This window comes from Equus przewalskii, chromosome 21, assembly GCF_037783145.1.
Source record: "Equus przewalskii isolate Varuska chromosome 21, EquPr2, whole genome shotgun sequence".
Classification (NCBI taxonomy): Eukaryota; Metazoa; Chordata; class Mammalia; order Perissodactyla; family Equidae; genus Equus; species Equus przewalskii.
In genome coordinates this window covers 2,335,353-2,406,679 of record NC_091851.1, presented here as the reverse complement: position 1 = coordinate 2,406,679, position 71,327 = coordinate 2,335,353, and the positions used below count along the sequence as shown (strand labels likewise).

General features: G+C 48.1%; 2 protein-coding genes and 1 non-coding gene across 4 annotated transcripts; 2 read left to right on the top strand and 1 right to left on the bottom strand.

The window, feature by feature from the left end:
- Positions 1 to 23,868: 23,868 nt before the first annotated feature.
- LOC103565359 (uncharacterized) lies at positions 23,869 to 33,885 on the top strand. 2 transcript variants are annotated; one of them, XR_011530867.1, is made up of 5 exons: positions 23,869 to 24,100; positions 28,236 to 28,396; positions 29,067 to 29,158; positions 30,113 to 30,323; positions 30,727 to 33,885. It is a non-coding gene; the product is annotated as an uncharacterized protein (transcript). The 2 variants fall into 2 exon arrangements; XR_011530866.1 differs by lacking the exon at positions 23,869 to 24,100 and having other exon boundaries at positions 28,120 to 28,396.
- SSTR4 (somatostatin receptor 4) lies at positions 25,830 to 27,205 on the top strand. The gene is given in 4 exon segments (XM_070588541.1): positions 25,830 to 26,023; positions 26,026 to 26,438; positions 26,440 to 27,043; positions 27,046 to 27,205. Coding segments are annotated over 4 exon segments (1,149 nt in total). The 5' UTR covers positions 25,830 to 25,920; the 3' UTR covers positions 27,075 to 27,205.
- Positions 33,886 to 37,279: 3,394 nt separating the features above from the next.
- Positions 37,280 to 46,464, bottom strand: THBD (thrombomodulin). Its single transcript, XM_070588540.1, has one exon. It carries the CDS (start codon positions 40,805 to 40,807, stop codon positions 39,083 to 39,085), a length of 1,725 nt encoding a protein of 574 aa, XP_070444641.1. The 5' UTR covers positions 40,808 to 46,464; the 3' UTR covers positions 37,280 to 39,082.
- Between the last annotated feature and the right edge of the window lie 24,863 nt (positions 46,465 to 71,327).

Genomic DNA, 71,327 nt, shown 5'->3' with positions numbered 1-71,327 from the left:
TCCTCTTCACAGGCCTTCAATCCCCCCACAGCCTGTGGCCCAGCTGCTCAGGCTGTCTCCTCCCTTTCTGTCCCCAGCAGCCCAGCAAGGAATTCTCTTCTAAACACAAGTAATTCCCTCCCCATGAGGAACTTTGGTTCAGGCACAGCACCCAATCCCCTCTGTGGGAGCACTCCTCTCCACACACTCACTTCTTTTTTTTTTTTTGAGGAAGATTAGCCCTGAACTAACTACTGCCAGTCTTCCTCTTTTTGCTGAGGAAGCCTGGCCCTGAGCTAACATCTGTACCCATCTTCCTCTACTTTATATGTGGGACACCTACCACAGCCTGGCCTGCCAAGTGGTGCCATGTCCACACCCAGGATCCAAACCGATGAACCCCAGGCCACTGAGAAGCGGAACATGCAAACTTAACCGCCGTGCCATGGGGCTGGCCCCCCACACACTCACTTCTTAATCTACCCCAGCTGCCCGACCTCAGACTAAGATAAGAGCTACATTGGAACTGTTTGGGAGGTGCTGCTAGCTACAAATTTTGGCTTTCATAACAGATCAAGCCCTGAAATAACTGCTTTGCCCTAAAGATGAAAATGGAAATGCTCCCTGTGGGCACTCCCAGATTTCTATCTGAAACTAGAAACCAAAGTATAGACTATATGAATCTTTTACAAACATGGGGCAAATTGTTCTATTAAAATGTATCACCTATTTAGAGAATTTTGCTGGCCTGTATCTTAGTTTTGGTCCCCAAAAGCAGCCCCTAAGACAGGATCTGAGTCCAGGTGGTTTAAGCGGGAGGTGATCCCAAGAAGGACATGGAGCCTTGGGGAAGTAAGGTGGGGAAGTGTGGAAGCTGGTGGAAGGTGAGCTCAGGACAGTCAGCCTGGAGGCCAATGGAATTCAGTCCTGGTGACATGAGAGACTGTGCAGGCAGGCGTGCCTCAGAGCTGTCCAGGGAGGGGCAAGGACAAAAGGCCTGGACCCACCCACTCCCATCTTCCCTGGGCGCCTGGGCACTTGTGGCTTCCCCTGCGTGGGCTGGTCAGAATCGGCAGGTGACCTCTGCAGTGGACCAAGGGAACATGGACTGGACACTGACTCTGTTGCTACTAAGAGCTAAGGTGACTTTTTTCCAATGTAACTAGCAGAGTGCCTCTGATGCTGATTATACAATCTTATTTCCGCTCTCCTGCATATCTATGCAGTTAGCGTTTTCCCTGTTTGAGAAAAAGAAAACTGCAGCTCAGAGAGGTTAAGCGCCACGCCCAGTACAATGCATTTGACCATCAGCAGGACCAGGGTCTGACTCCTACATCTGATGCTGTAGGACTTGGTCTTCAATGGTGGCCACCACCAATGTGCTCCCTATAAGGGTCTGCTGCGTCACCCATCAAGATATGCAGTCTATATCCACCTCCCCGAGTCTGGGCTGGCCTTTCACTGTTTGACCAGCACAACGTGGCAGGGTACTAACATCCAGTCCTGGGACTAGGCCTTATGAGGCTGGCAGCTTCCAATTCCTTTTATGAAGTTAGCCACCATATAAGAAGGTGGGCCACTTGGGACCACCATGTTGTGAGGAAGCTTAATTTAGCTGCATGGAGAAGCCACGTGGGGCAGCACCAAGATACCAGTTCTGTGAGTAAAGCTTTCTAAGGCTTCCAGTGCAGCCTAGCAGCCAGTGGAACACAGCAAAGCAAGTGACCTCAACCACCGCCAGGAGGAACAGAAGTGCTGGGCTAAGCTAAGCCAACCAGCAGCACCATGGAAAGGAACAAACTATTGCTATTCTGGGCCACAAAATTTCGCCGTAATTTATTACACACAATAGCTAACTGAAATAAGTTCCAAAGATTATTTTTTTCACAGCCACTACCTACGTGTATATAACTTGGATAACTAGAATCATTCTTTCGGATCTAAGCAAAAAGGTAGTTAAGAAAAGATTTGATAGGAAAATCTTAAGATTTCTCTTAGCTACCATGCAATTTTGAAGCCATTCCCAGGAAGTATTTTGCTTTAGCTGTGGAACAGGTAGCAATGGTATAATGATGCTACAAATGAGAACTCATCAGAATCCGCAGACCTGAGGTTCAATATTGCTCGGGGCCCAGGCTGGTTCATCAATGTGTATTTCGTGGTGGATTTGCCTTTCTCTGTCTCCATTTGGAGATTCTCAATCAGGGTCAGCAGTGGAAACTACAAAACAAATCCTGCCCGCTGACACTTCCCGCCAGCACCTCGCATGACTAAGAAGACTGAAGAGCCTGAGGACCATCGTTCTTGGTGGCTTAAGGACAGCTGCAGTCATGCTCTCCAAGACTAAAATCCATAGTTAGTGAGCTGCTCAGTCAGCAGCTTTCTGGGTTCTCAGGGAGGCAAGTGGTCCGAGGGAGGAGGAGGAGGAGGCAAGGGCCTGTCCTCAAGGAGCCAACAGTGTAGCTGGGAAGACAAGACTCACATGAGACATTACAGAGCTCCCGAAGAGCAGTCCGATGACTCACACTGCCCGACCTCAAGACTCACTAGAAAGCTACAGCAACCAAGGCAGTGTGGTTCTGGTGAAGTAATAGACAAATAGGTCAATGGAACAGAATAGAGAACCCAGAAATAGACCCACATAAATATAGTCAACCGATCTTTGACAAAGGTGTAAATACAATTCAACAGAGAAAGAATAGTCTTTTCAATAAACAGTGCTGGAACACCTGGAGGTCTGCATGCAAAAAAAAAAAAGACAAATCTAGACACAGACCTTATACCTTTCACAAAAATTAGCTCAAAATGAATCATAGACCTAAATGTAAAATACAAAACTATAGACTCCTTAGACGATAACATAGGAGAAAATCTAGGTGACCTTGCATTTGGTGGTGCCTTTTTAGATACAACATCAAAAATATGATTCATGAAAGAAAAAAATTGAAAAGTTGGACTTCATTAAAATTAAAAACTGGGCTGATCCCCCGGCATAGGAGTTAAGCTTGGTGCACTCTGCTTCAGCAGCCCAGGTTTGCGGGTTCAAATCCCAGGAACAGACGTAACTGCTCATCAGCCATGCTGTGGTGGTGACTCACATTTAAAGTGGAGGAAGACTGGCACAGATGTTAGCTTAGGGCTAATCTTCCTCAAGCCAAAAAAATTAAAAATTTCTGCTCTGCAAAAGACACTGTTAGGGGAATGAAAAGACAAGTCATAGACTGTGAGAAAATATTTGCAAACCAAATATCTGATAAAGAACTGTGATCCAAAGTATACACAGAACTCTTAAAATTCAACAATAAGAAAACAAATAACCTAATTAAAAATGAGCAAAAGATCTAACAGACACTTCACCAAAGAAGATATACAAGTGGCAAATAAAGATATGAAAGATGCACCATATCATATGTCATCAGGGAAACGCAAATTAAAATGACAATGTAATACCACTGCACACCTTATGTAATACACTACACACATCAGAAGGGCCAAAATCCAAAATACAGACAGCACCAAATGCTGACGAGGATGTGGAGCAACAGGGACCCTTAGTCACTGCTAGAGGGGAATGCAAAATGGTACAGCCACTTTGGAAGACAGTATAATGGTTTCTCACCAAGTTAAACACGCTCTTACCATGCAATCTGGCAATTACCATCCCTTGGTATGTATCCAAGGGAGTTGAAAACTTAGTTCCACACAAAAACCTACACGTGAATGTTTATAGCAGCTTTACTCATAATTGCCAAAACTTGGAAGGAATCAAGATGTCTTTCATAAGTTAATGGATAAACAAATTGTGGCACATTCATACAATGTAATATCATTCAGCGTTAAAAAATAAATGAGCTATCAAGCCATGAAAAGACACGGAGGAACCTTAAATGCATATTGCTCAGTGAAAGAAGCCAGTCTGTAAAGGTTACATGCTGTATGAATCCAACTCTATGACATTCTAGAAAAGGCAAAACTATGGCGACAGTAAAAGGGTCAGTGGTTGCCGGGGGTTTATGAGGGTGGACGGGTGGAGGAGAGATGGAAGGAGGGATGAGCAGGTAGTGTGCACGGACTTTTAGAGCAGTGAAACTATTCAGAGCCCTGTGATACTGCAATGATGGAGACACATTATTATACATTTGTCAAAACCCACAAAATGTACAACACCGAGAGTGAACCCTAAGGTGAACTAGGGACTTTCGTTAACTACACGTCAATATTGGCTCATCAGTTGTAACAAATGCACCACACCAATGCAAGATGCTCATAACAGGGGGAACCAGGGGGGAGGGAGGGGGGAGGATGTGGGAACTCTCTGAACTTTCTGCTTATTTCTCTGTAGGCCAAAACCTGTTCAAAAAAAAATGAACTCTACTAATTTTAAACAAATAAATAAGTAGATGTAGACATGTACACAGAGGTAAAGGATGTGCACCAAATTGTCTCTCTGGGTGGTGGGCTTACAGTGTTTATTTTCTGCTCTTTCCCTATCTGTATTGGCCATTTTCCTGCAATGAATGTATTTAAAAAACTTGAGAGCAGATGTGAAGCCTGACTCCCGGGCGGAGGGAGGGAGCCATGGCCAGGTGCTCTGAGACGGTTTCTGCGGGAAGTTCAGGACTTCTGATGGAAGAAAGTAAATAAAAGTTAGGTTTGGGGAAAAAGACTTTGGGTGACACAGAGGGAGCATGAAGCATCCAGATGACCCACCCATTACTAGATTTGAACGCATAAAGTGAGAATAAACACTGAGTTTACAGAAAATCATGTTTGGAAAATTATTAAAAACTTCAGAATCTGTCCATTTTCTCTTGTACTTCTAAGTCCACCCCGTTTTTTCACATACCCACGTGAGCATCACAGGAGTACTATGGTCCCTCTTCCTCCGGGAGCTGAACCAAGGCATGGGAGGCTGGGTGGCACAAGGCCACACAGCACGCTGAGCCCCTGTCCAGTCCCGCTTGGACAAAACAGTGCTGCCTGAGGTGGTCCCGCACACAGTTCCTTGAGAGTTCAGATCGCAGGGCACGAATGGGCCCCATATAAGAAAATGTTACGTAAACAAAATCTAAATTTAGCAAACATATACAATTTTGTTCAAATTGCAAAAAGATTTAGCTGAACAAGATTTGTTTGGTCCCCATTTAATATATCTAGGATCATTAACTTCTTCCTAGAGGTGATTTTGGAGAAGGAGGGAGAAATTAAGGAAATAACTAGAACATTTAAGGGCTAATAGCTGCTGCCTTGTTTAGCACATATTTGACTGTGCCCTCTATGCTCGTCCCCAGGGACAGAGTGGTGAACAAGCAGACGAGGTTTCTGCTGTTACAGAGCCAGGGAGAAGGTCAGTAAACACACAATTACACAGCTAATCATCCAGTGCTGAGGCATCCTAATGAAACTGGATAAAAGGTAGGTCCAGCCTACCTGGGAGGTGGGGAAAAGCTTCTCAGATGAAGAAATACACTGATGCTGGTTAAATCGGTAGAAATTGACAGGTGAAAGATACGCATTGGGAGGAGCACCTGGATGTGAGGTCAAAAAACTGTCAGGTGTAGGAAACAGCATCGACAAAGGCCCTGAGGCAGGAACGTTCTGGCTTGGTTGGACAAAACTGAGCCACATCAGTGGGCCTGAGACAGAGCTAGCAAGGGATCAAGAGGCAAAATATAAGGCTTAGGAGGTAAGCAAGGTCTTCAAGTCAAGGTGAGGAGTTAGAATGGTATTCTCAGAGCCCTGGGGAGCCCTGAGCCTTCTGAGCTCAGGAGTGGCATTTTCCAATCTGTTTTAATAGAGGATGGAGCTAAAGTATAAATATTACCACCTCAATATCTTGCTTTCGATCTTCAGTTATGATTCTTCTGAAGTTATAGTAAAAATTATTTTTAAAGTAATGCTTGGTTTGCATCCATCATTAATCCAGTTTCCAGAGCTCCCACCAGGGCCTGGAGAACAGTGGAGAGAGAGAAATGGAGAATGTTCGCTTTGCTGATCTCTTCTCCCACCTGCCGCATGAGGGCAGCACTTCACTATGGCCATCCTTGGGGGGAGATTGGGGGGGACGGGGGCAGGGAACAGTGGGGAGGGAAGCGGGGTGTCCTAAGCACCACAGATGCTAAAGCTGCAGACCCTGGAGGTGCCAGGGAGATACGGCCTCCCTCTGCTGTGCTAGAGGTCTCCCAGCTGTTCCCAAAACAGGAGAAGGCCATGGCCATTCTGGGCCACACTTAGTTACCCAGGCTTCCAGGGTATGCTTTTGTCCCCATTCCTGTATCTGACAGAGTCCATCTCCGAAATGGCCCCTTCAGAATCTTCCCTTTGGCTCTCTTTCCCCAGGCCTCAGATGTGTGGCTATCAATCTGAGCCTGCCCACAACAGGCCCCCTGCCACAGGGCCTGGGCGGATCCTGAATCCCAGGACCAAAGCAGTTCTTGTAAACAGAGGCCTGAAGTTCAACCACCCCGTCAGTCCCACAATGGTACTTCTGAGTGCCTGCGGGACCCAGCTAAGGCCCGGCCACGAGGCCCACTGCACTACTCTGAAGAAATCAAGACGTCCAAGTAAGTCTCTTGGTTGGACAAAACCAATTCTACAGACACAGATGGAATGGTATTATGTGCCAGGCTCACACCTGGAATACATCTTCACATTAAATCCTGTAACAAGTCTATAAGCACAACTTTTAAAATACTTACCTTACACATTAAAACAAGTAAACAAACAACAACAACAACAAAAACGTAGGCACAAAAACACAAAGTGTCCTGGCCAGGGTCACACAGCCAGAAAAAGACGCCACTGGGATTTGAATGAGCATCTCCCTCCAAAGTCTGCCTTCTCTCCCTCCGCCGCGCCGCCGCAGAAGCCAGGGGCTGTTAGCCGAGTCACAGGCTCCCAACTGCTTACCCACAAGACCCACTATTTATCGAGGCAACAGATTTCCAGAGCAACTTAGTGTGGTTCATTTGCTAAAAGATTTAAAAGATAATGCAGAAAGAATTCAAAGTTTCACAAAGAAGACAGTCTCCATAATCAATGATGTCTGAAGAACTTTGATTTTTGTATAAAAGTACACTATATTCTGCTATAGTCCAATTCTGATAAGACTGAAGATCTTTTGTTCCATGTTTCTTTAATATCCACCTGTTTTTTGAGTGCTTGCCGTTATGCTAAGCAGTTTATTTCAGACGTTGTATTTTTCAGTTCCCAAATTTCCATTTTTATAGTTTCCATTTCCCTGCCAAGAATTTCTGTCTCTTCATTTATTAGAAGCATGTTTTCCTTTCCCTCACTGAGTTTAGTTACAACCGTTACTTTCGAATCTTTGTCGGCTGATTCCAATATCTAGGTCATCTCCAGATTAGTTTCTGTAGCTATCATTTTCCTGGTCCTTAATATAATGAGTAATTTTGAATGTTATTTTCTCATTGTGACCATGATGCTGTGGAGTCAAGTATTTTCTAAGAAGAATGCTAATGTTTGTTTGTTTGTTTGTTTGTTTTAGCAGGAAAATGACTCCTTTGGGCTTTACCTTAAAACCTCTTTCCCCGGCAGGAGAACAAATCTCAGGTCTGCTCCTTGCTCCTTTGCTGGATTGCTTGGAGCTTGCAATCCAGGGGCAGCAGAGAGCAGGCAGAGCTCTCCACAGAGGGTGGGACCCTCCGGGCTCTGCTTCTCAGGATTCTCACTGTCCAGCAGCTGCAATCATCCTGAACTTTGACCTCTGGCTTTTCAAGCCAATAAAGAGGCAAATTGTCTATTGGAGTTTTGGCCTCCAGAATGGCACAGACTGGGGCCTGCCCTCGACTAGAAGCCTGAACAAAAATGGGCAGCTCACACTGAGCTATTTCCTTCTTCTAAGTGACTCCCTTTCCGAACTTTCTGTGGTGCCCTGCTGAACGCCTTAAATATGTCCTTCATTCCAGCCTCATAGCCACCCCTTGAGGAGGGTGATGCCTTATTAATCATCCCCATTTTACTGAACAGGAAACATGAGCTCAAAGAGGGTAAATCATGGTTTCAAGTTCAAGGTCACACAGCTGGTAAATGTCACAGCCAGCAATCAAACCTTGATAACCTGAGCTCTGAAGGCCAGTTCTTACTCTCCAGGCTGTGACCTCATCTCTAGTCTGCATATTTGCCTTTGCTCAGCCATGGTTGTGAGACAGCCGTGGGTATAAGCTGTCTTCTAAATTGCAGAAGGCCACAAACTGAAGACAGGTGCTTAGTCTAGTCGTGGGGACGGGGGAAGGGCCTCAGAAGGTCCCCTGGGAAACTGGTCTGGTCCTTCCCTTTAGTTCCAACTGGAAGCAAAACAAGGAGTCATCGTGGGGGCTGAAATAAGCTGAGTTGGCAGAGAAAGGCAACCTATGACTTTCTCAAGATTTGCAGAGAACGTTCTTCAGAGTACTTGCAGGGAGAATGCAAAAGCTCCCTGAATGGAGAGCTGTTCACAAAACCCGGACATCCCTGGGCGAGAGCGAAGCTCTTCCTCACAGCACCAGAGCGGAAACCCTTTTGTGAGCTGCCAGACCACATTGGAAGTCCACCACTGACTAACCATCTTATTCCCATGTTGCTTAACTCCTCCAGATTTCATCATCTGAGAGGCAGGGCCAATATTGTGTCATTATCAAGTGTCACTGAGGAGCAAGGACACAGTGGATATGGAGCACCTGTGTATGAGAAGCACAGTGAACTTGAAGCATACGAGTGTCTGAGCTGGGCACACACTGGATCTGAAAACGTGTATGCCCTCCTCCATTTGCAGGTCAGTGACATTCCAGGAGAGAGAGGCTCAAAGGAATGCGGGGCTTATTCCATCTGCTTTCACATTTTACTCTAAATTACAGTAATCTTTTAAAAAATGCCCAGTATGCATGCGCTGATTGATTTAAATCCACTAATATGTGAGCCTGTGAGGTGTGAGTCATTCTGATCCAGGCAGGGGAGAGATTACAAAGTTAAATTTGACAAAGACTGCTCCTTTTAGGAACCTAGTTAGTGTTAGCGACAAGACAGTCACATAAAGCCTCGCTAACTCAAATGCAGCCCATGGACCAGCAGCATCACCTCCCCGAGAGGTGGTGAGAAATGCAGAGTCTCAGGCCCCACCCCAGAGCGGCTGAACCAGAAACTGCATTTTAATAAGACCTAAGGGGGTCCATATGCATGTTCAAGAATGGCTGACACATGTGTCTAGGTGCAGTCAAGGGGCTCCGTCCAGGTGTGTGCCAGGTACAGGGCCATTTACACCAGAAGGAAATTGTCTCCTGGGCAGAGATGGGTTTTGGAACAGAGTCATAGAAGCAGAAGCACCTGTTTCTTGATTTGGTCTTGAAGGATGAGCAGGCTTTGTCAGGTGGGGAAAGCCATTCCTGCCAGTGGGAACAGTGCCATAAGCTGGCTTCCTCCACCATCCTGTTCCCATCCAATCCGGAACGGCAGCCACAGATCAGGGCGCCTCGCTGTGAGCGCTGCTCAGCGGCCGTCAGGGCATATACTCAGACGAGCCTGCCCAGGACTTGCCCTGGACCAAGTGGCTGCTTTCTCCATGCCTGCCCCCTCATGTGACCAGAGCAGAGGCTGGCTGGAGAAACGATCCCCCAAAGGGCCATGCTGGGCACAGCACTGCCAGAGGGCCAGCCAGCCACAGTTGACCCACTGTGCTGGCTGCAGAAGCCTTCCTTCCAGGCTAGGCTTTGGCGAAGGCAATACAGACTCAGGGGTAAAGGGATTTGGTTTATTAAGAGCACTTGAAAAATCACTTGCACCTTTTTTTTTTTTTTGAGGAAGATTAGTCCTGAGCTAATATCTGTGCCCACCATCCTCTATTTTGTATGTGGGACGCCTGCCACAGCCATGGCTTGATGAGTGGTGGGGAGGTCAGGTCCACGCCCGGGATCCGAACAAGCGAACCCTGGGCTGCTGAAGCAGAGTGCGCAAACTTAATTGCTACACTGCTGAGCTGGCCCCCGCCTGCATCTTTTTTTAATGGAGCAATTCATAAGCATAGGTTGTTTATTTTGATAAAATAGTCTGAGTATCTTTATTGTCAGATTTAAAAGAAAAAAACACAAAACCAGGGCTTATTTAGATAAGCAAAAGGACACAGTGTTCAAGACCTGAACATTGCAACAACCAGAAACGTCTTTGTGACAGATGAAAAGGCACCTGGCACTTCACATTTGCTTTTCGAAAGAGGCTTATTTCAATAGAGTACATCTTTTTTAAAAAGGAGATTGTTGTATTTAAAGGTTTGCAGTAAGAAACCACTGGCCTTTAAAGATCTGTCCCGTGCTTGGCAATCAGATCACCAGGCTCTTGCAGACGGGCTCCCACAGACCCACAGCCTCACTGTGTGGCCCCAGCCCACACTCGGCCGTCCTGAGGGGTGAACACTTGTCAAATGCTGCTGTGCCAGGATTGGTCTGCGGGAAGTTCCCGTGTCCCCCACCGGCCACGGCCCCACTGCTCCGGGCTGGCCTCCACGCGTCCTTCCCACGTGCTTCTCCACGCCTCTTCCTCAAACGGGGCCCTCGCCGTCCAGTTATCTGTTCATTCCCAAGTGAATGCGATGTGCTATGGGCCAAGCATACCTAAATCCAGCTTTTATGGCAAAAAGATCTTGTTTTGCAATCAGCCTGTTGAATGACTGTGTTTTCATCTGTCACCATTTAGAGCCTTCTCCTGAGTGTGGCCGCAGAGTTCTGGGAAGTTACCACGAACAGGCATAACACAATAAGAAACTGTGTTATTTTTAACAGCTGGAAAACTGGGAATAAATCTAGCTCAAAAAACCAAGACATACACATCCCAGAAGCCAGATGCGGCCCCGGCGGTCCGGCCGGTGCCCTTCGAGAGGCCGACAGGGCGAACAGCTTGCAGTGGCTCTGGGCAGGCACTTCCTTCAGGCTCATGGCCATTGTGCAGAGGGGAAGCCCAAGCACGTCCGCCAGCCCTGGCAGAGCTTGCCGTCTCTGATCTCACCCCGCAGACCTCAGGCTAACCCAGAGACTCGTGTGTTGTGCCGCTGACGTTTCAAAAGCAAGATCACTGTCGTGAGGGCTTCGGAGATCTGTATGTGCTATCTTCAAAATGTGTTTGAAGAGGAGGAAGACCCTTAAAATAACAGCCTTATCTTGTGTATTGGGCATCTGCCGAGTATTGTCTAGTCACACGGCAACAATGCTAAAATTACCAGAAAAGATAATTATCTCCATGAAACCACTGAGATACTTAGCAAGGCAGGAAACGCAAAAGGAAGGTTATTTAGAACTTCCCCAAAGAGCTGGCAACCTTGCCATGACAGGACAGAGGAGCATCCAGAGGGACAGAAGACAGAGCATCCTCCTGATAGTAAAACTCTACTGGGCGCGTGCTAATGATGCGTGTGGAATAGACACAACCAGTAGACTGGGGTCTGGGAAAATTCAGACTTCTAAGAATAAGGAGGACAAAAGGAAGCAATGGTTTCATCAAAAGGTGAATGAGCTCAATTCTCCTCACCCACTTGTAGATATGGTTTGGCTCCTATTTCCTTGGTTTTTGCATGTGTTTCTGGCTCTAAGCTATCTCAAACCCTTTACAGAAGTAGACATGGATAACTTTAGACAGCAGAAGGAAAAGAAAATGACAGTTGGAGGGGCCGGCCCCATGGCTGAGTGGTTAAGTTTGCGCACTCCACTGCAGTGGCCCAGGGTTTCACTGGTTCTGATCCTGGGCGCGGACATGGCACCACTCGTCAGGCCACGTTGGGGCGGTGTCCCACGTGCCACAACCAGAAGGACCCACAACTAAGATATACAACTATGTACCAGGGGGATTTGGGGAGATAAAGCAGAAAAAAAAAAAAAGAAAATGACCATTGGAGTATCACCAAAAAGAATCATTTTTATCATTTCATTCATTCATTCTGATTTCAAGTATAGTACATGCTTACTACAGAATATTTGGGGAGAAACAGATTTTTAAAAAGAAAAATAAATACTACCCATTGTCCCACTTTTCAAAAATAACCATGATAATAACAAATATTCTCTCTATACATTTGTACATACTTTTTAAAAAATTAATTTTCCACAGAAAAGTTGTAAGAATAGTTCAAAGAACTCCCATATATCCTTCACCCAGATTCATCAGTTGTTTACGTTTTTGCCCCATTTTCATTCTCTGAGACTCTCTTGCTGTCTCTCTGTCTAAACCATCTGAGAATAAAAATAAGTTATAGACATCCTTTATACTCACTCCCTAAATATTCCTTTTGGGTTTTCTTAAGAACAAGGACATTCTCTTACATAACCACAGTAAAATAATCAAAATCAGAAAGTTTAACATGGAATAATACCATTATCAAATCCACAGGCCACACTTAAATGTTGTTGGCTGTCCCAATGATGCCCTTGAAAACTCTTTCTCCCTCACCCAGCATCCAGTCCAGGACCACATGTGCATCCAGTTGTCAGTTCTCTCGAGTCTCCTTGATCTGGAATGGCCCCTCAGCCCTTCCTAGTGTTCTTGACCTTGATGTTTTAGAAAGTGTAGGTCAGTTATTTGGTAAAGCATCCTTTAACTTGGATTTGCTGACGTTTCCTAATGAACTGATTCAGGTTATGCATTCTGGGCAGTAATGCCATAGACGTGCTTGGTGTTCTTGTCAGGGCCTCACATCAGGTATGATGTGACATCAGTTTGTCCCGAGGTTGCTGATGAGAGCCTCCATGCCTTGGTTTAAGGTACTGTTCCCCCGGCCTCTCCACTGTAAAGGTACTATTTTCCTCTTTCATACATCGATTTTTAAAAGCCAAATTTTCAGTCATTTTGTCTAATATCAACCAACAATGTTATTAGGACTTTAGACAGCATCTTTTTTTTCTTTACAGATTGGCATCTGAGCTAACAACTGTGGCCAATCTTTCTTTTTTTTTTTTCTGCTTTATCTCCCCAAATCCCCCCGGTACATAGTTGTATATCTTAGTTGCAGGTCCTTCTAGTTGTGGCATATGGGACACCACCTCAACGTGGCCTGAAGAGTGGTGCCATGTCCGTGCCCAGGATCCGAACCAGCAAAACCCTGGGCTGCCGCAGTGGAGCACGTGAACTTAACCACTCAGCCATGAGGCTGGCCCCCGAGACAGCATCTTTATTCTACAAAAGACAAAGAACTTTGCTGACTCCTTCACAGCTGGTGGGAGGCGGCCATCAGGAAAACGGGTGTGGGGACTGAGTGGTTTGCTCCAGTACGGTGCTCTCTGATCAGGCAGCAGTGAGAAAGGGAACACGCTCGGGGACAGTGGGGACACTCACCAGACAGTTGTCAAATGTCCACCAAAGTCCACCAGAGCGCTGGTTCTCAGACTTGAACACAGTCTGAATCCTCTGGAAGGCTCATGAAAACACAGATTCCTGGGCCCCTGAATTTATGATTCAGAGTGAATGGTGGAGGCGTGGGGCAGAATTTGTCTTTCTAGTAAGGCTCAGCGTGATGCTGACGTTGCTGTTCTGGGGATCCCACTTTGAGAACCGGTCAATATTCTTTAGAATGATGCCAATTAGCAGTGTCCCAACCAAACAGCAGACTCATTTCTCTGGGAGTTATCCTGTCCCTCGGGCTCCCCTGAGAAGTCTTTGGCCACCATCTCAAAGTCTATTGACCTTCAGCTCCTCACGTCACTTCTGTTTGCTATTGGCTATAAAAATTCAAATCATGGAGCTCAGACTAAAACAATAAATTATGATATTAAGAAAAGTGAAAATCCATTTCAACTACTCTGCTGCACAATCATCCCTTCCCTTTTATAAGTAGCTGAAGTGTTATGATACTGAGCAATGCTCTAGCTCTGCTTGCCGTGATCCGAGCTGATTAACCACAATGAGTTGGAGATCGAAAAAGGAAGTGTAATCACATTAGCCGGCTAATCGGAAGACGGGTGACTAATGTCTCAAAAACGCATCTTTAAAGATTACAGAATCTTGAGGCAGTTATATAGGGGAACTGGGCAGTAAAGAGGGAGTTTAGAAATATATATGACGGACTCTAGGATCTCTTCTTCTTTTCTTCTGTCACAGATGACAAATATTCTACAGGTGTTCTTTCTTCCTGGAGGCCTTCTAATTCCCTGAGGAAACTCATTAGAACTGCTAAGAACAAAGCTGTCAGAGTCCATCAGCGGGGATACATGCACAGGATCAGGGCCAGAAAATCATGAAAGCGTGTAGCAGTTTATAATGATCACATGCTAGAAAGATTTCAACTAAGAAAAGGTTATTCCGTGTAACAAGATGTCCCTACTTATGTTCACCTACAAGCTGGCCTTATTCATGCTCACTTACATTTATAGCATCTGTAGACTCTGGAGTTCCAGGCTCAGAGACTCTAGTTCATGGAGCTAGGGGTCTGGAATCTACACTTTTACCAGAAAGTCTCAAGAGGCACATAACACACCCTACTCACGGCCTCCACATGGATTAACTATAGCAATTCCTGGTCTCCCTTGAAAGATTCTTTTACCCATTTTCTAGATCCAGGTTCTCAAATTTTGGTCTTCATTAGAATCATCTAAGGGATGTGTTAAAAATTCAGATCCCAGACCAAGATTTCCTCCTGTCTCACCTCAGAGTTCTCAAGTCAACAGTGGGCCCTGAAGTATGCATTTGACCACATGCCCCAGGTGATTCCGAGAAGGGTTGCTCTAGAGGAAAGTGATAGCTCCAGTCCAGGCTCTGAAGATAAGGGTCAAGTCGTCAATCAGCAGATACTGATTTTCAGCATGAATTGCGTTAGTAAAACAGAAGCGTTGAAACTTGCTGGTGTAATTGCTCCTAACCCTATGAAAACATATCTCCCAGGGCTGTTTCAGATGCTGCCTTTGAAGATGACCCTGACCCAGCTTCTAGACAGCCTGCAGAGAAGAGAAGAGAGCACACTTGTGACCCTTAAATACATCTCCTTTTACTTTGAATGTGGCCTCAGGCAGGCTTTTCTAGCCATTTTAGACTGCTCAGACAATGTCAATGTTCCAAGGTCCTCAAGTGCAGGCACCACCCAGCATCTAACTGGAGCTGCCAAAGTGAGGAGGAGAGCTCTCCGATGAGGGAAAGCCCACCAGTGTGCACCAGGGACTGAGACCAGTGGGGGAGAGGGGAGCCCTCTGCTCTAGCCTGGAGGTCCTTGAATTGACTTGCCACCCCCTTCTGACTCCACCTCTGCCACTCTTTCTCTGATGCACAGAAGTCTAAGTCTTCAAGCTCTCTGCCATTGTGAAGTCTGCCCTGGGGCCCCAAGCTGAAGGAAATGCCTCTTCCATGCTCCCTGAATCCTAATCCAGTCTCCAGTCTGGCTCTCAAGCACTGGAAAATGTTCTTTCTTCAGCTGCCTGTCTCCCTCCCACAGCGGATGGTGAGCTTTCAAGAGAAGACAGCAACCTTTTGTTTCCATCCCTGTATCTCTCAAAATGCGTAGTCTGGAGCTTGCAAAAACCCATATGAATGAATGAATGAGTGAATGAACAAAGACCCAAGGACCCCAACCTTGGAAAGACAATGGAAACGCAGGGCAGAAAGCCTCTGTCTGAGCAGCCAAGTTGTAGGACTCAGGGCAACCAGGCAGGGGAGAGAGAAGCCATAAGCAGGGGTGTGAGGTGGGTCTGGAGTGCAGGATGAGGCAGGGGATCAATTCCTGGGTGTCTGGAGGAAGACAGACTCGTGCTCAGTGTCTGACACAGGACTGCTAGAGGATAACCAGTACTGAGGCCCAGGATGGGGTTAACTGTGGGCAGGGGTGAGGCCTCTCCAGTTATGGGATACAGAGCAGGGAGCCAGATGGGGCCAAGCACTTCCAAGAGCCCACCCCCTTCACCCAAACTTCCCTGTGAAGTACTGGTTTAGAGACTGGTGCTGACCAAGTGTGCACAATTGGCCCTTTCTTACCCTCTGCTTTGTCTTGACCAAACTAACCAGAATTCTCTCTTTTGGTGGCTTTTTCATTTCTTTATGAGAGAAGAATTAAAATGCAGATAAACCCATGAATCATCATGCAGGATGGCAATTCGTTCAACACTAAACACACATGCAAAAGATCAGAGCTGCTTGTTTCCTGAGAGGCTGGCAGGGAGAAAGCTGGAGGGATTCCATTGATGAAGACGAGAAGAAAGGCCGTGAGCAGGACGCAGCTCACCCGTTCTGACTGCTCTGTCTACAGTCAGCAGAACAGAGTGGGGCGCAGCTTGTCAGCGGGTCCTGTTGAGACACACTCCACTGCTTTCTCCAGTTAATTCTTTTCACTGCGCTGCCTTTTTCTCTAGCTGCTGGGTTGGTTTTTCAGTTGCTCTTCTGTTTTTCTGAGTAGGATTTATATAAACAGTACATTTCAGTGACAATACAAATGATTCTGGCGCCTTCTTAAAAGCATAAACCCAGCCAGCCATTAGCAATGAAAGGAGCTCTCAAGCATTGCTCCGAACACACTCAACAGGATGGCACAACCCAATTTTTTGAATATTCAGAAAATGCAGGGCATATAATTAAATGATTTTATTATGGTGACTGTTTTCTGCTGAAGCTGAGTCATATTTGATGACTCTTTTTAATAGAAGTGATTTATAAGACTTCTAAAGAGACTATTGCTACTAAGGATAATGACATCAGTTGTACAATAAATGTCTGTTGGATGAGCCTTCACAAGAACCGTTTCCCGGCCACTACCTAATTGAGTTTGCCCCTCTGCAGAGGGTGGGCAAATGTTGCTGTCATCTGACCCTGCCCTGGCCACAGCTCATAGATCCAGGAATGGGTACTGGACCCAAGCTGGACCAATCGGATTCACTTCCCTGGTCATCTGAATGTGGACCACTGAGAGTAATTTATTTAGAAGGTGATAGGCCACCAAAAGGTAAAACTTGGGGCTTGGGGCAGCTTGGAGCTGAATGCAAACAGCAAGTGGTTCTGTCGAGACAGAAATAGCGTAGACATGAAGAGAGTGGTAGACGTGAGAGACCGGGGTTTCCACTCCACCTCAGGTGACGGGCCGTGTTGGGAGGTAATTCTCCATGCCCTCTCCCATGCCTGCACATCTCGGGCAGTCCTGAGGCGCTGACGCCTTTGCTCTGCACTATCTCCTCAAGGCTGTCTGTGCAACGCAGCCTTGGGAGACAGAGATAATGTCTCCTTGTGGCAGAGAGCAGATCTCTTGCCTGATCAGGATTATAAAGATAATATTTCCCTCTGGGCAAAGGTCAGGCAAGTTTGCTATCACCCCTCATAAGATTAAGATTTCTTAAACTCAGGGTTCTTTGTCTCTGATGTAAACCCACCCGTGCAGCATCCACCTGGCCCACCTCTGTACCAGCTCCATGAGCTGGCCGGGGGCAGGGAGACAAGGGCAAGTGACGCGAACAGGAAGCTCCTGCCTCTGCTGTGCCCTGAGTGGTCAAGTCCTTGTCTCTGACCCAGGAGATGCTGTCTTTTGAAGATGCCAGCTTCCATGAGACTGTGGTAGGCTAACTGGTTAGCTTGCAAGTGGGGTAAGTCTTCAACCTTCATAGTTCTTGACAGAGTGTTAGAAACAGACTACAAGGGAGCTGCTCACTCTGTGCGCAAGACAACAACAGGTAGAGTGTAGTGTCCAGCAGAGCAAAATCCCTGTTCCTAAACTCAAGAAGTTCAGAATCCATCAAGAATCACTCTTACAATGAGCTCTTTTAGCTTCCAAATAGATTTGCAGGAACTTGTGTTATGAGTCTATTTCTAAATATATGCATTATAGACTGAACCCTGGAAGGCAGTTTCCTATGTATTGATTCCAACGTCATTCAATTGTAAGAGGATGCGAATTTCCAAAACTGACATGGGGCAAATCCATTGTTCAAATGCTTCTGTAATCTTCCTCCTGGGGTGCAGGAGGAGGGCCAGAAAGGCTGCTTCTTCCCACTGTAAGTGAAGTGTCTAGGAACAGAATGTCTGAATAAATAACCTGGTTCCTGTAGCATCAATGATTATAATAATCAGTGCTGAGAACACAGAAGGCTCAGGACTCAACGCTAAGTGTTTCATGTATGTTACATGAGTCAACTGTTTTGAACAGAGTCTGGCACACACAAAATGTGACACAAATGTTTGCTACTGTAATTATCACATTACTTCATTCAATGACATGAGAACTCTTGTGCTTGTGTCTTAGAGATGAGCAAAGTGAGGCTTAAAAAGGTCATTGACTTGCCCAAGGATAATGAGCTGGAGTGTTTTTGGCTGCAAGTAACTGAAAACACATCTGAAAGCACTGAAACAACAAGAGTGTGGATCACCTCACATAAAAAGAAGTTCAGTGGGAGCAGCACAGAGTTGGCTGCCTCATCAACATTCACTATTACCAAACACCCTAGTTCTCTCCTGCTTCCTGCCCTACCATCTTCAACATATTGGTTGTCACATTGGACAAGCTTTTCACCTCATAGTCACAAAGTGGCTGCAGCTCCTCCAAGCATTATATCCCTATAGGACAATAGCCAAACCTTTCCCAGAAGTTGCCCTGCAATTCAATTTACCCTCATGTCTCTTTGGCCAGAGTTGGGCCACATACTCACCCCTAAATCAATCACAGATTCTAGGGAAGTAACCAACTTGAGCACTTGAGTGCACTTAAAATGAAGTCCAAAACAAAATCGGAGATCTGCCCACAAGGAAGAGGAGGCAGTGGAGTTGGGGAAGCATGTAACAATGGCTGAAACTTTGTCAAAGCCAGACTGGAACTCTGGAGCCTAAAGGCCCTACTGTTAACCTCTAGGGCTGCACTTTCCATTAGGATGGAATGTTCTAGATCTCCACTGTCCAGTATGGTAGCCACAGCATCTGACTACTGAGCTCTTGAAATACAGGTGATGTGACTGAGGAATTAAATTTAAATGTTTTTTAGGTTTAACTAGATTCAGAGAGCCACGTGGGTCTGGTGGCTCTGGCACTGACGATGCAGGACCCGTGTGTCAGCAGCACGCTGTAGGAGCAGTGGTACCCTGTGGGGTCTAATGCTGTAGAAATATGATGTGAGACACAAATGTGATTTATATTTTCCAATAGCCACATTTTAAAAAGTAAAAAGAAACAGGTAAAATTCATTTTATAATATACTTTGTTTTATCTCTACATCCAAAATATTATTATTTCAACACAGAGCCAATATAAAGATATTAACAAGATATTTTACATTCTTGTGCTCATCCTTTGTCTTTGAAATCTGATGTGTATTTTGTACTTATAACACATCTCTACATTTCAAGTGCTCAGTAGCCCATGTGGCCAGAACCGGCCCAGAGATTTCAGAGCATTCATGTCAAATTATCTTTCCTGACGCTGGTTCACAAGTGACACAAGTTCACTAGGAAGTGGGCCAGACAAGAACAAGAGGCTCAGAAATGCTCCATCAGCGGCTCTCAGAGTCGTGTGCCATCGGAGTCCCCTGGAGGGCTGTCCCCAACTCCGTGTTTCTACTTCAGCAGATCAAGGATGTGCATTTCTAACAGGTGATGCTGCTGCCGCTGGTCTGGGGCCATACCTGGAGAGCCACTGCTCTAAGGGAGCCCCCGAAGCTCACAGCCCTCGTGAGCAGAGGGTTCAGAATAAAACCGCCTTCTAGCTCGGTCTCTTCTACATGCAGAGTGATGAGGCCAGGACACTGAGACAGCCTGAAAACAACTCCCAAACACCAGAATGGCATTCACAGTTTCTCTCTCCAAGGGACTGACGGCAGAGTCTGCGCCATCTGGATACTGTGCAAACATGGTCCCTATCCCAGACAGAGGTCTTTCTCATGCTCACTTTTTGTTTATCCCATATGATTTTAGGTTCAGTTTTTTCAAGGAACTCATTTAATCCATAAGAAATCTTAAAGAAAACCCTTGCCCTTATATTTAATATGATAGCTGGGGCCTTGGGGCAGAATGGGGCTGTGTCATCATTGTACTGTCTGGATAGCACGAGAATTCAGATGGAACCTGAGGAAGCGGTGATTGTGTAAATCACTTCTGACAGTGCCATGCACTCAGCCCGGGGTAAACTATGCCTTTGATATGCTGGATGGCAGAAGGCATCAAAGCCAAGCAAAGCTGCTGCGAGCACTTCAGATGGTTTTCTAATCAGCAGGTGACAGAAGCGCTGACAGGACTGCTGTCCTCCCGTGCCAAGGGCCAAGCCTCTCCCCATGCACTGCTGGTTGCGGAAGAAGCTGTCTCCTGGGGACCTGCTGTGCAGACGCTTCGGGACCAGATGGCTCCTGGCCTGAGGAGCGCATCCGAAGGGTGGAAATAGGTGAGATGTTTGCATTTCCACCTAAGGAGCCATTCCTTCTGGCTTGAGGAGCAGCTGTGAGGTCCCTGCTCCCCATCTTGTCCCTCATTCAGCCTGGGGAACTCCAAGGGCTTCCGGCCACTGGGACCCTCTGTGCCCATGGGCAGACTGCCTGGAGGAGAAGGTCCCGCAGACCCAGCCCAGACCAGCCCTGCACCACTTCTAAGAATGTGCAGGGGAGCCATTTGGGCCTGATGCCAGACATTGAATCCACAGACCAAAAACGGGCCCCAAATATGTACAGAGTTCAAAAATTACCTTCCCCATCGCACACTGTCAGCTGAATCAAAACTCCTAGTAACTTAGCCTCATGACTGTTCCTTGACTTTGCAGAATCTGTATCAGCTCTGAGTTTCCCAACCGCTCGTCCTGCAAGTGTGTTAAGTTTTGTCATTATGATGATGCTGTGTTGAGGAAAGTGACTCTTGGTATCGACTCAACTTTGTTTCCCCCATTTTAGCCATTTTGGGGGGGATTTTGAATTTATTTGTTTATTTATTTTTAATATTGAATGCCCCTTTTCCATTTCTCCCATCTACAAGCTTGATTTTTTTAGATTTCACATAAAAGAGAAATCATCTGGTATTTGTCTTTCTGTCTGACTTATTTCATGTGGCATGACACCCTTGAGGTCCATCCACGTTGTCAAAAATGGCAAGATTTCATTTTTTTATGGTTTAATAATATTCCATTTACATAATAGCACGTTTCCTTTATCCATTCACCCACCGGTGGACACTTGGGTTGCTTCCCTGTCTTGGCTGTTGTGAATAATGCTGCAGTGAACACGGGGATGCAGATGTCTTCTTGATTTAGTGTTTTCATTTTCTTGAAATAAATACCCAGAAATGGAATTGCTGGATCATATCGTAGCTCTATTTTTCATTTTTTGAAAATAGAAAATGAAATCTATTTTCATTTTCCATAGTGGCTGCACTAATTTACACTCGCATCCTCAGTGCACAAGGATACCCTCCTCTCCACATCTTCGCTAAGGCTTGTTATTTCTTGTCTTTTTAGTAACAGCCATTCTAACAGGTGTGAGGTGACATCTCACTGTGGGTTTGATTTGCATTTCCCTGATGATTAGTGATGTTGAGCATCTTTTCACGTACCTGTTGGCCATCTGTATGTCTTCTCTGGAAAAATGTCTATTCAGATCTTCTGCCCACTTTTAATCACTGTTTGCTTTCAGCTATGGAGTTGCATGAGTTTTCATACATTTTAGATATTAACCCCTTATCAGATATATGATTTGCAAATATTTTTTCCCGTTCAGTAGGTTGCCTTTCCATTTTGTTGATGTTTCCTTTGCTGTGTAGAAGCTTTTTAGTTTGACGTAGTCCCACTGGTTTATTTTTGCTCTTGCTTTTGGAGTCAGATTCAAAACATCATCGCCAAGACCTGTGTAAAGGAGCCTACCATGTATGTTTTCTTCTAAAAGTTTTATGGTTTCAGGTCTTACATTCAAGTCTTTGATCCATTTTGAGTGAATTTTTGTGCATGATGTAACATAGAGTCCAGTTTCATTCTTTTGCATGTGACTGTCCAGTTTTTGCAACACCATTTATTGAAGAGATTCCTTTCCCCATTGTATAGTCCTGGCTCCTTTTTTGTAAATTAATTGACCATGTAGGAGTGGGTTTATTTCTGGGCTCTCTGTTCTGTTCCATTGGTCTATGTGTCTGGTTTTACGCCAATATCATACTGTTTTGATTACTATAGCTTTGTCATAGAGTTTGAAATCAGGAACGTGATCCCTCCAGCCTTGTTCTTCTTTCTCGAGATTGTTTTGGCTACACAGTGTCCTTTGGGTCTCCATACAAAGTTTCGGACTGTTTGTTCTATTTCTGTGAAGAATGCCATTGGAATTTTGATAGGGATTGCATTGAATCTGCAGATTGCTTTGGGTAGTATGGAGATTTTAACAATATTATTTCTTCCAAACTATGAGCATGTAATATCTTTCCATTTGTGTCTATTTACCTAAATAGATATCCAACTATTTGTGTCTTCTTCGATTTCTTTCATTAATGTCTTGTAGTCTTCAGTGCACAATATATTAGTAATTTTTGAAGGCTAAGATGCTCTCATCAATCGCTGAGCCCCACACCGACCGGGGCCTGGAGTGCAAGGCCCCGCAGAACCGGAGAGCGGTCGGGGAGCGGGACGGCGGAAGAGCGTCCACCTCAGGAGAAGCTGAGCATCACCGGGAGGCACATGTACCTCCAAGTCCATCTCCAGAGGGACTGAAGCCCCCCAAGTGCTCATTCTCTGGAGAATTCACTGTGGCTTGAGTGGTCCGCATCTCAAATACTTCTCTGATTCCTCCCTAAACAGGTAAGTCTTGGGAGAGAATTTGTGGAAACAGCCTGGCTCCTTCTCTCAGCCTGAGACACACAGGCCGCTTCAGCTCAATCTCCAGCAGTTCTCAGTGCTGTCAGTGAAATGCACGCCTCCCCTCTACCACTGCAAAACCCTTTCCGGAAGATGCTCTGGGGAGAGGGGTGACAGCCCCTTGGGAGTTAACCCATGCTTAACAAATTAAATTCTTTTTCCTGCCGCTTAACGTGGTAATGCAAAAAATTAAAATGAGAGTTCCCCCAAATTAGATCCCCCATATGTCCTGGTTAGCCTGGCAGTGTCAGGGGTTACGCTGCCATCTCAGTGTAATTGCTAACAGAACTTCCTTTTACTCCCAAAAGAATCTGGGATGAGCATAACCACCATGGAGTTGTGAGTCAAAGCAACATAAGGACCAGGCTACATCAGCAAAGCTTGCTTTATTTTGGTCATTGGTACAAAGTGGAGATAAATACAAGTTAGATATGAAAAGTCTGTCAATAGAAACCCATATACAGCTAACAAGAGCAATAGTAACAATGCGGGTGGCTTGTCAATGGCCAACATCACCCCTTTTACTCTTTGCCCTCTGAAGGTGGCCAGCCAGTGGAACATCAGACAGCACGGGTCCATGCGGGGGCAGGTGGACCTCCTCTTCAGTCTCATCATCCAGGTTCTCCCTCTACAGCCACCCAGGGAAGAGTAAACAAAGAAATAACCAGGATGGCTGATGCTCACTGAGTGCTGACCACGGGCCGGGTGCTCTCCCAATCACTGCATGAGCACCCACATGATGGATCCTCACGGCACCCTGCCAGGTAGTTACCACCATCATGCTGACTTTCCAGATGTGGAAACTGAGGCAGGAAGAGACTGAGGAACTTGACCAAGGCTTCGTGCCTGGTAAGAGGTGGAGCTGGATTTGAACCAGGCAGCCTGGTTTCAAGGCCGTGCTGCTAGAGTGCCCCTGCCCTCCCTGCCCTGTGTGTCGGGAACGTCCAGGGCCTGCCCTGTTCTGCTCCCCACTGCGGCAGGGCTGGCACAGGCACAGAGCACTTGCCTGCACTGTTGCAACAGTCCCAAAGGCTCCCTGTGCAGACCTCACAGACCTGGACCCTTATGGCATCCTCTGCCAGCAGCCTGGGAACCATACACACCACAGGTCTGACCTTGACACCCGGCTTATACGTGTTTCCTGCTTTTTCACAGCTTCAGAGGAGGGCCCTGGGCCTCTGCCAGGCACACAGGGCACCCCATAGGCTGTTGCAATCTCAGTACCCTCATCACCCACCACGGGCCCCCAGCTGCATCTGCTCGGCCACTTTCCCTCTCTGGAGGCCACCTTCATCCTCACTGCCATGGCCATCTGCTGCTCTCTGTCACCTTCTCTGTGAAGCCTTCTCTGGCACCCATGGCTGCCACCCTTCCTCTGTGATCACAGGTACCGTCCTTTTGTTTGCCTGCTGGGGTGGTGGTGGAAATATGTGGCCCTGCAGCCTGCACACAGCCGGCCGGTCACCACACCCCGGGGCACCCCGGGGCAGCGTGCAGTCATGCTGGCCTCAGCAGGGGGCCTTACTCTCCATTAGCATTTGTTGATTGAGTGAATGAATAAATGAATGCTCCTTCCCTGCCCCCAGGACTCCAGAAATGCCGGGTTTGCATGTTCCCAAAGTTACATGCGTCACACTCATAATGTGGACTGCTTTCTAACAACCATGGAAGACAGCGACACATATGTATCTTATTGAGCTAGCTTAATTTGCTGCAAGATGTATGTACGTGTGGAGGGAGAGGGGGCAGAATCAGGAAACGTTAGAAGGAAAACTCTAAAGTAGAGATGGGAAAGATTCCCAAGGCTCACATGTGAGGCAGGACAACAGGACATACATTTTCAGGGAAGGGAGGGGCCGGGCATTAAACAGAGAGGGGGACAGCAGAAGTAGGGGTCCGGGAGTACTGAACAGCCCTCGGACACCTCCCATTGGGCCCAGGGGCGGCTATCTGCAGAGGGGTCATTTAAGGTTGCCCCCCAGAGTTAAAAAAAAAAGCCCCTATTCTCCTTTCCTCACCCAAATCTGAAGTTCCCTCCCGGAAACATCTGCACCAGCTGGAATGACAAAGAAGCCATCTCCTTCCCCAAGAGGGCTTCTCCCTTAGGACAATGACGAGAATGGGACCAAGGGAAAGGACAGACCCATTTAAGGAGTGTGCACAAAGGCCAAAGGGATTCCTAGGACAAATCTTTCAGATGAGTCCATCTGGGTGGCAGAAACTGGGGACAGAGATTGGGGTCAACTACTGTGTTGCATAAGTGCTGCGCACACTTGGATGATGGCACCTCCTCTGAAAGGACACCTCCAGCTGACCTCAAGCATCCTGATGCCCTCCCCTCCACAGCTGCCGGGCCACCCAGCATAGCAGCTGGGACCTCACCCTGGGACCTGGGGGCCACTTCTCCATGCATCAACGGGTTTTCAGGACTGCTGCAGCTCAAGTAGGCCACCGCCCCACAGAGTAGGGCCAGCGCCACTCTGCAGATAATTCTCCAAGGCAAACCCACGCTTCACGAATTCTGCTGTGCCCAGTGCCAAGATGGTCCAGCCCAGGACTGTCCAGCCAGGGGTGTGAACTCGCACTCTGGAGTTTGGGGGGAGGCGCCTGGGGCCCAGGACAGACGTGGAACTCACCGCGACGCCCGTGGGAGCCTCAGGTGTCGCCTCTATAAAATGAGTTAAGTGATAGGACAGACCCTGCAGGCTTCCCCCAGAGGAGGAAGGGGACAGGGGGCAGGGTGGAAAGGGGGGGACGTCAAGTGCGGGGCAAGTGGCTCTGCGTGCTCAGATTAGGTCCCCGCCATCCCTGGGCGGGGGAGAGCCTCATTACCCACCCAGGGGACTCAGGGATTCCCAGCCCCGCGGCTGCGGTGGCTGAGCAGGGGAGTAGCCCGGCAAAGGGCTGAAGAAGACGGGATCTGAGGCGAGGAGCTGCGGAGAGGGGAGGCCCGGCGGGGACCCCGGAGGGACCCGGGGCGGGGCTGGATCCCTGGGGGCTGGCGGCCGGTGAGCCTCGGAGCAGAGCAGGAGCCGAGGATGCCGCGCGGCGCGGGGCTTGGCGGGCGCTCGCGCGGTGCCGCCGCCGCTCTTCAGGCGGAGCGGGGACAGCCGCGCTACAGCGCCGGAGCCCAGGGCCGGCGCCCGCGGTCTCTTGCGCCACGTCGGCTCCGCCGCGCGCCCGCAGCCCCGGACTGCACCCCCGGGCATGAGCGCCCCCTCAACGCTGCCGCCTGGGGGCGAGGAAGGGCTCGAGGCGTCCTGGCCTCCCGCGGCCAACTCCAGCCGCGCCCCAGCGGAGGAGAAGGAGGCGGCGGGCGCGCGGGGGCGGCGGGCATAGTCGCCATCCAGTGCATCTACGCGCTCGTGTGCCTGATGGGCTTGGTGGGAAACGCCCTGGTCATCTTCGTGACCCTCCGCTCCGCCAAGATGAGGACAGCTGCCAACATCTACTTGCTCAACCTAGCCGTCGCGGACGAGCTCTTCAAGCTGAGCCTGCCCTTCGTGGCCTCATCAGTCGCCCTGCGCCACGGGCCCTTCCGGGCAGTGCTGTGCCGCACGATGCTCAGCATGGACGGCCTCAACATGTTCACCAGCGTCTTCTGCCTGACAGTGCTCAGCGTGGACCGCTAGGTCGCTGTGGTGCACCCTCTGCGCGCCGCCACCTACCGCCGGCCCAGCGTGGCCTAGCTCATTAATTTGGGCGCGTGGCTGGCGTCCTTGCTGGGTCACCCTGCCCATTGCCATCTTCGCCCACACCAGGCCGGCTCGGGGCGGCCAGGCCGTGGCCTGTAACCTGCACTGGCCGCACCCGGCCTGGTCAACGGTCTTCGTGGTCTGTACTTTCCTGCTGGGCTTCCTGCTGCCTGCTCTGGCCATTGGGCTATGCTACTTGCTCATTGTGGGCAAGATGCGGGCAGTGGCACTACGTGCTGTCTGGCAGCAGCTGAGGCACTCAGAGAAGATCACGTGTCTGGTGCTGATGGTGGTGGCCGTCTTTGTGCTCTGCTGGATGCCTTTCTACGTGGTGCAGCTACTGAACCTGTTTGTGACCGGCCTTGATGCCACCATCAACCAGGTGTCCCTCATCCTCAGCTATGCCAACAGCTGTGCCAACCCCATCCTCTACAGCTTGCCCTCTGACAGCTTCCGCCGTTCCTTCCAGCGGGTTCTCTGCCTGTGCTGCTGCCTCCTGGATGCTGCTGGCAGTGCTGAGGAAGAGCCCCTGGACTGCTCTGCCACTGCTCTCAAGAGCAGAGGTGGGGAGGGATGCATATGTCCCCAGCTGCCCTGCCAGCAGGAGGCAGTGCAACCAGAACCCAGCCGCAAGCAGGTCCCCTCACCAGGACTGCCACCTACTGAAGAGCCCTTTCAACGCCCACCCAGCGTGGCCACCTCCAAGGGGTCTGCACCACCATGACAGCCCAGCAGGCTGTCTCTCCTGAATGCTCGCCCAAGAACCACCACCTCTTCACCCCACAGCCACCTCCTTCCAGCAGTCTGCGTGCCAGCCCCAAGAGCTTCAAAGTTCCTCCGCTTTTTCCTCTGCCCCGGACTCTGGCTTTCAGCAGGATGCCTCCGTTGGGGAGTTCTCCTCTGAGAACTCGTCTAGGATGTTAATTGTTCCTGAACCTCTGGTTGTTTTTCAAGGAGTGGGAAGCAGGATGATGCAGGGGACGAATGGCCGTCTACAGGCCGCTTGTTACTCTGCCTGGGAGAGGACTGTCTGGAGGATGGAGGTGGCCAAGCGCCCTTGCTCTGTGCAGACTCTGCATGTGTGGAAAGGGGAGGGAGGAAGGAAGATGCCTCCAAGCACACTCCCTTAGCTTCTGTCCTGGGCTGTTGTGCTCCGAGACTTGTGTGCAGCAGCCTGGGGCACTGACTTTGTCACCGCCCAGGCCAATGCCTGCCTGCAACTGTAAGTGTCATCCTGGTTGCCCTGGCTTCCTGTGAGTAGAAAAGGTTTGGAGACACTTGACGTGGGGTTTGTTACAAGGCGTAAAACTAGGTCAGTGATAAGACAAAAGAGACAGGCTAAATCTCATCCAGCTCCTCTGATGTGATTTCTGACCTGACCCTTTGGTGTGAGAGCGTGAGACCTCATCACGGCGGCAGTTTATTCTGTGGTGGTGAGTGGGAGGGGCGTTGGGGAGGGAGAAGAGGACCAGCAGATGCAGATGGAAATCAGCCAGATTTGGGGTAGAAGAGGCAGCTCTGTCACACACTGTTTAAAAAAAGTCAATATGCAAACGTCAGCCAGATGCAGATAATATTGCAGATAATACAAATGCAGATCATATGTAGGCTGCACACAGTGAAAAGCCATAAGTTTTTGCCTGATGTTAACCCAAAGATAAGTTATCTTTCCCCAAAGGAAATCATCTCTTTTTTTTTTTTTTTGAGGAAGCTTAGCCCTGAGCTAACATCTGCCACCAATTCTCCTCTTTTTGCTGAGGAAGATTGGCCTTGAGCTAATATTCGTGCCCATCTTCCTCTACCTTATATGTGGGATGCCTGCCACAGCGTGCCTTGACAAGTGATGCATGGTCTACACCCAGGACTGGAACTGGCGAATCCTGGGCCACCAAAGCAGGACATGTGAATTTATCTGCTGCACGACTGGACTGGCCCAGAAAATGTCATCTTAAGAGGAGCTTCAGTCCTGCTTTCCACTAAAGGCAGAGGTGGGTGCTGAGGAAGGGCTTGCAATGTGTGTTAGGATCTGGGGTGAAAACATGCTATCACACATGCATGAGGTGCTACGCAGGGTCTCCGCCTGGCTTAGCACAGCAAGAGGCACTTCTGGGTGTGGTTGGCCTGGTCTTGATGGTGCGAGGAAGATATGCGTGGAGCGGGGAGAAGGATAGCTGAGGAGATCCCCCTGCTCTTCAGAGTGGCTGGCTTCGCCAAGCTCACTGCTTCCTGGTGGGAGGGCTTCAAGAGAGAGCATCCTGGACCGGTCTGCCTAGCAGACCTTGCCTGACTCGGGCAGCCGGCGGGCATTCCAAGGTGGGCACGGGGGCTGCTGGGAGGATGAAGAAGACGGAAGTAGGGCCTGAGGCAATGCTCTGCTTCTACTGTGGACCAGGGCTCCCCACTGAGAGCAAGGCTCTTCCCTGGAGTGCTCGGGCCAAAGCCAGAGCTCTACCTGACGTGAGCAGGTGCCTGGCGTGTGGGAAACAGGCAGGAGAGCCGAGTTCTAGTCCTAGATACCAGCATTGTGTGGCTCAGGCGAGTGACTGCAGCCCGCCCGGGGTCCTCAGAGCTCTGCCTGTAAACTCAGAAGGTCCTTCCAGGACCAGCACTGGGTGGCTCTTACAGATCTGACCTTATGCTTTTTCCATATGGCTGTAGATTCCAGTTGCTCCTGTACTGAATGAAAGAGAAGTGGCCTTACCAAAACTCTTTGGGCATATGACCACTCCACACGGCCCACCAGCAGAATGGTGTGTAAGCCGTGATCGGCGTTGATCAGTGTGTCTCAGGGCTGGGGAGCGAGGTGGAGCTAGAGGTCTCTAGGGTCTGTACATGCGGTGGTCTACTTCTGACTCTGAGAGACAGTGTGTAGCCAAGTCTGTCCCACAAACTGGAGACACGGCTGTGCACTGGAAACTCCCACTAAGGCATGGAGACCCTGGAACCCACAGACACACATGCCCACGCAAGCACACACAGACATCAACTGGCCCTAACTTGTCCGTACCCACTAGAGTTACCTTGGGCGTCTGGAGTGAATCGGTGCTGGCGTCTGTGGGCCTTGTGTAACTGTAACTTCTTGGCTTTAAAATTGAACTATTTCTTTGTTCCCCAGTGCCTGGCCATGCCTGGCAGGGTGGGCACTGGCAAGCGTAGTTGAACTGAGCTGCGAGGACCACCCAGGCTTACAGCGGGGTCCTTCTCCTCAGCTCCCACAGGGACACACTAGGCCAACTCTCTGATGAGCAAGATAGGCACTGACCAGGAGTCTTGGCAACACTCATGCCCAGCTGAGTATTTAAAAATGCAACCTTTTTAACTTAGTTGGTGATGGTTGAAGGAGACGCAGCCTGAGGTGGTAGAAAGAAAAGTCCCTGGGAGGCAGGGGACCTCAGCTGCAACCGGGCCCCATGAGCTTAGACTTAACCTCTCTGAGCCTCAGTTTCCCACTTAAAATATGCAACAAAGAGAGCTTGCTAGTTGTGAGTTCTTCCCAGCTGTAAACTCTGCTTTCTCAAAAACACTGGAGAGAGATGCTCACCGAGGCAGTGGGAGGGTGAAAGTCAGCATTCTTCTATGTTTAGTATTCTCTCTATCACTTGTTAAAAATGAGCATTAACACTGCCCTTGACCCCGGAGTAATAAATCTGCAGTGGAGGGGTGGGGGTGAGAGGGTGGGCCCTGTTGATCATTCTCTTCCTCAGCTGCAGAGCCTTCTCAATTCTTGGGGCTTAACAAGTCGGCAGCAGCGAAGCATCCCAAGCGCCTGTCTGGGGATGCATTCGGAGCCCGTCAGCAGTGCTGCTGGCTATGGTTGGCGTCAACCCTGAGGCCTCTGTAACTGCTGGTTGCAAAAACCCTCCCTCATGGTTCATGGCTCATGGTTCGTGTGCACCAAGACTGCAGTGAATTGAGGTCAGTGATGGGGACGGGTCCTGAGGGCACTTACACATGTCACCTGCCTGTGGGTCAGCCAGGTGTTCACAATGGTCCTGCTCTGCCTACCGAGACTGGTAGTAGCAGCTTTGGGCTGCAACAGGGATGAAAACATCCTTTTTCTCACAGGTAGAATCAGCCTGCAGGTACTCCTGAATCTGTGACCTTGCTTTGCCTTTTAAAATTGCCTTTAATTTACTGCTCAGCGATGAGCCAGGTGTTTAATTCTTCCAGATGGTATTTGGGCGTAACAAGGGGTCACTCGTCAGAGTTTGTGCCCCGTTTGTCAGCACTATGTCTTTGAGCAAAGGTGATATTTTCATATTCATATTTATATTCTGGACTCACTTTCATTGAAAACATCATGCCTCGACCTCCTTAGGTGCTAAAGGCTGACTGATATCAAGGAAAAACCAACCAGATGTGGCAGGTTTTGGCCATGCTGCCTCCGACATCAGACACGGGAGCCTGAGCAGTGACTGGGGCAAATGCCTGCAAATTTGGGGATCGAAGCTCTTCTGCGACCCTGTCACACAGTCTTACATCTACCCTGAGTAGATGACAGAATAGCCTCAGATTTCTTAAGCACAATGTCACTGTCCTAAGGCCCGGGCTCTGTGACTGCTCCACAGTGCTGCGTACCGTCAGCCGGCCCCGCCCCGAAGCTCGGCTCTGTGGAGGTGTGCGCAGATGGGCGTGCCTGCGGACAGCACACTAAAGGCTGCTGCTGTCGGCTCACACAGCGGCTTCAAGGTCCGGGGAAGCTTCTGCAGACAGCTCTCTGCCCTCCTGCCTTGGAGGTAAGTGGCAAAAGATGGGCATTAATCAGATAACTACAGAAATGAGAGTTCACTTCTAAGCTGAGATAAGAGCTACCCAGGAAGGAATCCAGTTTCCATGAGATGATGTACTGAAAGAAGCTGACGTTGTTTTAGGGCAGCTTTCCCCAGGAAGGTTGCTGGAGATGACCTCCTCCAAAGACTGCTGGGAATTCACCAGAAGAAGAGGGGGTGTGGCGGAAGGTGTGAAGGGCTCTTAGAGGGAAGGGCATGTGCAAAGGGGCTGTAGAAGGAGTTACTGAAGGTGCCCAAGGTGACTAGAATAAAGGACGGGTGATGCCCAGTCAGCTGGAGGTGTTGGCAGCCCCTGACCAGCAGTGCCTCATAAGCCCCCTTAATGACTGAGGACCCTGACATGTGATAGTGGTGACAGGCTCTAATGATAGGCTTGAGTCTACCTGGCAAAGAAACCCATCAACTCTTGAGTCCTTGTCACATGGGGGCACATGTGCCCTCCACTTTTCATGGAGAGGTTGGCAGAAGGATTGTGTTCTTCTCATTTCAACTTTCATCAACTTTGCGTCGACAGGGAGGGAGGGTCCCCATCACATGAATGGATTGGCTTAGTGTCTAACAGGAAGGGGCATGTCTGACAATAAGGGAGCCAGTATAACCAAAATCCAAGATCATTAACTGTGTTGCGTAGAATGGGAACCCTGATCACGCTAACATAGATCCTGTGGAGAGAGAGTAGGGTTCCCCTTCAGGCCAGGGCTCAGAACTCCCTTGAAGCCTCGTGGAGCGGAGTATCCCTTGAAAGCCAGCCCCATCAGGACCATAGTGTCCATTTGCCGTGGGCCTGCAGACGGCTCGCTGCTGGGTTTGTGCTGCTCCACCCATCTTAGCTCCAAGTTTATCATGGCCAGGTCCACACTGGAAATTCAGACAAATTAAACAGAGAAGTAGGGACTCGCCCCATGCCCTGCCCGGACTTTCCTTTCTCCCCATGTTACTGTTGGATTCCTGAAGTCCTATCTCTCGGGAGAAGGGAGAGAATGTTTGAGGAAAGACAGGAGTCAAATTCTGGCAAAGAATCACCAAAAATGGCACTTTTGGTTTTGATCACCATTTCAAGAGGAATTTAACAATGTGTGCCCTGATTATGAGGGTGATGGTGTGCAAGGCTGCAGGTCTCCAAAGAGTTCATGGGAGGCAGGCCCCTGTTCTCAAGGAGATTGGATCAGATTCAGGCAGGAGGAAGAGGGCACGTTTCAGGAGACTGTGGAAAAGCCCCTTTCTCCCTCACTGGGTGGCTCAGCAAAGGTTTGCTTGACTCCAGGAGCCCGCGAATACGCAGTTGGGGCAGCCTCAGTGTGAAGACAGAGGGAGGGTCCAGGAGGGTAGCAGAGAGGCTGCCATGCAGGGAAGCTACAGAAAGGAGAGGTTCCATCTCAGGGTCATATTGGTCATGAAATGTCCTATTTAAAAGAAGATTAATTTCAAGCTGGTGGACAGGGAAATGTCTGGCCTGTGACCAGGGGCCTTATCATCCTGGACCCCAGTTTGGAGTCTCGGTGTGTCTCCCTGGATCCCTGCGCCCCTTCTGCCGTGGGCTCCTGGGCGGTGGGTCTGACTTGCCGGAGGCACCCTGGCTTCTTTTGTCTTTCGCAATCACACTTTCAAAACACGCTGAAAAGGATTTTGATTCTGTTAGAAACTGATGTTAAAATAATATTTCGTTTCTCTTGTGAGAGGAAATCAGTTGTTTGCCTACATCTGAACCTGCTGACCAAAAAAAGGAGGAAGGTCTCTCTCCAAACAGAGAGAGAGAGAGCGCTGAACCAGGCGCACGTTCAGAAAAAGAAGGAGTGAGAGCTGGGCGTCGCCTGTGTTATTTTATGAAGAAATGCCTGAAGAGGTCAGGGGATGTGTTTTCAAATGAGCTAGGCTATCCCCCGCTGAGTAATGACCGCGATGCTAACATGTTATATTCTTTGCAACCTCAGTTTTCCTTGAAGAGATGATATAATAATTAACCCTCAATTAACACAAGATCAACAGGAGCCCTCAAAAGTTAGAACTTGGGGATCCTCTGTCACCTGGCCCTGTCCACAACCAGGATGCCATGCCCAGGAGCCCCAGGAAGGAGTGCGGCAGTGATTTGCCTCATGCGATGCAAGCAGGCGGCGCCATCTCCTTCACACTGGCCTTCCTTCCTCCCTGAGCCCCCTCCGTTCCCCTCCTCCATGAAACTGCGTGATGTGGGGTTTGGCGTCTTGCTGTTCTGCTTCTTTACACACTGCTGGTGGGCTGCCAGAGTCTGAGGCAGCACAAGTCCAGAACGCAGGGCGAATGAGCAGGGCTTTGGAGACATACGAGCGGGGTTTCACGGAAACCTGTTGCTGAAAGTAGGGAGAGTCAGGCGGCCCGGTCATCGCTTAAAAGAGCTCGTCTTTGTGCTTCAGTGTGACAACAGGATCCTAGGTGTGGGGAGATTTTGAAGGGCTAGGAGCTGTCAGAGAGGACGCAGGCCTCATCCACCGTGTGTAGACAACTCCAAAGGCAGTAGAGGGGAGGGACACCAGGGAACTTTCTGGTGTGACGAAATGTTCTATATATTGATGATGGCAATGGTTCCACCAATGTATGTGTTCTTCAGGACCCACAGAACTAACTATTCACCGAAAAGAGTGAATTTCACTGTATGTCAATTATATCGTAATTTTTAAAAGAAATGAAATAAAGTGCACTAGCCACCGTCTGGCCCTAGCCCACTCTTCTCGGGGCCTGGTCCTAATGTCCATCGCTTTCTGGGCCTGTAGACCTTACTTCTTCTAATCCCTAATCAACGGACAGTCTCCACTCGGAGCTTGGGCTCTTCTCTCCCTCGCAGAGAAAAAGGAAGTTGAGTGCGCACGCGTCTCACTGAAGGAGAGTTCCAGAAGGCCCTGCCCTCTAGCTGACGGGCCGCCTTCCCTGAGAAGGTGAGGATGGCAGCCGTCCCTGCTTCTGAGTGGACGGTCTCTGACGTGCAGCCAGGGAGGAAATTCAGTCACAGCGGGGTCACAGAAGTGTCTGAGACTCTCCCATGGGGGTTTAGGTGCCAGACCCACCTCCCGCTTTCGTGCCCCAGTGTGGCGGGCGTTTGGAAAGGTTGGGAATCTGCTGAAAGTTGCGCTGCGGGTGTCCGCAGACCAGTGGGCCTGAGCATCATTTTGAACTGAGGATTCTTTTCTGCAGGCTCCTCTTTCTGTTGTTAAACTTGAGGGCCCCACGTGGCAGCCGAAGGTGAGCCTGCGGGCCGTGCAGCCTCTCCCCGCCCTCCCCCCCCCACCTCCGGCCCTGGGTTCTGCCTAGATTGAATGAAGCCAGTCTTCTGTTTCTCCTCTGGGCTCTGAGAAAGCAAGCAGGGACTTTGTGGTGTGCTCTGTCCTTTTCTGTGGCCTCCCTGGGAGCAAAATGGAGGGGACCTCGTCACCTGTCTACTTTGATGGGCCTTATGATGAGGGGAATAGACGTGGGGGCAGGATTTGACAGCTCCCCGGGGGCTGCTTCTCCCCCTGCAAACATCCCCCGCCTTAAGCTCTGCTTGACGCCCCAAATCCCACCAGGGTTGACAGCATCCTTCCAAGTGACTGCACCTGGCCTTGAAAGAACACTTTCCACTTTCCCCACCACCTGGAACTTGCCCTCAAGACACTCGAGATATAACCTCAATGTAACCTTGTTCTTTATCCAACTTTACATCCACTAATTTATTGGTGCACAAGGTAACTTTTATTGAGCACCTGCTGTGTGCCAGAACCTGTGCTAGCTCACTTCATCTCATCCTCATGGAAACCCTGGGAGGTGGCACTGCTGGCACCCCGTTTTACAGCCTTAGAGAGGTGGTGTGGTACCCATGGTCACGTGACCACCAGGGGTCAGGCTGGGATGCAAATCCAGGTGTATTTGACCCCACACTCCACGTTAGCCCTGCTGGACGCTGACAAGGGAAACTGCAGGTTTCTGTCCGTGGGCACGTGTAAATAAGTCCAGAAGTGGCTGTTACCTTCCCAGACAATTTCAGGACATAGATTGAATGCTCTTACTAAAACTCCTTGAGTGGTCCACTGGCACCTAGGTTAGAATTCCACATCTTTGAGCTGGCATACAGTCCCCTCCGCTGTTAGCTCTCCGTTTCTACCTCTTCAGCCTCGTCCTTTGCACATGCTGCTGCTTCTGCCAGGATGGCTCTCCCTACACTATGCATTTGACTAGGCCCCGCCCCCCTTCAGGTCTACTGTTAAGTGTCAGCTCATCAAAGACGCCTTCTCCAGTCCTCTACTCTCAATCTCATCCGTCCTCTGCTGTGCTCCTCCTCCTCAGTTCGTATCGCTGTTCCTAAGTTAAATCCAGTCTGGAGGCGATCATTTGTCTTATGTCTGTCACCTCACCAGAGTGTCAGCGTCTCAAGACAGGGGCTTGTCACCATACCTGTCACCGTGCCAGGCACGCAGTACCTGCTCAGTAAATATTTGCTGAACTAATCCAAGAAAAGGGGTTAGGTCTTGGGGGGAGAAGAGCCGTTTGACTCATAAATCAAATTCTGACTTACCTAGAAGTACCACCCTGGCCTTTCCCCTCAGGCCCTGAGCGCTGCAGAGCATCCTCGGCAAACATGTTCCACTTGCTGAAATCTGGGCTTCTCCCTCAGGTCCGGCTATCCAATAATGTGAACAGAAAGCACGGACCATCCAGGCTGACTGAAGGCCCCTGTTCCATAAAGTCTACCCTCATTTTAAACGCTGGAGGATAGGTTTTACAGCTGACTGATTTGTGTATATGGTCTTGGTGTCTTTCTCAAAGAAAGGCTGTGATTCCTCAGTTGTTTTGCGAATTTCAAGTACAGATGAGGCCTGTAAACAGGGATGCTGATCTCCCATGGGACAGGAAGTGAGGGGGCTAGGGAGGGTCTGGGCCCCCACCCCGCTAGTGTTCTGGGGTCCAAGATGCCCCAGTAAGGGTTCTTGCCTCGGGATCTTGAAAGTGTGTTTTGGTCTTCTTGTGTCCTTAAGAAAATGCCCCTCCTCTGGAGGAAAAAATCCTAAAGCAATGAGCCCGCAAAGTCAATTTGACGGCTACTGGGGAGCAGACCCTTGTGAAAAATGTAAGACCGGGTAGTGAGGACAAATTTGTAAGGTAGCACTTTCTCCTCTGGACCTCCCAGGACAGCTTATCTGTACCTGCTTTGCCTCCACTCATCGAGCTCTTCTTTCATATGTACCCATGATGGAATTTGGTTTTCTGCCAGTCTCCCAAGTTCCTCAAAGTCACATTGTTCAACTCGTTATCTCAGGAGGGCACCGCACACAGTAGCCGCCCACCCCTCACCCCTACACACAGCAAAGCTGCAAGCTCATCGGCAGAGGATGCTGAAATCTGCAACTGCACCTTCACGACAGTAACTGCTCGGCTTAAAACTGAGAAATTCAGCATCGTCCAGATGTATACAAATATTGGAATATTTGACTGAACTTGATTTTCTTTCAACTTCTGCTTTATGAAGACTTTCAGAGCACTGCATACAAAATTCAGCCAGTTCGACCAACTCAGGAAAAGGCGCCCAAGAAATTTATGTATTAAAAAGACAGAGTTTCTCATCTCCAACAGAAATGAGAATGATTTAACACTGCGTAAAACCTTGGCATGTGGGAACGATTGTTTGAATTCAAGCCACAGACTGAGACCCCTCATGACTGTTGTGTTTGGATAGCTCAGCGAGCAGATAATGCCAAACCATATCCAGAAGGACACACAGCGGGGATGCTGGAGATGCCCGAGAAAGACTGTTTCTTTAACTCATCCCAACATATAATCCTATAATGTGTTTTAAAATGCATAGACACAAATCCTGTGCATGAAGTTGTTATGGTTACAGAGGAAAAAATAAATATTTGTGCACACAGGCATAACATGAAGTCCTTCTACAGTGAAAACAATGTCCTCTGGAAAGATCTCTGAAAGTCAGATGGCGCCGTGAGCAGATGGAGCTGGATGGGGTGTGGAGCAGCCTTTAAATGCACCTCATGTCATCTACATTGTTGGTGAGCCTCCTTTAATGATACAAAGTGTGGGCCTCTGGGAGGGGATGTGAACAGACACACGACCCAAGAACACTCTCTTATTTGTTTATTTTCTACATGTGATGTCATAAGCAAGGGTTTTGCCTGTGTTCTAGTTTATCTCCAATAAATAAATAACTATGTACAAATGTGCTGAGTTTACAAACTAGTAGAAGAAAACCTTTGCATCACAAAAGATACATTATATCATACATTTTTTTCCACACACTGAAGCGTGATTTCGTTCCTAGCTTAGTTGAACCGAAGAACTTCTCTCCCCTGTGGAGCAATGTCTAAAGGTGTGTACCTAGTCTTTCTACCAGAAAGCAAAGCCATAATATGAAAATTCCTCAGTTTCTTGAGAATAAAGGGCCTGATTTGGCCTGCTACTTATTACTGATCCATATTTAAAATATTCCAGAATGTTGGAAGCAATCTGGAACAGTTCTCCTCAAACTATACTGGGCAGACAACCCCCTGCAGCTCTTGTTAAAATACAGATTCTCCTGCGGTAGGTGGGTGGGGCTGGAGTTTCTGCATTCCCAGCCAGCCTCCGCTTCTTGTCTAGGGACCACGTTCCTAGTGGACAGGGTTGGAAGGCCTCTCTGAAGTGGGAGGAATTCTCAAGGGCCTGATCAAGGTGGGGCCGTCACTGAGCATTCTTCAGGTTCCATCCTTAGGCTCCCCAATCCCAAAGAACCAGTAGAGCTGGCCTACAAATTACAAGAACAATGAGAGGAGCCAAAATGGTAATTGGCCTGGATCACACAGCTCAAAACTGTCTTCAGCTGTCTCCTGGGAGGGGCTTCTTTCTTCCCTCAATCGAGAGCAATCATGTGAACGTTTTCAACATTGTCAAAAATAACTCATCATCATCATCATCATCATGGAAAAAGAAACTGTATAAGAAGCTTAACAACAGTTATTACTTTTCAGTCCAAAGCAAAACAACAACAACAATAAAACCCAGGCTCACTGTTTAGAAAATAAAAAACTCCTTGGGGTTGAATTCCTATAACAGCCCAGCAACGTTAGTTTAACAAATGCCTCTCCCATCTTAACCTTGGTAAAATGATATTGCTCTGGAAGCCTGAAATTTCAAGACAAATTAGCAACTCTGGTGCAAGAGCACACCCCAGCCAGTCTTGTGTGTAGAGTTCTTGTTTCTGGCTCACACAGGGGCTCTGCCTAGGCAGGCAGGTCAGAGCAGAGGGGTCTGACGCAGGGCAGGTGACTCGGGGGGGTTGGCTGAGTTCCTGAGAGGGGAAAACTCGGAGGAATGAGGGGACACACAGGGCTCGGCTTAATAAATGCAAGAGGGCTGGGGGGAAAACTTCACCAAGATGGTTCCACTGCCACATGACAAGTAGGAGTATATAAATACAGAGAGAAGGAAGATCAAAGGGAAGGGAGGGGGGAGAGATACCTACAGGCAGGGGAAAAAGCAAAAGAAAAAGATCCTAAATACTTAAAAAATAAATATGTTGGTCATTACCAATGACTTCATTACACTCACTAGTCCGGGGGCTCACAGTCTGCCCCAAAGGCTGCCTACCGTAAGGCTCGCCCTCCATGGTGGGGGCACGGGACACTCTGCAGTCTGTGTCTTCATCATCAAACCGCCAGCTTGCCCAGTTGTGCGACGATGGCATGGAAATGGCTGGGGCGTGGAGTCCTTCCAATGCCCACTCCCCAGCCTCGTGTGGAATCAGAGAAGAAGGTGAGGAGGATCTTCTCCGGTTCTGATGCCAGCTAAGGTGCTTTGGGGGGGCCAGGGAGTAAGGCTGGGGGAGGGGAGAGGACACGGGAGGGAGGCAAAGGCCAAACCCACACCTGGGTCAGGGAGGGGGGCCCCTCAGAGTTTCTGAGGCATCCTCTCCGTCCCCACGTGCTGCAGCACCACCTCCTTGGTTGGGGCCCCATACTTGTACTCTAGCTCTGCCGGCATGGCACCTTGCTTCTTGCGCAGGTGGCAGAGGAGCGCCAAAAGCGCCACCACCAGAGACAGACTTGCGATGGAGATGCCAATGAGCACGCCCGAATGCAGGGGCGCTACCGGCGAGGGGCTCGCCGTGGTGCCGGGAGTCCGGCTGACCGGGGGCTCCCCAGATCCGCTGTCTTCGTCGTCTCCTTTGCTCTCCTTGGGGTCACAGTCAGTGGCAACCTGGCCGGCGAGGGCCGAGTCGGGCCCACAGATGCACTCGTAGCTGCCAAAGAGGTTGCGGCACTCGCCCGGGCAGTAGCCACTGTCGCACTCGTTGATGTCTGTGCATATGACGCCGTCGTCCAGGATGTAGCCTTCCGGGCACTGGCAGTTAGACGGGTTATTAGGGTCGCAGTCGGCTGGGCATGCAGTCTGGTTGCAGAACATCTGGCACCGGTCCGGGTCTTGGGGGATGGGCGCGAAGCCCTCGGCGCAGATGCAGCGGTAGTCATTCTGACCCACTGGCTGGCACTGGTACTCGCAGTTAGTCCCGAAGCATGGGTCCACGGGCTGCACGCACTCGCCGTCCACCAGGTCGTACCCAGGGTAGCAGTGGCACTTGAAGCCGCCCTGGGTGTTGACACAGCGCTGCGGGCACGGACTGGGCACCAGCTTACAATCGTCCACGTCCTCGCAACGGTGCTGGTCGGCAGCCAGCTGGTAGCCCGTCTCGCACATGCACGAGTAGCCGCCGGGCACGTCCGGGTTGCGGACGCAGAAATGGTCGCAGAGCTGGTCGCAGGAGTGCTCCCCAGGCGCGGCGCAGGAGCGCCCGTCGGCCTGCAGGGCGGCGTCGGCGGGGCAGAGGCACCGCGACGTCCCGGCGCTCCGGTTGCACGCGCGCTCGCAGCCGCCGCTCTCCACGCTGCAGTCCCAGGCGCCCGGCGCCTCCCGGCTCCAGCGCGCCTCGGCCTCTCCGGGAGGCGCCGTGCACTCCAGCTCCACTCCGAAGGGCGCGACAGCGGCGGAGCTACCCGCAGGCAACGCCTGGAAGTCCGCGCCGCGGGCCCCGAACGGGGTGCTGTAGGTGATCGAGACACTGGCGGCCGCCGCGGACTCCACGGCCAGGGGCCTGCAGGAGGCTGCGAAGTGGAACTCGCAGAGGAAGCCGTCGGCCTCCGCGGCGCACTGCTGCTCCTCCCAGGCCGGCTCGCCCGGTGCAGCGGCCCCGGCCGCCGAGACTGCGACGCAAAGCGGACCGCAGAGAAGCGCCGGGTCGCGGTGGAGCCGCGCCCACCTGCTGTAGCTGGTGCGGTTATCGCCCGTAACCCACTGGAAACCGCGCAAGGGCCCAGAGTGCCCTGGGTCGCCGCAGCCGGGCGGGAGCTGCAGGCCGATCCAGAGGCGCTGGCTGTCGCCGCCGTCGCCACTCAGTAGCAAGGAGATGACCTCAGCTGCCACCGAAGAGCGCACGGTCATCAGGTGGCCTTGCAGGCTCTCGCAGGCCTGACTGGCAGCGAGGAAGGTCGCGGGGCCCCGGAAGAGCGCGAAGCAGTCGTGCTCGATGCACTGGCTGCCATGGGGCTGCGGCTCTGTGGGCGCCGGGAGCCCCAGGCCAGCGGGGGCCAGCATGCCGAGGAGGAGGACCCGGAGCATGCTGTCCAGACGCGCCGCGTGCAGGCCCCGGGGAGAGCGCAGGCGCCGCAACGAGAGGCGCAGGGCTCCGCTGGCGTTAGCTGCTCCTGTCTGTCCCAGCCCAGACGCGTCTGGCAACGGCGCGCAACCCAGGCAAGGCAGCCTCTGACATGCCGGCGGGCCGGGGCCCGAGTTTATAAGTGCGCGGCCCTCCCTCCCTGGACGTTCGGGAAAAGGAAGGAAGTGCCTGGTGGGAAGGGCTGATGCTGCATTCTCGGATTACTGGGTTCTCCGGACGCCTTGCGCCCGCCCTCGCGCCTGGGATCACCTCGGGGGGGATGAGTAAACCCAGCCCGGGCGCTGGTATGTCCCCGGGCGGGGCCACTAAGCGCAAGCGCGGCAGAGGGACAGCACCTCTATCCGCTAGGCGACAGTCCGCGGTCCCGCCACTCGGGCCCCCACGCGCCCAGCCCTAAAAGAGGCATAATCCGCAGTCTCTCCTAATCTCCCCGTCCTCTTTCTTGTTCTTCAAAAATGTGTTGTTACCACCGATTTCAAGGAAAGCCTAGATTGCAGAACACTAGGAAGAAAACACCAGAGCGCGGAGGGCTTTGAAGAGGGACGGAGGAGGTAGTGCCCAAGACCTGCAGGGCTCTGGGAGGAGGTGGCCCGCCAGGAAGAGAACTTAGGGAGGGGCTGCCTAGGGCGAGGACTAGAGCTGGCTGGACCCCGCCCTAGGCCAGAGGAGGTGCGCTTGGCCCCAGAAGACAGAGGGTGTGGCTGGAGCGACAACGGGCGAAGGGGGTTGGACTGGCCGGATACGGAGCCGTCCCCCCCCCGCCCCGCGCCCCCCTCCTCGGACAGCTGGGGACCCAGAAGTCCCTGAGCGCGAGCTGCCAAAGCCAGACCTCATCTGGTCGCGTGGGAAAGTCGTGGGGATACTGTCAGGGCTCCAAGTCTTGTCACCCTTCAGAGGCAGTGGCAGGCCCCCCTGTAGGGGCGAACTTGATGGGGTGCGTGTCAGCCTGTTTGGTCTGTTTTCATTCCGCTTTCCCAGAGGGATGGTCCATCTCGCAGCCCCAGCGGGGCGCGAGGGGAGCCCTCGCGGGGAGGCGCTGCGGGCTCCAATCGGGTCCCACTCGGACCTGTTAAGGATTTTTCTATTTAGCTGAGAAGTCGGATTAATACAAAGATGTACATAAATGCCACTTGCGCTGCAAAGGGCACTGAAGAGGGGCGGTCCTGTGGACAGGCAGGGTGGGGAAAGCTGGGAGGAGGAGATGGAAATCTCTCACTTTTCGACCTTATCCGCTTATTCACTTGCCAAGAATGCGGAGGGGAGGGTCCAGAGCATAACCGAGAGTGGCAAACTTTTTTTCTTTTTTAACATCCTATGTGGTCTCTCCGCTATGGTCACTCACAACGAAGCACCAGGAGGCGGCGCTGATGAGCTCTAAACAAAGCCAAAGAAGTTGGCGATCTCCGAACCAGGGCTGAAAAGGGTTAAGCACGTGGGGAACACAAAGGCCTCACCCTGGGGCAGGAAACTCGACTCCCGGGAAGCCCTGCGCAGATTCCGCGGCTTACCCAGGTGGTCTGCCTCCCTGGTCCAGGAGAGCCCAGAGTTTTGAAAGAGACCAGGAGGGTGTGACGTCCTCACAAGCGAAAGACAAGCACCTGCCGGCCGCGCAGTACTGACTGATAGTGACCAAAGGGGTGGGGCATGGACACCTGGAAAATGAAACGGAGGAGGTGCGATGGTCCCTCCCTCCACGCTCTGACGCCGGGGGCGGGGGACTGGGAGCGCTGAGCGCTGCTCTGTGCTGAGAGAGCTGCCTCAGCTCCTGGCGCGGAAACAACAGGAACGCGGCATGGAGACTGAGAGCCAAAGCTCCCCGGAACAGACGCGACTGCCGCTCTGGGCGAAGGAAGGACCGACTTCAGATTGGAGCGTCCAGTTGTCCCGGTGCAAGCAGGGCAGGCGCTGGCCTGACGCCCCCTGGCTGCCTGGGGGCTGAGATGGGGATCGTGACTTCTGGGCTCAGCCCGCCCACGCCTGGGGGTGCAGCCCCTCTGGGGGCGGAGCCTGCAGATATGGGCTGGAGCCCTGCGGGAACACTGCGGAAAAATCTCAGAAAGCGGGGTAAATTGGCTTGGTGCATGCCACAAGGGAGGGGACAGGATCAGCTGCACAATCCGCAGGGCCCCTTGATCAAAACTTAAGGAGAATTTCAAGACAGCATTAAGCATTAAACAAAGGGCGGGCCCTCCTGAGCCTGCAGCCCTGAAGGAGGTTGAGGGCCAGCAGACCAACCTCTGGCCACGCAGCAGGCTGGGTCACTTCTTGGATGGGTTTTGGTGGGATGTCCTCTTCAGGTCTCCTTGAGCCCATTACTGATTCTTGAGAAGGAAAAGATGGGAAGTCTGAGGCAGCGCCCTTAGCTGAGTCCATGTGCAAACTGGATGGTGCCCGGGGTCTTGGGCCAACCTGTCTGAGGAGGTGTTGGCTATTTCCATGTAGAAAGAAACCAGAGCAACAACTAAAGGAAGCAGACCACTGACCATGGCGGGACCAGCAGTCTCAGGGGACCCTGCAGAGGGGTGGATGGACACAATCCGTTTGACCTTTCCCATCCCGCAGGCTTTGCCTCTGGCTCTCGGCACACATCTGTCACTTCGTTCCCGCCTCTCCAGCCATGTGAGGCTTTTTTGCACGTTTGAAACTACCCTCATCTTCCTCTGCACCTCCTGCACAGGTAGATGGACCCCTCCCTCGTCTCTATGTGAATGATCCCCCAACCCCCTCTCCTCCACCCACCCCGACCCTGCCACTCAACAGGGGCTCACCAGCCAGCCTGTTCTACTGGAACAGCCCCCTGAAAAGCACCGCCCATCTCCTCAATACTAAAGCCGATAACTTGTTTTCAGTCTTCATGCTTCTAGACGTCTCTGTGCTGTTTGCACTCTTGAGCCCTGCTATTCTCAAGCCTCTTCCTCCCAGGACTTCCCAGACACCTGTGCCCCTGCCTCTCCTCCTCTACCTGCCTGAGGGCAGCCCCTCTGACCCTCCTGCCCTGCGAGCTTGGCCAGTCCTCAGGTTCTGCCTGCCATCTTCTCTCTTTTCTCCATGCCTATTTCTTTACATCCCACCTTTTGCCAAACTTATCCATCGCCCTTGCAATGATATTGATGTCAAAGGAGACTGGTGGGGGGAGGTCCCCAGAAGGGACCCACAACCCATTCTTTCCCTGTATCAATATTTACACCCCCTAGACTTATGCCATCATCACCTCTGCCCCAGACTTTGTCAGTTTCCGTGTCTCATCACACTGCTCCTGCTGTGTCTGCTCTTTTCCTTGGTCTTCTCTCTCTCACTCTTCACCCCTACTGACACTGCCTGGATCCTCGCAGCCTTCAGGGCGCCCGCCGCCTGCTGATGGAGGCCAAGCCCCTTTCTGCTCCCTCCCCACTCAGCCAGGCCACACTGAAGATGACCACTCTTTGTGCCTCTACTCTGTGGCCACCAAGTAGGAAATTTGCACCCAGGGATCTGCACTGGGCTTCAGACCCAGACCTCTCGCCCTCACCGGCTTCAGAGACTGGCATCCCGCTGGTCCCTGCGGATGCTGACAGTCCCAGCAAGAGGGGCTCCTGCTGCCCGGGAGAGAAATGCCCCATCCCGTCTCACCTTCGTTCCGTGGCTCATGTTTTTTCTTCTGCCAGGAACATTCTCAGCTTTGCCTCTTCTTCTGAAATCTGTCCCTTCTTTTAAGGCACAAGTGACATGTTGCCTCATCAGCAAGTCACAAAACCAAAGCTGATCTTTCTGTGAAGTCCATAAGCCTTTCTCTCAGCACTTTATCACTTACAGCTGCGCCCCTGCTTTGTAAGTAATCAGGGCTGTGTCATGCTCTTGCTACCCTTCCAATTCAGCTTCCTGGGCGAGGGGGTGGGCGGCATAGTTCTCATACATCTGCATGCCCCATACACCTACCAGCAGAGTTAGTACATAGACTGTGCTCGGGAGTCCTTTGAGCACCTGCTGTGGATGCTTCTTTGTGCCCCTCCTGTGTGACTTCATGTCAGCCTGCAAAGACAAGGATGGGGCCTCAGGCCCGCAGAGTTGGGAGTGTGGGCTTTGGAGCCGAGTCGGCTGGATTTGAGCCCCAGCCAAGCCATTTCTAAGTTGTATCATATGTGGCAAGTGCCTGGCCTCTCTGTGCCTCCACCGTGTGATGGGAATCATAATAGCCTCCCCTTCACAGTGGTATCATGAGGGTTAAATGCGCTGTACGAGTAAAACCTTCAGAACGGTTGACCTCTAGTAAACTCTCAACGAACTTTGGCTAAAAAATGATACACTTTGGTCCCTAAAATTTGCATTCAGTCGCTGATTGCGTTCGACAGCCGGCACAGTTCCTCGTCCGTGGTAAAGACTCACTAAATGGCTGCTGGATGAAATTCAGTTCAGCTGAGCATTTTTACCAAGAATAGCAATCAGCAATTGTGAAAAAAAAAAAAGGGACAAAAGGAAGTTCAAGGATCCAGGACAATAGGGAAGGACTGAAGATGGCCAGAGAAGGTGCCCTGGGTCTCTGCGCACAGGTTGTCGGGTAAAGCCTCAGCTGCCTCCCCGTCCGCGCTGTGGGCAGCCCATGTTAATTCCACACTTTCCAGGTGTGGAAACTGAAGGTCAGAGAGAATAAATGACTTCCCAGGGCCACACAGCCACACAGGAAACTACGATTCCCCAGCGTGCTTTAGGATGAAAGAACTAACGTGGAGTACATCTGACCCCAGATTCTGCCACTTACCAGTTATTAGAACTTAGCCAAGTTTCTTAAATCTCTGGTTTTCTCCCCCTGAAACTGGACATACAAAATCTAATTTACAAGGTTGTTGTGGGAAGTTAGAAAATAGACACACAGTGACTGGTGCCTTTCTGGGAACAGAGCAGCTGTTCAACGAACACAGTTGTTCCTACTGGTGCAACGCTCTGCAGGGCTCCGGGCTCACTTGCATCCATCTGGCAAGTCTGGCTTTTTCAACGGGAGTTTCTGTTTGATGTTTGTGGAGGAGGTTGGAGCCGCTCCCTGGATGGTGAACAAACTTCTGCCATTTGTACTGAAAGCAAATGTATGTGGATGCTGTGAAAACAGAGCTGAAGAGGAGTCCAGATACAGAAGGGGGCCCACAGGCAACGTGCTGACCCCACACATATCTTAGCCAAAGAGCTTTAGCAAGTATGGGAGATAGTTTTCTTCTTATAAGACATAAAAAGAGCTTTCTAATTCCAACACAAACACCTGCCCTTGGGCTTGTTAACTCCTCAGCCACCTGATGCAGACCACCACTTCACACTGTTTCTCTCCCAAGCACGAGGGCAGCTGGGCCCTGCACTGAAAAATGTGATGGCTCAGAAGATAAGCCTCTCCCATGGTGGAGGGGAAAACTCACTTGTCAAAAGGCACAATTCTAGGAGCTGAAGATATAGGGATTGTTGAGATACGTGACTGACTACCAATTGTTGCTGGCAATAACAGTTCCAGGGCCCCTGGATGGAAACGGCTGTCACTAGCACTTGGGGTAAGGGGGATGAAAGCTACATACACTGTCCAGTATGATAGCCACTAATCACCTGTAGTGACTGAAATTTTAATTCATTAAAATTATAGTTAAATATTCAGTTTCTCAGTCTCACAAGCCACATGTCAAGTGCTCAATAGACTAGTGACTAGCAAATGGGACAGTACAGGGAGATGCCATTTGACCATCACAGGAATTCCTGCTGGGTGGCCCTGGTCCACACACAGAGCCAGATAATCTGGAAGTCACCTCGAGGAAGCCACTGGTGGGAGCCTGTGAGCATCCCTTTCTTGGATTTGAAGAATACTATTTTATGACAGTTGTTTTCAAGATAATGGTTGTCAAAATTGTAATCAGAATCTATAAGGGAAGTATTAAGAGGAGTGTTAAAATTATATAACCATTAATACTTGACTAATAAATATGTCAATATTATTTTTAATCTTAATGTTAATTATAATAATTTAGATATTAGGAAGAAAGAAATTAAAAAGATAAAAATATTATATTCATAAGCCATTATAATACTAAAATTCAGACATAAAAATTAAATCTCTGTGGCTATGCAGCCATATGGGAACCCAAGATGGAAACATAAGTGCCTATGGAGCAAAAGCCATCCAATAAACAACAGCCCATCAGTACAGCACAGCAAATAGTTTACTAAATATTGGCTCTCACCCAGGCTGTCTTCAAGAAGTGAGGTAAAAATTGACAATCCTTTATTGACGCATTCTTTTTGAAAGAAATATGTTGCATTTAAAAAAACCCACACCTAATATCATACTTAATGGTAAAAGAGTGAAAGCTTTCCCCTAAGATCAGAAATCAGACAAGGATGCCCATTCTTGCCATTTCTGTTCACCAGTGTGCTGGAAAGTCTAGCCAGGGCAGTTAGGCATGAAAGTAGAATACAAGGCATTCAGGTTGGAGAGGAAGAAATAAACTTATCTGTATTTGTAGGTGATATTATCTTGTTTGTGTATAGAAAATCCTAGGGAATCTATGTAAAAACTATAAGAACTGATAAACGAATCCAGCAGTTGCAGGATACGAAATCAATGTACAGAAATCAAGTGTATTTCCATACAGTAACAATGCACAAACTGAAAACGAAATTAAGAAAACAATTCCATATACAATAGCCACAAAAAGAGTAAAATACTTAGGAATAAATTTAACAAAAGAAGTGCAAAATGTATACTCTGAAAACTACAAAATAGTATGGAAAAAGATTTAAAAATATTGAAATAAATTAAAAGAATTCCTATGTTTATGGACTAGAACACTTAATGTGTTTAAAGTGGCAATACTTCCAAAATTGACCTACAGATTCAATGCGATCCCTATCAAAATCCCGGCTGATTTCCTTGCAGGTATTTACATGCTAATCCTAAAATTCACAAGGGAATTCAAAGCACTCCAAATAGCCAAAACAGTCTTAGAAAAAAGAAACAATCTAGGAGGACTCACACTTCCTGATTTCAAAATTTACTACAAAACTATAGCAATCAAAACAGTGTGGTACTGACATAAGGACAGACATAAATCAATGGCATAGAATTGAGAGTCCAAATATAATCCTTCACATTTACAGTCGGTGATTTTCCATGAGGGTGCCAAGACAATTAAATGGGGAAAGAATAGTCTCTTCAAGAAATCGTGTTGGGATAACTAGATAATCCACAAGAGGTAAGGCTGGACCCCTATTTCATACTGTATGTGAAAATTAACTCAAAATGGGCAAAAGCCTAAATGCAAGAGCTAACACTAGAAAACTCTTAGCAGAAAACATAGGTGTAAATCTAATGGTTTCTTAGATATGACACCAAAAGGCCAAACCTTTTGAAGAGCAGAAGAAACCATAGATAAATTGGACACCATCAAAATTAAGTATTTTTGTGCTTCAAAGTGTGAAGACAACCCACAGAATGGGAGAATGGGAGAAAATATTTGCAAGTCCTGTATACAGTAAGAGACTTGTTGCTAGAATATATAAAGAACAATTACAAGTCAATAATAAAAAGACACTAGCTCAATGAAAATATAAGTTAAAGGATCAGAATAGACATTTCTCTAAAGAAGATGTACAAATGGCCAATGAGCACACTAAAAAATGCTCAACATCATTAGCCATCAGGGAAATGCAAATCAAAATCACAGTGAGATACCATGTCGCTCCCACTAGGGTGGCTAGAATCAAAAAGATGGTAATAAGTGTTGGCGAGGATGTGAGGAAATTGGAACCCTCCAATAGTGCTAGTGAAGATGGATAATGGTGCAGCAGCTTTGGGATGCAGTTTGACAGTTCCTCAAAATGTTAAAATATAGTTACGGTATGATCCACTGATTCCACTCCTAGGTATATACCCAAGAGTAATTAAAGCCTATGTGCACACAAAAACCTGTGCACAGATGTTCATAACAGCATTGTTCTTAGTAGCCAAACAATGGAAAGAACCCACGTGTCCATCACCTGATGAATGGATACATAGAATGTGGTCTGTCCACACAGTGAAGTGTTATTTGACAGTAAAAACCACCCACGAAGTACTAACTCATGCCATAACAGGACAAACCTTGAAAATATTATGCTAATGAAAGAAGCTAGTCACAAAAGGCCACATATCGTATGATTCCATTTCCATGAAATGTCCAGAATAGACTATTTAAAGTAGATTACTTGTTGCCTAGGCATTGGCTATTGAGGGGTAAGAGGGGTTGGGACATGACTGCCGATGGGTCTGGGGTTTCTTTTGGGGTGATGAAAATGTTCTGAAAGTGATTGGGGTGGTGGGAGCACAACTCTGTGAATATACGAAAAGCCATTGAATTATACACTTGAATTGAGTGCCTTATATGTTTTATGGATTATATCTCAATAAAGCTATTTTAAAAAGAAGAAAATATGTTCCCCCAATTAATCAAGTATAGCGCCACCAAGTACACCCCTGAGCCCTTTCCCACCACTGGGGGTTTTATCATACGAGGCAGCAATAATACCAATAGCTGCCTACCTTTGAACAGAGTATTGCACCTGTCATCTCAGTGGATCTCCGCGTAAGCCAAAGGCAACTCATGGATGCCCATGGCCCGCTTGGGGTTGGCCATCCAGGCGGCCCACACTGGGACTGGAGCAGGTTTTGTGTCTTATAGATCCATGGGCCACCGCCTCTCTCTCACTCGCTTCTCACTCAGCCGTCCTGATGTATCCCTTCCTCTCAAGAGGTGTTTTCTGAGAAAAGAGGAGCACAGAGGAAAATAGCAAGAGAGCCCAGAGGTGTGCTGGTGTCCCTTTTTGCAACATTGACCCGGCTGGATGTGGCCATCTCTGCTTAGGGCACAGTGGGGAGTAGGAGGTGAAGGGGCAATCGTGCCACGAACTCTCCTGCAGTTGAGTGAAACCTGTGGACCCCTTCTCAGAATAATGTTTTGAATAAAACACACAGAATTACAGAAGTAACCAATCATATGGAAATACAGTTACAAAAATATCAAAAAGAAGCAAATATGTGATATCCAATATAAATACTTCTTTATGGATATTTTAAATCACAAGGCCTGGGGGTGGATCACTTAAACACCGTAATTTCAAAGTGGCGATCAACCACTGTGAACACGATTCTGAGATCCGCAGTGGGTGTGGTGCTGATGTGGATCAAGGCTGCCCCAGGGAGAGAAGCCCAAGGCGTGCTGGCCCACATGCCGATCTATATGACCTGATTCATGTCTAAAGTTACACGACCACACAATAACCAGAACCCACCTGCACCGATACCATTTTAATGAATTTTTACGTCATCTTTCCTCTGTCTAGTAAAAATAACTCACGTATCCATGCCTTAGAAATTTAACCCTAACCCTCAACATATTGCAGCCCTTCACTGCGCATGCGTCCTGTCCCCGTGCCTGCAGCCCTTCACTGCGCATGCGTCCTGTCCCCGTGCCTGCAGCCCATCACTGCCCATGCGTCCTGTCCCCATGCCTGCAGCTCTTCACTGCCCATGGGCCCTGTCCTCATGCTATTCTCTGAATAAAAGAGCACTGCTACCAGACCATGAGAGTCCAAGAAATCTTTCTTGCGACTCCTCGGCTCGCCGAGCCCGCATCAGTGTGGTATGAGGTGTCTGAGAGTTCACGCCAATCAGCTCAGCTCCTGCCGACACTACTGCTGATGCTGCCTTTTTTCCAGTGATGGTAGGATGTGCTAGGTTTCAGGGAGAGATTAGTGAAAACAAGGATGGCATGCTTTTCCCATTAGAGTTCCTGGAATCCCTTAGTTAAGAACCACTGAGTTAAGGGGCTGGCCTGGCGGCAGAGCTGTTAAGTTTGTGCACTCCGCTTCAGTGGCCAAGGGTTCACCGGTTCGGATCCCAGCTGTGCACCTGCACACCGCTGTCAAGCCATGCTCTAGCAGGTGTCCCACATATAAAATAGAGGACGATGGGCAGCGATGTTAGCTCAGGGCCAGTCTTCCCCAGCAAAAAGAGGAGGATTGGCAGTGGATGTTAGCTCAGGGCTAATCTGCCTCAAAAAAAAAAAAAAAAAAAAAAGGAACTGCTGAGTTAAAAGAATACAGAACTATCTGGGTTAGTCAAATAGAAGCTTCTAGAACTATGTTTTGTCTAGGTGTATTTATGCCATTTTAGAGTCCCCCTTTATTTTTTACATATTTCTTCACAGCAGATTACATTTTTATTGAAAACACAATGCATATTTGAAAGGAATGCTCTGTCCTTGAAGGCGGTCCTCATCAGGGAGCCAAGAAATCCAAAAGCGTTATTTGAAAAATGTTGAACCTGCTTTGACGTCTGGCAAACATTTCCTATGGGACAAGTTCTGAGCTCAACTGCAAGACAAGAGGCTCAAAGCAAGGTGTGTGCAGAGATCACAGCTAACGTAGCCAGGAAAATAAGGAAAAGACAACTATCTTTTCTAACATTATTTAACAAAATTGTATTTTAATGTACTCTTTAAATGTATTAAATGTAAGAAATTCACAATAATATTTTTCTTTAAGGAGTTTTTTCTTTTTGTGAGAAAGATTAGCCATGAGCTAACATCTGCTGCCAATCCTCCTCTTTTTGCTGAGGAAGGCTGGCCCTGAGCTAACGTCTATGCCCATCTTCCTCTACTTTATATGTGGGATGCCTGCCACAGCATGGCTTGCCAAGAGGTGCCATGTGCACACCCGGGATCCGAACCGGCGAACCCCAGGCCACCAAATCGGAATGTGAGCACTTAAGCTCTGTGCCACCAGGCCAGCCCCTTCACACATAATCTTTTTTGAAAATTAGAAAGCTGAACATTTTGTTAGCTTAAAAAGTTGTGATATTGTGATTTATAATGAGAAATATTTGTTTGGTCTTTGGCCTCTTCCTACACAGAGCTCCTAAGACACTTGGAATTTCCTGTGACGTGAGCGATAAGGTCTTTTGCTACGTTGATTAGGTGAGCCCAGCTGAGCCAACGTGGGTTGGAGGGTGGAACTTTCAGCACCACACCCCCACCTCCCAGGGCTGGAGGGTGGATCAGTTGCCAATAGGGAAAATGGAGCGCCCAGAGAGGGCGTGGGAGCTCGGCACCCTTCCCCACACCTTGCCCTGTGCATCCCTCCCTTCTGGCTGCACCTGAGTCATATCCTTGTATACTAAACCAGTAATCTAGTAAGTAAAAGGTGTCTCTGAGCTGTTAGCAAATGAATCCAACCTGAGGAGGGGGTCATGGGAACCTCTGATTTGTAGCCAGTTAATCAGAAGTACAGGTCACAACCTGGGCTTATGACCGGCGTCTGAAGTCCAAGGAAGGGGTTGTGGGAACTTCCAATTCGTAGCTGGTCCGTCAGAAGCACAGATAATGAACTGGGCTTGCAACTAGTGACTAAAGTGTGTGTGAGGGGGCAGTCTTGTAGCACTGAGCCCTCAACTTCGGGGATCCGCTACTGTCTCCAGGTAGGCAGTGTCAGAACGGAGTTGAATTGTAGGACACCTAGTTGGGGTCTGAAGGCTGGGTGCTGTGTGGGAACCGCCCCCCCCTTGTTAGAAATTGAGTCTCAGAACCATTTTAAAAGTATCTTTAATGAGTTATAACTGATGCATCCATTGGATGGAAAGCTATGGAAATAGATTCACCTGATTTAGAAGGAAAACTATATATATATATATATATATATATATATATATATTAAAACACTCTCTATGAGTGGAAGCATAACAAATGACTTTTACTTTCTTCTGTATTCCCTGTATTTTCTACAAGCATGTATTTCATAATAACTAAATGGCTCCGATTCTTTATAAAGAAGTTAAAACTACTTTTTGGGGCTGAAAACCACTGAGTTCAAAAGTAATTTGGTTAATAATATACAATTAATTTTTGAAGTCTCATGAGAAACAGACCCTATTTGGAGTCGCTGTCACCTCGCTGTTTTCGAAGCATTTAGTGAAAGTGTGTTGATGAGCTTCACAAGAGAGCTGCTCTTGAGAACTTAGGAACGTCTAGGTTTCTGCCTCCGTGAGCCCAGTGCATGTGTTTCCCCAGGGTGGCATCCATTACAATCAGTTATCTACTGCTACCTAACAAACCTCCCAAAACATTTAGTAACAGGAACAATCAATATTTGAAAACCCCATTACCTAGCCAAGTCGTTATTGAATAACACTGACCTGAATTCTTTCAGCAGTGTGCAGAGGCTGGTGCAGGTGGATGGCGTCTTTTCATCAATGCCTGGCTCCATCAGGCTTGTGGGCTAGCTAATGCAGTACTTTGGTGGCTGAGAACAGGCCTCCCCTGCGGAATGGTTTGACGGCTCTGAGTGAACTGGCTGGGAACGTCTTAAACGTGGGGAGAGGGGCCTCCAGGAGCAACAAAGTCACAGAGCAGTTGTAGGGAGGGAGCCTTTCTCTGGGGTCAGGGTTGAGTCCATCACTCAGAAATCCCGCTTCTCCCCACAGGCTGGGGTGCCCAGGCCTCCATCAGTCTCTGTGGGAAGAGAGAAAGGAGTGGCTCCCCACAGGGGGAGCTTCAGACCCCACTCACCCGCACCTAGAGCCGGCCCGCCCACCAAGGGATGGGGAAGAGTTCAGTCCACACCCAAATCACTGGGTATACTTTTCAGACTGGGAGTAATTCTGAAGCCAGATCCCAGAGAAGCACTGGCAAAGGCTCCTCTTCAGAGTTTGTTTTCCTTTGGAAGGAACTTTTGGAGTTCAGCCTTCCAGAGTCCCTTAAAGGGCCCTCCAGGAAAGAGAGCCATGGGACACCCACTTAATTTCTATTCCACAGGCAATAGGGAAAGACACTTCCTCCTCGGAACTGTCACTTTTATGCTTCTGATGACCATCTGGCCATTGAAGAACCTTGGAGCCAACAGCTGCAAGGGAGACTTCTGTCAGCATCATCCATGGTGCAAATTGAAAACTCCAGCTGGTCCTACTGTAGGCGGGATAAACACACACAGCTGATAATAAGTAAATTCAGAACTTGAAACAGGCTGCAGAGATACTTCATAGCTCTCTATTTGCTCATGGTGTAGGCTCTTTCTGCTATTTTCCCGTGGTTTTGAGCTTGGACATAATTTTCATATTTTATCTTGCAATCTAAAAGTTGTATTTCATTGGGAATTAAGCAGTCTCCGAATCTGTGGAAAATAATAATTGGAAAAAAAAATTTGGCTTCCCATTTTCCAGAAAGTGTGTGCTGCCATGTCCATTTCTGGCCCAACATCTCTCCAAAGAGCTGAGCATGTCATACAAATGAGTCAGTCCCCAGGCTGAAGTGACAAAGATGTGGACGCTCTGCCCCAGAATGCGTTCACATTGCTGCATCTGGCAGAGTGAGGGGCAGCTGGGGTTGGAAACAGAACGGCCTGCTGTGATGCAGGCTGAGCAAGAGGAGGGAGCCTGCCAGCCAAGGCAGCTCCCAGCAGCCTTGCGCCTCAACACCTGGCCCCCAGACCAGCACCTCCAGCTCACCCAGAAGCTTGTTACAAATGCAGCATCTCTGACCCCAGCCCACTCTTCTGAGTCAGAATCTACCTTTGACAAGACCCCAGGGCGTTTGGTGCACACACACTCCCTTAGCGTAGTTGTGCCTGACAAAGAGCCAGTGGGGCAACCGAATGGCCTCATTGAGAAGGTTCACACAGAAGCTGGCTCCTTGCCTTGCCCTCCAGCTCAGTTTCAGTGATGCTCTCTAGTTGTGTGGAAAGGAGCTCCCAAAACCATCATCATCAGTGTCATGTCTTCTCTCTGTAAACACCATTCATCACCTGGACTGTCAGAAAGGCAGGTTCCTGGGCCGAGCGCAGGCCTACTGAATCACAAGCTCCAGGGTGGGCCGCCCTGCAGAGGTGAGCATGCCCTCCCGGGCTCTGGGCTCTGACGCACAGCATGTGAGACAAGAATGAGGCGTCCTCCATGGCTCTGATCACACCCTCACCATCCGCATCTCTCCTCCTGGGCCTTCCAGGTCCTTCCAAAGAGCCAACCCTTTCCTAGACCCTGCAACCACAGCTTTACCCTCAGGGATACAGCTATCCCAAACCTTATCCTGACAGGGTAGTAGAAATATACTTTTAAGCCAAGCTAAGCTAAATTTGTAGAATTTTGCCACAAAGAAGTTGCCGCAGGCATCATGATCATGAGGCTAAAAGTCATGCAAGGGGATGAAAAGCTGGAATGTCAAAGGGGTCCAAGATGCTAAAAGCATTAAGAATTTGTAGTCTCTACCAACCTCTAGACTTCTCGTTAGGGGAGATAAATAAATCGCCATTTGGTCCCACCACTATAATGGAATTCCTGTTGCATGAAGCCAATCGCCTACCTAGTTGGTGCAAATCTGAATAAGCTAACGTATGGCAACAAAAGGAACAAAGAGTTATATTTTAGCCTCTGTGGGCCATTTGGCCTCTGCCATTATAGCATGAAAACAGCAATAGGCAATATGTAAATGAGTGAAAGTGCTGTGTTTCAATAAAACTTTATTTGTGGACTTTGAATTTTTCATAATATTCACATGTCATGAAATATTTTTCTCCTTTTGATTTTTTCCAAGTATTAAAAAACATAAAAACCATTTTAACTCATGGGCCATACCAAAGCAGGCAATGGGGAAGACCAGGCCTGGCGGTTACAATTTGCCAAGCCCTACCTTAAGTACAGTAAAAAAGAGAAATCCCAGAAGATGCAGACCTTGCTGATAAAAGCATTTTCTAATTCAAAGAAGACATGGAGTTGGAAGGAAAAAAATCCAACAACTAAGGAGCATTTGATTCAAATATAAGGAACGATGGTGGGAAGGGGCCCTCCGTCTCTAATCTTTACCCCATACGGATGTCTTTATCACTGATGTGCAATCCTGGTGGGTGGAGGAGAGGTTGTAGAGTGAGAAGGAGAGAGGAGAAAGGAGAAGCAAAATGCAGGAGGTGTTTAGGAGACTGCAGAGGGGAGCACGAATTAGGACAGGCTTTGAACTGCAAAGAAAGAGAACTGTTCTATTCTTTCCGTTAAAGGCTGAAAAGCTTCCACGTGGCTCTCCAGTAGGCCACAGATCTCAGAGCTGGCCTGGCTGAGATGGCTCCCCTCAGGTACCAGGGATCCTCCATCACGTGGCCTCCAGTGAGTCGTGAGCCTACGTTGCCATCCCTCCACACTCTGAACTCACTGCCTCCCAAGGTAGGAATAAAGCTGTTCCATCCTTGGTTACTTAACCAGATCAGTCCGTTCTGCTGCAGAAGATGTTTCCATGCCATGAATCAGCTCATATGAGGTCAGCAAACGAGAGCCGAGCAGACAGGGCACTAGTTCAGATACCGCTTTCATACTTTTTCTAATCACTCTTCAAGGAGCACCCTATTACTTCTATATTACAGAACAAAGTTGTATTTTTTTAAACTTGAAAATACCTGTCATCTGTAGTGAGCAGCTTAATGTTTTCTGTGAGGGAGTGTATTAGCTTTTTATTGCTGCTGTAGCCAATTACCACAGATTAGTGGTTTAAAACAACACTCATTTATTATCTCACAGTTCTGGAGGTGAGAAGTCCAAAGTCGAGGTGTCGGCAGGTCTGTGTTCCTTCTGGAGAGTCTGGGGAGAATCCTGTCAGAGGCTGCCTGAAGTTCCTGGCCCGTGGCCCCTTCCTGCATCTGCAGAGCCATCGCATAGCATCTGCCAACCTCTCTTGCTGCTGACCTCTGCTTCAGTGTCACGTCTCTTTCTCTGACTCTTCTGCCTCCTTCTTCCTTTTAAGGACCCTGTGATTACACTGGGCCCACCAGATCCAAAGACAATAAAGAGTTAACAATAAAACCAGGGCAAGACAGCCTTTTGCCAAGATGACATAATTGCCCTCACATTTCTGGTGCAAGACACGGGCCAATACAGTGTTTGGATTGTGTCTTAGAAATCTTAAGTGGCTTGTAAAAGATATGAGTTAAAAACACCACATGTCTCTTTCTGAAATAAACTTGTTTCCACTTAAAATTCCATTTTAGAAATGATTCCATTTCTGAATTTCATTCAGCTTCTTAAATCTCACACTTAAAACTACAGGATTGCCTGCTGATTCCTGGGGCAAATGACATGGATGATGTAATAAATCCTCTTCACCGAAGAGGACTTCTTGGCCCGCTGTAAGTCTGGCGCTCCACGCGCCACCGCGGAGCATCTGAACTCTACATTCCACCCGTCTGTTCTCTGTCATCTAAAGAAAACTTACCTGGATTTAGCAGAAAAACCCATAAGAACCCCGAGTCTCTTGAGTTGGTTGTCATGCTGCCAAACTCAAGTTTGAAAAAGCTAGTTTACGTATGATATCTCATGTTCTTTTTTTTTCCTTTTCTTTTTTTTTTTTTTAATGACGAGCAGTAGAATTTGAGATAGGAGAATGGGAAAATGGAAATAAAGAGCTAGGTGTGCTGTTCCCTTCACAGACTGGTTTATCCGGTGCTCCCTCCAAAAACCAGAGCTGGATTCCAGACCTAAGGCTTAGATGCCTAATGTCTCAAACACGTCCACATGGGTGGTCTGACCCCAGCTGTTCGTGGCTCCACAGTGACCGGAGCATTCTTTACTGGTCACTTTCAATTCCTTCCCCCAGCAATTAATTTTACTTGTAAGAGAGCAATCTCTTCTAGCCAAACAACTGTTTGTAAGACGGAAACATCATCTTCCACGAAAACACACATCTTAGATCCCCGGAAAACCTGAAGCAGAAAGTATAAAGCTGATGTCAGTTTCTCCTCCAGTTTCAGAGTGGGCACAGAGCAGTGTGGTCAAACGTAGACAAGGTTTATGGTGAAAAAGAAATGATCAGAAGCAGGAAAGCACCACAAAGAATAACAATCCTTCATTTATGGAGAGATTTTATTTGCTTTAGAAATCTAATGGAAGGAAAAGAAAATGTCTGTTATCAGGAATGTCACCCAGTAGGGTGCCTGGTAATAAAAGTGCTGACAACACTTTAACAATGTTATTGAAAGAAAACGTGTTTTCTAGATCTTGCCACCCACATTTTGCATCCCGTTAAGAGGAAGTGCGGACGGGGTGGAATGCCCATGGAGAGGGGCACTGATGTCTGCCTTGAAGTCTCGTAGCAATAGGATGGGCACCAACTCCAAATTTTCTGATAAAATGGGATGTGAACATGGATCTCATTGCCAGTAGGGTTTTTTGACTCACTCTTCTTCAAATTCCTCTTATTCGGCAGGACCACAATGGCATTTCTTTCTCCAGGGGGCTGATACCGAGGCTGGTCAGAATCACTTTGCCACGGTGTTTCACTCCAAGGCAAAGAGCAGGATTTTCTTTGAAGACAGTAAATAAACAGTCCGTGTGTTTACTTATAAACAGTCCACATGCTGGGTAACTGGACATGTTTTGTAAAGCTCTCCTTATTTTCAGCAAGGTATGGAAACCCACTTCTCTTGGATGAGTTATAAAGCATGTCCTGCAGATGTCTTTGATGGAAAGTCCTAGAATCTCCACCATGTTTCCTGGTACGAGCACTTAAACATTTTTTGGCTAATATTTATTGGACTTTTGCTGAATATCCCTTTTTATTCATTCATTCCACTTAATGACCACTTACCTGTGCCAGATGCCTTGTTAAGTATGTTACATGAGTCTTCTCATTGAATCCTCACAACAAACAAGTATCGAAATTACTTTTATTATCCTCATTTTATAGATGATGAAACAAATTTCTGAGCCTAACCTGGCCAAGGCCTCAGGGCCGGGGTGAAGCCAGGATGCAGTGGCACGTCTGTGTACCTCTGATATCCAGCACGTAAGCCACCTCTATCCCCGAAATCACTTAGGCAAAAGGGAATAAATCACAAGAAATGTGTACTCTTTACAACCCTGTGCACAGGGTGGATTTCCTCTGAGCTGTGCCTCAGTCTGGGAAAAGTGCAGGTGCTCAGCAGCAGCCACACAGGTACACAAATTGTGGTGCCCATACAATGGAATTCTACTCAGCAGTTGAAAGGAGTGAAGACACAGTAGCGGGGATGAATCTTAAAAATGTCGCACCAAGTGGAAGCAGCTTTACACAAGAGTAAGTTCTGTCTGATTACGTTTATATGAATTTTAAAACAAGTTAAAGTAATCTGTAGTGAGAAAAGAAAATCAGAACAGCCATTGCCTCTAGTGAGGGGCCGGGGTGCGGAACTGTGTCGAAACTGACTGAGAAGGGGGATGAGTGGACCTTTTGGGGTGATGGTCGTGTTCCTTATTTTGATAGGCGGTTGAGTTCTGCAAATGTCTGCATTTGTCAAAACTCACAGGATTGTTCCCTTAAAATTTGTACATTTGATTGCATGTAAATTTTATCTTAAAAGAAAAACACAACCATAAACAGATATTGGACTCTAGTTAGTGGCATGTGCTGAAGTGTTTAAGAGAAAGTGTGCTGCTGTCTGCAGCTGACTTTGAAATGCACCCAAAGACAGGGTGTACTGACGGCTGCACAGACGGATAGACGTGTGATAAAGCAATCACAGTGAAGTGCTGGGGTAGAGCCCAGGTGGTGCGGACAAAGGGGCTTACCGTATGTGTGGAAATTATCATAACAAAATACTGGAAAATGGCATTGCTGGCGGAGTGGAGGCTCTTTCCGTTAGGCATCTTTCCCTGATCTGAGGGAGACTCGTCTTGCTCGGCTGAAGATGAATGGTGATCTTGACCTGCAATAAGCACTTGCTTGAGGCACTATGTGGATGTTCACGTGGCAGCTGCAATAGCGACCAAAGTGGGTTTTCTGAGCCACTCAGTGACTTTATCCTTGCCGACGTTGGGAAACACTGAAAGGACAGCCACAGGAAGAGCCACATGAGGTGCCTGGGCTTGTCTGCCCAGTAGCTCAACACGCAGGGCTGTCATCTCTCTGTGTGTCCATCTGAGGGATTATACCAGTTCTGAGGGTCCTTTTAATCAGCTCCCACGTACACTTAAAGGCTAACTCTTCCCCTTCGTGAGCCTCCTTCCAGCTGAACTGCATATTCACTTTTTCCTGAGCATTCCTGAGCATCACCCACCCGCCACCCTGCCCGCCCTTCACCTCTACAATCTGGCCCCTTCCCCCGACTCGGCGCCTGCCTCGTCTGACCTCCCTATCGAGCTCTGTCCCACCTCGGGTGCTGTGCCAGCTGTTCCTTCTCCTTGGGATACCCTTCCATCTCACGCTTTGCATGCCTGACTCCTTCCCACCCCTTCTCAGCACCGGTGCCCAAACCACCCACCTGCTTTACCCTCTGCATTCCCACCACCCCTGTCCCTTTCCTTCATCGAACCCATCTCATACATTTAATTACTTGTTGACTGTAGTCATATGAACATACACATATATACATAGACACGTATACACACATGTGCATGCACACATACATATATATGGTGTAATCAAATATGTATTTTGTTTACTTATCCATCCTCTGTCTGCCCCATTGGGCAAGTATCATGTCCTTTTGTTTCATTTATACTTAGGCTTATAGCACAAAAACTGGTACATTTTGGGCTCACAATAAATATCACTTGTCTGAATAAATGAATAATTGCTTCTGCTCACATCAGCCTGTCCTGGCCCTTATCTATGCAAATACTTGAGCTTAAAAGCCAAGCTCAAGCTCCAGTATTTTTTTTCAAATACTTCTATTATTTTTGTTGTTTTTCTTGGTATATCTCCTTTGTCTTCCCAGCAGACTTGTAAGCTCTCTGAAGGCTACGACCATGTCTTATACCATGTTACAATATTTTATACACAGTAGGGAATCTTAAACATTTATTGAGTGATTAATTTCTGTCTAGGAGAAGATTCTTAATGGTTTTGTCAAGAACATTGTCCAAAGTGTCAATCAACTGCTTACCCTTCCATCCTTTGGTACCCAAGAACGAATCTTCTAAGTTCTAGGACCTTCCCAGTGATGAGAAGGGCTGCTGAGGCCTTGGATACTAATGGACACTGACAGAGTTTCACGAGGACTCAGGTGGCAAAGGAAGATGGTGCTGACAATGCCAAAGCTGAGGAATGGGATGTGCAAGGAAGAGGGCAGCATGGGAAGTCCATTCAACAAGAGAGACAGATGGCCACATTAGCAGAAGTGGACCACTTAGCTTACTGAGCTCTCGTCAGCATCCTGGATACAAGGTTCCATTCCATTTAGCAACTGGCATGAATTTTAAAATCCATTAATGAGTATGTTTCAATTTGTAAGACTTGCTTTGCAGCCGTTGTCCTGAGATGTGCGCACACCCACCCACCCTCACCCCCCCCCCCACCAGCCCTTTCCACCCAGCCTTGTGTCTACTTCTCTGTCTTAAACTAGCTCTTAACAGATTTCATTCAAAGTAAAATGAAACTCTTAAAAGGTCAAACTTTCTCTGCCTTCATTTTTTATGATTTGAGGTGAAGAAAGATTATCTCCTTGAATGATACAACTTATACTACAAAATAAACAAAAGGAATTGTGTCTCCTTATGCAATTCTTTCACCAGCATTTAGGAAGTCACATGCTTTGAATAACAGCAAGGTTCTGAGGAGTCAGATGGGCTTCAGTTTAGATCTTGGTTCTGATGCTTGCTGTGTGATGTTGGACAAATTTCTTATGTATCTTTGAGCTTTAATTTCTCCAGCTGTGAAATAAGCATAATTCATACGTGCACATAATGAAGTAAGGAAGTTAGCACAATACTGGGCACCTAAGACGAACTCAAACAAGAATTCCTACTCTTAGCTCTATTTCTACAATAGCTAAGATTCCTGAGTCTCAGCTTCCATTCTCAAAATGAGGATAAAAGCTACATCTAGGGTTAAATGATAAAATCTGGATCCCAGGGTTACTCTTAACCTCTGGACCTGGTTCGTGGACACCCAGATGGGTAATGGAACCAGGCAGGCGTGCGGGGCAAGTGTCAAGAGTTTGTCACAGCTGCTGCTGTCTATACTGCTGTCAGCAACTGTACTGCTGTTTCTAATGCTGTTCAAGCTTTTTAGGCAGGGAATTGTTATGAGCCTCCACGGCCTTCAAAACTTAAACCTTATGAGGACAAGTGATCATTTTCAAGAATCTACCCAGCAAAGTCATACAAAACTAATAAGCTAACCTTCAATTTTAATCTAAAACTGCTGTGTCAAACCTCATTCATTTACATGAAATATAAGAGCACGTGTTTGTCTTGCTGAGAAAGGAAGGGAGGTGAGTCTGACAATGTGGAAAGTTTGAATCAGAGAACGTTGTAAATGGCAGAGTGGCAGGCACTCTTGGTTGGCTGACCCCCCCCCCCACCCCCCATCCACAACCCCTGCTCTGTAATCCCTCTTCCAGTGTCTGTTCATGTTGTCCAACTATAGCCAATTGGATATTGTAGAAACCTGCTTGGTGGGCTACCTGGAAGGTCTTTCAAAAAGGACAAACTTAAGATTTGGGTCTGATAAAAAAACTTTAATTCTGGACAAAATATGAAAAACTGCTATTTGAAGACACCGGGGAGAGACCAATCCGACAGAAACCGGTGGGATTTCACCCTTTAAAAAGGAAACCACTTCAGATGAGATCTATGTTTACCCATATTTTCCCCTGAGCATGCTCCCAATTCACAGGGCATGAGGTGACTAAAATTCAAGCAGACAGTCCCAGTGTTAGTGGCTAGAGGTGCCAAAGGATGGAGTTCAGGGTTTGCACAGCTGGAAATTAAGGTGGGAATCTTGGAAGCAGGAAGCCACAGGGAGGAGACTCAAAATCATCTTTGATCGACCCCCAAAATACACACATGAGGAATGCTCCAAGAAGCCCAGTGGAAATCTAAGACAGATGAGTGAAAGGGCAGAGCAGATATGTCAGCCACTGACAACCACAGGCGAGACAGAGATTAGAGTTTAAGTCCTACCAAGTTAGAAAGACTTGGTGAACACCTTGTGCTTTTCATTGAAAACACCCAAAAAGCTATACCTTAGAAGTAAAGATTATGTCCCAAAACTAAGGAATTCACTCTAGGATTAAGGGAAAAACCAAAAGATACATGACCAGCAAAGCATAAAACCACGTCTTCACAAGTTCTATGCAATCAACCAGTAATTTAACAGCCTGGTACAACAAAAATCAATACTGACAGAAGAGCAGAGGAAGATAATGCAAAATTTCTAGAGTAGCCACTAAATAATAATATAAAGAGATGTCAGTAAACACCTCATGAGAAGTCCGGCTGCTGGCCACAAATCTTTATGTGATTGTTCAGGCCTGAGCACAGGTGACTGCAAAGACCTTGCCTAACAGGTGCCCGGGGGGAAGCTGCCCTCCCTGCACCAGACATGGGGCACAGCCAGCACAGCACAGTCTCTGAGGGAGGTGCAGGCAAGGATTCAGGCCCCCAGCTAGGCCTGCTCTTTGCATATTTGCACTCGTAGCCCCGGGGCCCTTCCTTCCTAGGTCTCTTTATCTGAGGCCTTGGAGTGAGGTCTTCTTCAGGCACTTCTGCTGAGGGCTCCCTGTGGGAGCCTAAGGTGGGGCAGCCTTGAAGACACTTTCCCCGCTCTCATTCAGTCCACTTCTAGCCCTCCCTGTCTCATCCTTTCCCAATCACGGATTCTATCAAACTGCTGGAGCCTTTTGTTCAGGGCTCGCTCCACAATGAGACCACCCCCATGTCTGCGTTGATTGGCTGATGGGGGTGTGGGGGGGTGGTCAGCACTTTCTCTGGTTTTAGACTCTTGCTTATACCATCTAAGCAAGTGGTTAAAAGCCTTCACTGTTTCTTTCATTTTGGCTGATAATTGCTTTAATCACAGTCCTTTTAGAGTTACCACTTCAAGTAAAATACAAGAAACTTGCAACAATATAATTCCATTACCCTTGTCTTTTATACTATTTTTGTCATATATTTTACATCTACAGAATTTATAAATCCTGCAATACAATGCCATGGTCTTTGCATTAAAGAGTCAGTTGTTTTTAAGGGAAGTGAGTAAACATCATCTCTTACACTTATTCACACCTTTACCATTTCTGGTGTTCTTTGTTCCCTTTCAGAGATATAGGTTTCTATCTGGTGCCATTTCCTGTTACCTAAGAGCTTACTTCAGCATTATTGCACTGTACGTCCGCTGGCACTGCATTATCTTAGTTCTCTTTCATCCGAAAATGTATTTATTTCTCCATTCTTGAAAATATTTTAGTGGGACATAATACTCTTGTGCATGGTGGTTTTTTACTTGTTTGTCTCAGCACTTTAAAGACGCTGTTCCATGGTCTTCTGGTCGTCATTACTTCTGAAGAGAGATCAGTTTGTTTTTCTCTAGCTAATTTCAAGATCTTATCTTTGTTTTTCATCAATTTGACTATGAGGAACCTAGTTATGGTTTTCTTTATACTTATCTGCTTGGAGGGGGTCAATACTTGTCTACACAAATGCCTGCACATAGATGTTTATAGTAGTTTTATTCATAGTTGCCAAGACCTGGAAGCAAGCAAGATGTGCTGAAATCGGTGAATGCATAGATAAACTGTGGTCCACCCAGACATGGAATATTATTCGGTGCTAAAAAGAAATGAGCTGTCAAGCCATAAAAAGACATGGAAGAACCTTAAACGCATATTGCTAAGTCAATCTGAAAAGGCTACATATTGTGTGATTCCAACTATGACATTCTAGAAAAGACAAAACTATGGAGACAGTAAAAGACCAGTGGTTGCCAGGGTTTAGGGGAAGGAAAAAAGGGACAGGTGGATAGGTGGAGCACAAGGGGGTTTTAGGGCACTGAAACTATTCGGTATGATACTGTAATGGTGGATACAGGTTACTATACATTGTTTCAAAACTCATAGAATGTCCAACACCAAGAGTGAACCCTAATGTAAACTATAGACTTTAGTTAACAATAATGTGTCGTCTTGGTTCAACAATTGTACCAAATGTACCACACCAATGCAAAATGTAAATAACAAGGGGAATCGTAGACTAAGTGTTGAGAAGTTATATAAGAACGCTCTCTACTTTCAGCTCAATTCTTCGGTAAGCCTAAAGCTGCTCAGAAAAATAAAGTCTAGTAATTAAAAAAGAATATTTAATTAACTCAAACTAAAGTAGGAAAAGAGAATCAGAAGGGAAAAAATAACAGGTAGGGGAGCCAGCCTGGTGGCCCAGCGGTTAAGTTCACATGTTCCACTTCAGCAGCCCAGGGTTTGCCAGTTTAGATGCCAGGTGTGGACGGATGCACAGGTGTCTCACATATAACATAGAGGAAGATTTTGGGCACAGATGTTAGCTCGGGGCCACTCTTCCTCAGCAAAAAAAGGAGGATTGGTAGTAGTTAGCTCAGGGCTAATCTTCCTCAAAAAAAGGAAAAAAAACAGGTAGGAAAGGCAGAAAACAAATAACCAAATGGCAGGCCCAAACCTAATCACCTCTGAGTCCATCAACATGAATTTCTGGAACCGGCAAAACCAATTTATGCTGATGAGGAGCAGAACAATGTTTATCTCTGGGGTGGAATTGACTGGCAGGGAGCACAGGAAACTTATCGGTTGATGGAATGTTCTATCTTGATTGGAGCAGCGGTAACGGGGTGTATACATTTATCAAAACTCATCAAATTGTATAGTTGGGATCGGTACCCTTCTCTGCATATAAATCTTACTTCAATCTTTAAAAAAAGAAAATAAAAAAGGACAGCCTTGGTGGGCCATGTTGTAAGCATGAGGATGAAAGCCACATACTGGTGATGAAGGCCCAAAAAGATGGAAGACAGCTGAGAGCAGGGCAGCAACGCTGCGGCTCCCAACTCTGAACTCTGTCATGGGAGAAAAGTAGGCATTATAGTAATTATTTATCATGTGCAGGAAAATTCACTGTTGAATATTATGAGTTCTCTTTAAATGTAGAATCAGAACAGAATACCTAGAAGAGATGTTGAGCAGATACTGATTCATTTGCATTCATATAAGAATCATCTGTAAGTCAGATCTAGTCTAGACAAATAGACACGAACATTGAGATAACCGCCCCGAAACATGAAATTTTAGTAGGCTAAACAGCTCAGCTAAAAATCTCTTATGAACCTAATTTCCCCACCAAACTCTTATCTATTTATTTTTTTAGTTTGTTTTCTTGTTTGTTAAGTTAATGCAAGTTGGTTCCAGACTATATGACTCCAAATTTTGAAATAACAGGGTCTAAATGAATCATCTTTTCCTATGCTCAAAGAGGATCAATGCCTCATGATGAAGACCGTTCAACATGGGACTAAAGTGAACAAACAGCATTTAATTTCAGCCACAAACCGTTAAGCATCAAATCCAGATTCTGGGAGCATCAAAGATGGGGCCTGGGCGTCTGCTCTCCTCCGTGCAATGGAAAAATCCTCGTAATGAAAAGCCTTCACTGCTGACACTGGTTTCCCTTCAGACTTGGCATCTGCGGTACCCAAGAGCTTTTCCGAGGTTGTTTTCACTTGTAAATTTTCCTAACATGAAAGGCTGTTTCCATAGTAAGAGCTGGTTCCCTAAAAGTGCAGGGCCTGAACCCAAAGGGCAGGGTCTGACGGCGCAATCTCCAAGAAGGAAATGCAAGTAGACGGCTCAAAGGAGGTGAGGTCAAAGAAAGAACCCAGCCCCACAGATTTAACAAGTTAATACTCAGCATGGGGGAGAAGATAGGGGGGACCTTGCCTTTATGACCTACGTGGACGTGTTGATGGAGGGCAGTAAAATGAAGGGGATGAATGATTCCTGTGCTGTGCTGCAGAGGAAGGTAGGGGGAGGACTGCTCCCAGAAGGGGTGTCTCCCAGGCATTAAAGCTGAGCGGAGGACGTAAACAGCCACCAGCAAGGAAAAGGAAGAAAGTTCAGATAGCACAAGACTAACGCCAGCCTACGGCAGAGTCATTCATTTTTTATTACCTCTGAAATAACGAAGACCAAAGCAGCCATGTTTCCTTGTGCTACAAAAAATACAGACCACAACTTGCAAACTTTTATTTTATCCATAACATCAACAAGCAGGAGTTTAAAATCAACTTTATTGAGGTATAATTTACGTACAATTAAATGCATGCATTTTACATGTATGGTTTGATGAGTTTTGACAAATGGAAACATCCATGTAACTACCACCCAATCAAGACACAGAACATTTCCCTCCGTGAAAGTCTGTTAAGGTCCCTTGCAGTCGGTCCTCACTCTCACCCTCATGTGAGCCCTACTCTGTTTTCTATCACTACAGATTAGTGTGACCCATTCTGGAATTTCAGAGAAATGGAATCCTACAGGGTGCACCCTTTGTGTCTGGCTTACTTTGCAAAACGTAATGCTCTTGAAATTCATCCACCTCATTGTGTGCATCAGAGCTATTCGTTTTTCTTGATGAGGAATATTCCACTGTGTGAATACTCTGAAACCTTTATCCATTTACCTACAGACGGATATCTGGGCAGTTTGCAGGTCAAGCCTCTATAAATAAACTTCCTGTGAACATCTGTGGCCGAGACTATATGGATCATTGTTTCATTTCCCTTGGATAAATATCTAAGAGAAGAACTGTTGGGTCATTTGTGTATGTTTAAGTCTTTAGGAAACTAGCCAACTGTTTTTGAAGAGGTGGCCCCCTTTACCTTCCCATCAGGTTGTACAAGAGGAAGTTCCAGTTGAGAAGCAGCCTACGAGGACAAGGCATCACCCCAGGGCCATTTGTGCATGCTTCACCCCCTCCCCCTCCTCTTCTGCACACAAACACATCATTCTGACCAAGACAAGACGGAGATGGCCACCGCGGGGCTCAATGAGGGTGCAGTCGTGGGATCCGCCCTCAGATCATGGTGGGTCTCAGGTTGCGCAGTCTCTCTGGGGATGCTAGACAGCTGTCCAGCGGTTGCAGCCCCAGTATTTGCATGCATGTGTGTGGGGGTTTGTGTATGTATGTGTGTTGGGGGAGTACAGAAGGACAAGTATGTTCCTTTGGACCTAAGACATTATTAAAAATACCCACAATTGCTTAATGCTCCACCTTTCCTGTTTTGAATAGGTTGAGAGGCCAGCCAGCCTCCTAGCTCATTGCTGGTTCACATGTTTTTGACTGCAACTCCTGTTCACTTTTAGTGGGAGGCAGTGAAACCAAGTGAGTAAGAGTGAGACTGCAGACACCCCTCTGTTAATCACCTGTCAGCTGTGTGATGGTGGGTAAGTGTCTTGTCTATGCCTCAACTTCCTTATTTATAAAGTAGAAATAATAATACTGCTTGTTTTTCAATAAACAAATACTACTTTTGTATCTGGCAAGTCGTAAAAGTTCAATGAATTTTTCCCCTTTGCTGAAATGTCACGTGAAATAATATAACCAGTTGGTCTTTGGCTTAAAAACTCTGTGAGACTTGGGGCCAGCCCAGTGGCGCAGCGGTTAAGTTCACACATTCTGCTTCGGCAGCCCAGGGTTCTCTGGTTCAGATCCCAGGTGCGGACCTATGCACCGCTTGTCAAGCCATGCTGTGGTAGGCATCCCCCATATAAAGTAGAGGAAGATGGGCATGGATGTTAGTTCGGGGCCAGTCTTCTTCAGCAAAAAAAAAAAGAGGAGGATTGGCAGCAGATGTTAGCTCAGGGCTAATCTTTCTCAAAAAAAAAGCCACTGTGAGACTTGACCATGTGTGAAGCACAGCGTGAGACACAATAAAGATGCACTCCCTCCCCTCAAGTGCCTTGTGATCTCTTAGGAAGACACAGACATGTAGCCACTGAGCCATCATGAGGGAAATTAAGTGACAAGGGCCATTAGAGAAATCTGGAAAGAGAACTCCCTCCTCAAGGACCTAGCTTCCCCAGGAGGAAGCTGGGCTGTGCCTTGTGGTGGGAGGAAGAGGCGTCTCAGCCCAGTGTGAGGGTGTTGTCACTGCCCGGCCCAAAGCCCTTAGACTCCCCACTGTGTGTACGTCATAGTCCATCTGTGTCTGCATCTCTGTACCTGATGGCTTCCCCAGCCCAAGTGTAGAAGGCCCCTCTGCCCACTTGTTTAGTCATCTGGAAATGCCAGGAATCACCCAACACCCCCTGGAGCAGCCCCTTATCCATTATTGACTGCAATTGGCATACAAATACCCAGTTCCCTTGGCCCTCAGGTGAAATGACATTTCCCAGAGTTACCATGGTTACGTCACTTCCCCACAACCCTACATCTGTTCCTCATACTTCCCAGTAAACCACTTGTGCTGGAATCCTTGTCTCCAGGTCTGCTTCTGGGAGCTGGGGTAGAAGGGGCCTGGAGACCAGCTGGATGTGATGGCAGCAATCTGCGGGGGCAGTAGTGAAGGCCTGAGTGTGGGCAGTGCCCTGACCCAGAGACAGGGGACGGGCAAGCAGACTGTGGGGATGGAGTCGGTGGACTCTGGTGGCTGGTGAGGCAGAGAGAGGTCACAGACGTCAAAGTTTCAAACAGGACCAACCAGTGGGCAGCGTTGGCTTGCCCTGCCTGCCACACTGCTTTAGTCCCCCACGTCAGCCATGCAGTCAATACATATTCATTGAGCACCACTGTATGCCAGGCCTGGTCTGGATGCCCGGGGCATATCAGAGACCAAAAGACAAAAGACACTGCCCTGAGAGGACTTACATATCTATAAATATAGACAATAATAATACATCATAATTATGGAAGAAAATTATAGACCATGTTAGAAGGTGACCGATGCTTTGGAAAAAAGCAGGGAAGAGCAAGGGTTGTTGGGAGGGCGAGAGAGAAGGAGCAATTTCGTAAGCCATTGCCAGAGGAGAGAAAGATGGAAAGTGTGGAAGGAAAGTCAGGGGACATGGAAAATAGAAATCATTTCCAGAATAAGAGCTGAGAGAGTGGACAGGAGGGCGTGCTCAGAATAATAAGAGAGGAAAACTCCCCTAAACTGAGTAAAGCAGAGCGTCTCCAAGTGGGTCCCCTGGCCAGCAGCAGCTTCACCTGGAAACCTGTTAGAAATGCCACGTTTTGGGCTCCATCCAGACCGCTGACTCACAGCTGTCTGGGTTTGGACTTGCTGCAGGGGACTCCAGGGGGTCTTGACAGCCACCTGCTCAAGTCCAGAAACTGCTGGAATAAAGCACACTCCTGAGGTGAGACGTGCTCGCCCGGTGAGGCTGCACAGCTGAAGTGAAACCTCAGAACACAAAAGAGAACGAGGAAAGAATAAAAGCATTCAGGGAAGAACAGAAAAGAAAAGAAATGGCTCCTGAAAGAAGACAATCATCTGCCATCTGATCAGGAACAAAGGCTGCGAGACAGCGACACTCTACTTTGCCAGGTTCCGGGGGCCAGCGGCTTATAGGGCAGAAATCCACACCCGGGTAAGCCATTCTTCAGCTGGGAAAACAGGCGTTCCAGCCACGCAAGGATGCAGAAAACCTGCTCTTCCACTGCCCGCTCAGAAAAGACAAAAAACAGACCAAACCCCCTGTGTTTCCGCCGCCCCCGTGAAAACGGAATCCGAGAGCCTGGGAGTGAGGCGAGGGCAAGGAGAGCGCCTGACACTCGTGACCAAACCGAAAAATAAAATGCAGGTGCAATCAAGGTGGATGATGGGAGTAGGGGGAGAGAAGAAGTAACAGACGGCTGCAGTGTTTGTCTATTTTTTCAGGGAGCAGGATACAGCTATGAATTAACATTAGATATCAATAGGAAGGTACTGGTTTAAGTATGCAGGGTAAAGCATTAAGACTAAACATTTGAAGATACAAGTGGTCCTTATAAAGTTCCAAACTATTAGAAAGAAAAAGCAGACAAAGAGACCTCCATCAAGCCGATAAAGGACAGGAAGGAGAGAATAGAAACACCCAGAAAACATTATCAATAGAGTATATAAAATAAGCCACCAAAAATTTACTTATCTATCTCAGTAAATGTGAACAGGTTAAATCTCCCAGTAAAAGAGAGAGACATTTGATTGGATAAAGGGGGAAAAAAGTGAAATTCAGCTTTGTTGTTTACAAGAGACAAACATAAAGAGACACAAGAAGGCTGAAAATTTTTTAAAAATGTTTAAAAACCGAAAAAGTTAGTATTCACCAAATGCAAGAGATTAATCACGTATGTCAGTTTCAATAGTTAGACAAAATATAATTTGACCTGAAAATGTTCAAAAAGTTAGATTTCATGTTGGAAAAGGTTCTGCCAAGTATGTATCGATCACCTAACCATACAGCTTGGAGTAGAAGTCAAAACTGATTGATGTACCAGGAGGAGGTGAAAAAGCCACACACTGTGCGAGACAACGACGTGGACAAAGACAAGGGACAAGCCTGGTTTGGTGGATGTGCAGAACCTGCATCCGGCACACGCTCTGTGACTGTGAGGAGGGCAGGATGCACAGGGGCTCCATCCTCGAGGGCGTGGAACATTTAATTTGTGACATAATCTTTTTGGGAAGGGCTGACTCTGGAGATAAAAGGCACAATTACTTTCCTCCACCTCCCAAGTTTTATTATTTCTCTATA

Bases quoted from the DNA above. Each gene is read 5' to 3' on its own strand.
- THBD (XM_070588540.1), bottom strand. From the start codon at position 40,807: ATGCTCCGGGTCCTCCTCCTCGGCATGCTGGCCCCCGCTGGCCTGGGG.